Source organism: Manis javanica, chromosome 4 (assembly GCF_040802235.1).
Source record: "Manis javanica isolate MJ-LG chromosome 4, MJ_LKY, whole genome shotgun sequence".
Lineage (NCBI taxonomy): Eukaryota > Metazoa > Chordata > Mammalia > Pholidota > Manidae > Manis > Manis javanica.
This window is the reverse complement of record NC_133159.1, coordinates 123525922-123597384: the sequence shown is the minus strand read 5'-3', so window position 1 is coordinate 123597384 and position 71463 is coordinate 123525922. Positions and strand designations below refer to the sequence as shown.

The 71463-nt window shown below is 41.4% G+C and overlaps 3 protein-coding genes across 12 annotated transcripts; 1 reads left to right on the top strand and 2 right to left on the bottom strand.

The window, feature by feature from the left end:
* Nucleotides 1-12426: 12426 nt before the first annotated feature.
* On the bottom strand, nt 12427-25007 carry SCO1 (synthesis of cytochrome C oxidase 1). Its single transcript, XM_037026748.2, has 6 exons — nt 24665-25007; nt 24158-24248; nt 21291-21488; nt 20414-20506; nt 18106-18221; nt 12427-13239 (listed from the first exon to the last, which is right to left on the bottom strand). The coding sequence occupies exons 1-6, from the start codon at nt 24947-24949 to the stop codon at nt 13105-13107; spliced, it is 918 nt and encodes a 305-aa protein (XP_036882643.2). The 5' UTR covers nt 24950-25007; the 3' UTR covers nt 12427-13104.
* On the top strand, nt 24971-56874 carry ADPRM (ADP-ribose/CDP-alcohol diphosphatase, manganese dependent). 10 transcript variants are annotated; one of them, XM_073234779.1, is made up of 6 exons: nt 25000-25108; nt 25902-26049; nt 31762-31868; nt 32315-32932; nt 33811-33927; nt 56527-56874. In XM_073234779.1, exons 4-6 carry the CDS (start codon nt 32332-32334, stop codon nt 56550-56552), a joined length of 744 nt encoding a protein of 247 aa, XP_073090880.1. In that variant the 5' UTR covers nt 25000-25108; nt 25902-26049; nt 31762-31868; nt 32315-32331; the 3' UTR covers nt 56553-56874. The 10 variants fall into 10 exon arrangements, with proteins under 10 accessions (XP_036882641.2, XP_036882640.2, XP_073090879.1 ...); XM_037026744.2 differs by lacking the exon at nt 56527-56874 and adding an exon at nt 37196-37918 and having other exon boundaries at nt 25003-25108; nt 31762-31872; XM_037026741.2 differs by lacking the exon at nt 56527-56874 and adding an exon at nt 37196-37918 and having other exon boundaries at nt 25004-25108; nt 31762-31863.
* On the bottom strand, nt 41251-54502 carry TMEM220 (transmembrane protein 220). The gene is made up of 6 exons (XM_037026749.2): nt 54338-54502; nt 53551-53580; nt 49488-49548; nt 47492-47615; nt 46105-46164; nt 41251-41430 (listed from the first exon to the last, which is right to left on the bottom strand). The coding sequence occupies exons 1-6, from the start codon at nt 54428-54430 to the stop codon at nt 41295-41297; spliced, it is 504 nt and encodes a 167-aa protein (XP_036882644.1). The 5' UTR covers nt 54431-54502; the 3' UTR covers nt 41251-41294.
* Nucleotides 56875-71463: the final 14589 nt, after the last annotated feature.

Here is a 71463-nt window from a genome sequence, read left to right as displayed (position 1 = left end):
ACATCTCTAGGTCCTCTTTGGTCTCTCCTTTCTCTGATTTTACCCTTTACCTCAGGTGCCTGTGAAGGACCAGCTGGGCTGCAGCATGTCATGCCATTCCCTCTACCACCTCAGCCACGTGGGTGGGAGGTACTCTGGGTGCCGGGTGCGTCCCACTCTCCTACAGCCCTTGGCCAGGGCTGCCCCTGTAAGCCTGCCCTTGTGGGGTAGGTTCTGGTTTCCCAGACTACAGGGGTGAGCAAAGACGTAACTACTTCTTTCTAATTGATTTTATCTTTGTTTTCAAACCTCTACTTCCGCAAGAAAGGAGAAACTAGAGTTTGCCACGTCAAGCAGAGTTGTTTCCAGGGTTTATACTCTTTAGTGTTGCTTGTATTTAGTATTGTTAGCACTGTTTGATGAACAAATTCAGGATGCTGCCTGATACCCCTACTCCCCTCAGTCCAGGGATGGGGGCACCCTCTGTTTCATCTGGGTGGATGGTAAGGGCTTCTGGTCTACAACTGCCATCTGCTACTGTGGTTCCTGCTGAGAAGTGGCCCTGTCCCCACTTGTCCTGTCACGGTGGCTTCCAGACTCCAGTTCCGTGGACACACTGCACCCTTTTCCCGAAATGGAGGCCCTGCAGATAAGCACCAGCCTATGCCAGGCAGTGGGAACCAAACTGGGAACAGGATAGTCTTGATACATAAATGTGCAATTAGTTGATGAGTTACATGCCTTTGTTGTGGTGCTAAAATGGCAAATGCAGGGGCTCAGTAGGTAACGTGGATAAAGCTGGAGGCCTCCCTGTGCTGGCACATCAGTGCTACCTCAATTTACCCACACATCCACCTAGAGGCAAAACTCCAATGCTGCGCTGCTTTCCCCAAAGAATTTAGTTGCACTGAGCATTCTGTTGTTTTTTGGAAAGCTTATTACGGATGGGAAGGGAGGGAGGTGCAATTGTCTTTCTCCATTTTACCTACCCCCTCCTCCCAGATTCCATTCACTACCCTCCAATCAGGGAGCTTAAAACACTCTCCTCTTGGCTATGCTGAGCAGCTTTCTCATTATCTCAAGCCTGGAGGCAAGCCCAGCCGCTGCCTAGATTCTCCCTCAGGTGGGCTTAGTAAGGCATTTCCTTGCAAGGCAACGCTAAGGAATCTCATTCCAGGTGCCTCCCCAAATAACATCCCCTCCATTTCCTGGCCCTCACCCCAACCTGGTGGCTCCAGGTAGAACTGTAAGTGCCACCACCCTGCCCCTGGCAGCAAATACCACCAGGAGGCCAGTAGGACGTCAACTTTCCCCTGCCGTGACCCTCCTGTCACATGATTTTCAATTCGTCAATAACCTCACTGGTTCCTACACACCTGACTTCACATTCTCCCTAACATGATATGCCTACAGCTACCATTTTCTATCATCTACTATGCCTCGAACATTGTACTCACATGAAGTAAAATGTCCCTGTCACTCCCCTCCACTCTCCCAAAACTGTGAAAGCGCCATGGCTTTTGCTAACGCTGAGATGGGCTGGGGCTGGGGGCTCCGGCCAAGCACGGGAGTCCAGCACAGGGCCATCACTCTAGCAGAATAATCACTTCTCGGAAAGCCAACTGTGGGTTCTTCAGGAAACTGGGAATGATAATGAGGAAGCATTAATTGAAGAATGATTTAGCAACCAGACCTTGTGGGAAAATGTTTCCCTTTCCCAAGATGTTTTTCTGATAATAAAATTGATATTCATATCAAAATGTAAATTATAGGAAAATATAAGATACTGAAGGTGAACCATCATGTCCCCCCTCAGAGCTAACAGACTCTAGGATTATACATAATGTCTCAAATATTTGTATATACCTATTCATATTTGTATTTTCAAAACAAAGAGGGTAGGTTTTTTACATATTTTTTAATTAAAGCAACACAGACTGTCACAATCGTATCATGCAAAACTGTATTTGTAACCAACTTTGTTTTTGCCGGCTATGTTATGGATGTTCTTCTCGCCAGGAACTTTGGATTCACATCATTGTTTTCATGGTCATGCAATTCCATTATGCAGATGTACCTAATTAATTTAATAAATTCTACTTTTAAAAATATAGTGGCAAACATCCTTGTATCTTTGAGCATTCACCCAATTATTTCCCTAGGACAAATTTCTAGGAGTAGGGTTCCCAAATCTGGGGCTTTCTGTTCATATAACCGTATCACCATCACAGTCTTCAGAAGGATCCTACCTATTTACAACCCCTCCCACACTGGGTAAGGGTTATTTCTCCACATTTCTGCTCCGGGTATCATCGCTCTAATTTTTGCCAGTTTTGTAGGTGAGAAATGTAACTTACTGGTGTTCTCCTCTGCTTTTTTTCTATTACAAGTACGATTGGACCTCATCGGATAGGCTGCGGGTCATTTGTCGCTCTCTAAATAGTCTTCAGAGCCTCTGTTCTTTTTCTCTCCGTATATTATCTTCCTATTTTAAGAACTATCATATATCAAAGACTTTAGTAATCTCCTGTGTGGATTTGCAAATGTTTTCCTCATTTGTCGCTTGTCTCATGTGGGCCTCACACAATCCCAGGGGATCCGCAAAGCAGGTGGAATGATCCCCACTTAATTGTCCTGGAAGCTGTGACTCAGTGGGGAACGTTTGCCAGTGGTGAGAGGCTTGAGCAGACCTTGGTTTCCCTGCTGACTGTGGCGCTCCATGCTCTCTCTGTTGCTCCAAGGGGCCCTGACGGCATTCTTCAGGATTATAGCAGAAACAATGTTTCTCCCTACAAATGAAAATGTCTTAAATATTTGAGCTGCCGTTTCCCCTTAGGGAAGAATAAATGAAGTTAAATCAAATGACCCCTTACATTCTTTCATCTCGACTAACTTCTGATTCTGTGATTTAAAGCACAGGAGAGATCCACTTGGAGGAAAGCATTGTTTATCCTCAGAGCATGTATGTGGGTGTGGAAGGTGGCCGAGGTGTCCTCCATGTATGAACTGCAGGGTGAATGCCCATGACAGCGCATCACCAAAGGCATTTCCTTCCTAGACCTCCGCGGTCTGGAACAAGGAGGTTGAGTCTGGCCATGCCTCTCCCAAGTCAAAAGCAATCAAACACACATGGCAGTATCGATAAACCCCAGCATTTCTGTCACAGCTGGAGAGTACTGGATCAAGGTAGCTGCTCCCTCTTTCCATGATCCTTGCAGACATAATTAGTGTATTATAGCACACACCATCTGAGCCTGTTTACGGCTTTATAAGCCTCCTTTGCATTGTATCATAGGAAGCAACTACTATTTGATTGAAATCGGCAGGGATAAACTGTCTTCCTGATACTGGGATATTTTTCCTAATAATAACTCATTCTTGTTACAAAATTCATTCATTTAGTCAGGTTTAGAAACTAGATCCTCAAAAACAAGAAAATATCAGAAGATTGGAGACTGACGAGAATTAGGCTGGGGGTGGATTAATGATTGTGCATTGAGCATTGACTCCCCTATACAGAATTTTATTGTTAACAACCATTTGATCAATAAATATGAGAGATGCCCTCTCAAAGAAAAAAAAAACAAGAAAATAGAAATAATCCTTAAATGTGCCATCACTGTTAATAACATTTTGATGTGTATTTTTTTGCATGTTTATACCAAAAAAATGAGATCAAACTTTTGCAACTTGCTCACTTAAAATATATATTGGATATCTTTCTATATCACTAAATATTAATCAAGTGCTCCATTTGAATGCTTCCATGGAACTCCACTTATGAATGAACCATGGTTTATTTATCCCCTATAGATGGGTATTTTACAGACCCCCTATATTTGGGCATCTAGGTTGCTTTCCATTACCTATTATTACAAAAATGTTGCAGTGATCTTTATGCATACCTATGGTGCTTTCTGTGGATAAATGCATAAAAATGGAATATCAATACCGGGCTTGCTATACATTGACAAATTGCCACTCAGAAAGGCTGCCTCTCTTTATATTCCACCAGTTCTACATGAGTGTCCATTTTTCCACACCTTAATCTGCAACAACTAACATTCTTTTTTAACATTATGTCAAGCTGAGAGACATTGTTTTAATTTACATTGTTTGATCACTAGTAATTAAAAAAATTTTTTTGGCTTTAGCTATTAACTATTTGACAATCTCCTTTTCTGAACTGCCTGTTTATGTCTTCTGCCCGTCTTGGGGTGTTCATTTCATCTTCTACTTCTTTAAGGATTTAGAAACATTCCTCATGTATTAGTTATAGCAACTCTGTTACATATGTTTTGGATCAAGCCTAGCAGTGACTTTATGCTTACTGCCTTTGGTTTGACTTTTACAGAAGCCTTCTCTACTATTTTAGTCTGCCTCTTATGATTGCAGAAACAGGCTCATTCAGAACTTCCAGAGTAAGGAGATGGGAACCCAAGGTGTTGTAAGAATAGATGTAGATTAGATCTTAAATAAATGCCCAGAACTCTAAAGCACTGGTCTACAGAGTCAGGGCACACAGAGCATTGGAGTTTGGAAAGAAAATATTAGTCCTTCTACTCTTATGCATATGTTTTAAATTTATATGGGAAAATAGAGCAAACATACATAAGACATACAAAAAAATGTCCAGTTTATAGAATAATAAAACAAACGCCTATGTATTCATCACCTGGGCTAATACTATCATTTATTAGCTAACTCATCCTTTAAAATTTCTGCTTTTTTTTCATGTGTTACTCTAGCAGCCACTTGCCAAATATATTTGTGGAATTGTACATGTATATAATTTACAAATAATTAACATATGTATATTGGAAGATGCATCTCAGATTTTTTATTTTAAAAAATTAATTACTGTAATCAAAATGTTCAGAGACCACTGCTCAAGGAACTTGTCCTTCAGGGCTCCTTGTGTATCTCCATCCACCTGGCTTCTTTCTCTACCCACGGGCATCCTGCTTACTAGTCTGCACTCATCATTTCTGTTTGCATGTGGCTCCTGGTGGCCACCTCTGGCTTTCAGCTCCTATTGCTGCTCAGCATAGTCTTCCTCTGTTCATATTCCAGAGAGAGGATCTGATTGGTCCAGGCTGTGACCTGTGACCTGGGCTGTGGTGGGTGCAGCTGAGTGGTGCAGTACACAGCCCTGTGTGGTAGGGCTGCTGCCCTTAGGAGTGTGGGCAGGGCAGGCGCTGTGACACCCTAAACCTACCCCCAAACTAGGGTGAGTGATCACATGTGGTTCCTGCTAGTGCTTTTGTTATTATTTTTATACTGAAATTCTTAACCATCTAAGCTCATTTTCATGGAAGATATAAAATAGGAATTTAACTGCTTCCATTTCTTTAAGCTCATTAAGGTCTAATACTAACTTTTAGTAATCTTCACTAATATAGTATGCTACCTTTCCTGTACAGTAAAGGTTTGTGAAACATGTATCTGTTTTCATACTTCTATGATTTGATCTATATGATAGGTGCTATATAAGCATGACACTTTAGAAAACTGTTGTAAGACTTAGTAATATTGTTTAACATGGGTAAGGCAAGTCCTTTCTCCTTGGGCTTATTTTTGCTATCGTCTTTTACTTTCCCGTATCCTCCCTATAACTATTTTTCACATTTATTTTTCCAGTTTAATTTCAGAATATTTTGTTGAGCTCCCAGGAGTGCCATTGCCATTTCTTAAGGTAAGGTTTACTGAGGTATATATACCTAAATTATACACTAAATGGTTTTGCAGGGTCCCACTTTCTTCTGTAGCTAAGAGAACCCGCCTATGAAACGGGCAGGCTCAGCCTCGCCCAGTGTCCCTTAATTACCTCAGATGGCCTCAGCCTGCCTGAGCTGAGGAGGCGGCAGGTCAGACGGGTCCTCCATCTGGGGTCGGTTCAACATTTCAAAATGCCCAAGCAGAAATACTGCGTTTAGCCCTGATAAGGCCTCACAGGCTAACCAAACAGCATTATCTCTCTGCTTTTTGCTGGAATGACATCAGCTAATGGAGACACCCTTGGTATCCTAGCTGAAAAGAAGCTCTGGCAAGGAGTGATAGATGTCTTTGATTAAAATTTAAAAGATGGAGTGATCAAATAATTATCAGGAAATGGAATTTGTTTATTTGAAAAACTCAAGTTGTGTGTTTCATGGAAGAAAAATTAATTAAAAAGCTTCCTGGTTGGGAAAAGATGAATCACTTTATTATCCTTTACTTTTTCTCCTGATTGAAGAAAATTAGTAGGCTCTGTGGTGTAGAGGGGGCAAAAATCAGTGTGCTGTAAAGCTGTGGTTCTCAAACCTTAATGTGCATGAGAGTCACTTGGGGATCTTGTTAAGAGAGATTCTGATTCAGGGGGCCTGGAGGGGAGCCTGAGATTCTACATCTCTAGGAAGCTCCCAGGTGGTGTGACGCTGCTGGTCCAGGGGCCACACTTGGTAGCAAGACTGTAAAAGAGAGTTCTAGGATAAACTTTGCTACAAACTTGCAGACAAGTTCCCTCTTCCGGTCTTCCTCTCCTATGCAATGAGGACATACTAGATGGTCTCTGTCATCTTTGATAGTGTGATGGTGGAACACCTCAAGGTCATAGTAGTGACCTTGGTGCCCAGCAGATGCAGAGCCCAAGGCTCTTGGTACGACCTCTTGAGACTGGGAGGCTCTCACATGTCTATGAAGTTCAGCCTGGCCCCTTAGCTTTGCATCATCTTGAATGGAAAATGGACAATGGGCTGCCAACAGCAGGCCTGCCTAAGAATACTTCAGATGGTTTTACTGAAAGGCAGTGTCCCTGGGTTACTCTCTGTCAAGGGGCCCAGAAAGTATAAGAACCATCAGAGGGGCCTCAGAACTTGACCCATAATGACCAGCTACCACTCCATTGCAGCCACCAACAAGGAATTTGCCTTCTCTTCCCTTCATTTTGCTCCCTGTTCTGTGCTCCAAAAGCCTCTGAGCAAAATTCTCTGCCTCTGCCTCTCAAAGATGTGTCAAGCTTTAGCCTATGACTTTCAGCCAGAGACTCACTGGAGTTACTTATGTCCTGGGCCTTTGAGAAGGGAAGAGCAGACAGACACCCCATCCTGGGTGTGGGTAAGGGCGCCCTGTCCTGCCTGCCCACGGTAGACCTCGTCCTTCACTTCCGACTTCCATCCTGCATCTGGTTTTGTTCAGGCTTTCAGATTCAGCTTTCATGCAGCCTCCGGTCAGTCCACCCCTTACCTGGCCCCTGGCGTGAGCTATTGGCTTGCTTCGCCCCGTCCAAGCTAGGGTGGGCTTGATACCTGCTCCGCACCAGTTTTCTTTCAAGCCTGCCTTTCATGGGAATTTTTTCTCATCTTCCTTTTTTTTTAGCTAGAGATCGAATACTAAAATGCATAAATCCTAAGTTACAGAAGACATTTTTAGACATGTAAGACATCACGTAGGTCAAGCTATAGAACATTTACATGGCTCAGAAAGGCCCCCTTGTACTTTTCAATTAATCACTACCCAACTGTCAGAGGTGAGCTCAGTTCTATGACCAGTTAGTTACCTATTCCCAAAGCATCTCATGCCATCCTCACAGTTTTCCATTTTACAAATAAAAAAACTAAGACAAGTGGGTTGTTCTTTCTCATCTGGTGCAACCCAAATGCCACCACCCCTGTGAGTGAGAATGGTGGAGGATAGCAGGGTTTGTCTCCCTGGAAACCCTTTATGTCCTTCTTGAAGTGGGTGCAAATGTGGACACAAAGCCACATGTGTGCTGTGGACAGAACACACCTCCACAGTGAACATTGTTGTGGCTACTTGAAAGAAAAGGACCCAATTATAAGCTTGATTTTTCACTAACTGGATTATTTTCTGTTACTAGGCAAAAAAAATTAAGTGAATTTTTTGGGTGTGATCATGAGATTGTGGTTGTTTCTAAAGGATAGAGTTGGTATCTTTTAGAGATGCACCCACATGTGGCACAGTGGTGGGTGGGAGGTCAGAGGTAGAGATGAAAGAAGGTCTGTCATGTGGATAATTATTGAAGCTTGTTGATGGTAATTTCAAGTCCATTAAACTATTATACTGAGTATGTTTTGAAATTTCCACACACAAAAAAGAAAACTCAAGTTTTCTTTCAATTAAATGTCCACAGAGGTGGTCTCCTGTAGTGTGCAGGGTGGGTGACTTTTCAGCCCTCCTGGGGTGGGGCACTAGCACCCTCAGACTCCATTGGGAACCAAGCAAGGTCACAGCGGGCACCCTGGGTGGATGGGGTGCATGGGGCTCTTGCTGTCAGCCCTCTCAGGGCCCCCCACACAAGCCAGAGTCCATGAGGGGACACGGCCCAGCTCCTGCTCCCACCTCATTCCGTCTTCCTCCCCGACTCACAGAGCTGCTGTCGCACTGGGCTCCCTGCTTCTCTGGAGCACCCCACGCACCCCTGTGGTCTGGGCCCTTGGGCTGGAAGCTCCCCCTGCATACTCACATGGCTTGCTTCCCATTTCCTGGCAGGAGTCCTCCAGGGCCAGTCCCACTGACACCCGTCACCCCTATCTTCAAACTTTTTTTTTTCTTAGCACTTATTACTATCTGACACCATTTAATATATTTATCTGTGCATAGGCTGTTGATTGTTCACTGAAGATAAGCTCCATGAAGGCAGGGAATCTGTTCAGTTCACAGAGCACATTGCCTGCCACAGAGATGTGCAATAAGCACTGCCGAGTGAACAAACACACAGGCTTCTGGCCAGAGCTAGTTTCCAGGTTGTCCTGGGGCAGCAAAGGAAAAACTCTTGCTCCTGACTGTTCTTGGACCCACCCCAGACAAGCAAAGCGCTACTTTGTGAGTCAGTGGGTATAGGCAGGAGTGGGTGCAGAATTAAACTGACCATGCCAAGAGCAGCACAAATGAGGCTCCAGGAAAACCTCAGCAAGAGGCAGCAACTGGTCCCTGTAGGAGTGGGAGTGACACTTCCTGGTTGCAGCCAGAATCCTTGATAGGAATGATCAAAACCCAAAAGGGCAGCTGAGCCCGGCATCGAAGCCCTTGCTGAAGCCAGCAGTCCTCCCAACAATCCACAGTCCTGGGCATTACCTTCAACCCCTTTGGGGTCACCCTCCCCTCCACAGGCTTACTGCAAAACCAGCTAACTTCATGACACCTCTGTGCCTAGCGGGCCCCCGAGAAAGGTCCCTGCCAAGCTGCCTGCTCTTATCCTACCTCCGTGGCCTGGTGTTCTTGTGTCTAAACACCCCATGCTTCTGGTTTGGAACTTCAGCTTTTATTCAGCATTCCTCTAAATATGAATGCCATTTAGGAAAGCAGATGTGAACAGTTTAAGGCAAGATGACCACACAGTTCCAGGCATGGGCAGTGTGAGTGTGGGGCGGAGGTGCAGGGCACGGGGGAGACTGCCAATAGGTGAACCTGAAGGCGGGCTGACGTGGGACGGTGATGGCAGGAGGGCAGAAAGCACTCAGAACCAAAGCCTCTTGTTAGCACCACCTGGCAAGCCAGCCCCAAATCGCCACCCCCACCGGGACCAAAAGTAATGGCAGCCACAAGCTGTTTACCCAGCTTCACTTAACCTTCACATAGACCTGTAATGACAGAACTGTTAGTATTTCCTAGGTTACAGGTAAGAAAAGAAAAGATGCTTTGAGAGGTGACCTTGGTCAGTATTCACACCAGCAACAGTGGGCTGGTGAGAGTACAGGACACACATCTACCAGCCCTGAGGATTACAGATTACGTGGTCCCCAGCTCCACCTCACCTCTCAGAGAATGAATTTCTCCAACAACATACCTGAAATGGTGACAGCATTCAATGTGAGGGGGGAAGTAGGGGCAGGGGGTTAGGGGACAACTGGTGTGCCCCCAAAACTGTTTTTTCCCTCTGCCTAACTTTGGCAAGGGAGAATATGGGCTATGTCCAATGTTTATCAAATGTAACAGTCAAATAAAAACTGAGTCCTCTGTGCTAGTCATGGCAGTAACACTTTTAACTTAGTATTCACAACTTGAGCCTGGAAACACAGGCTGACTGGATCGTGACTACTCTGGGAAGACACCCACCCCACACTGAAGAGTAGCTGCCTGTGAGGAGGTGGGGGAGCAGTGTGCAAAAGCAACTCAAACTTCATCTGTCGAGTCTAATTTTCAAAGGAATAGTTGGTCCTGAACAGCACGGGGTTTAGGTGCACTGATCCCCAACACGGCTTAAACTCTTTTGACCCCCCCCAAAACTTAACTGCTCATAGCCTACTGTTGACTGGAGGTCTTAACATAAACAGTTGACTAACACATATTCTGTATCTTCTAGGCATTGTATACCGTATTCTTACAATAAAGTAAACTAAAGGATGTTTTTTCAAATTGTTGCAAATCTTTAAAAAACCCTTCAAATACATTTATTGAAAAAAATCTACATACAAGTGGTCCCACACAGTTCAAACTCACGCTGTTCAAGGGTCAACTGTGATTTGCGAATTTCAGGTACAGTAAGATTTAAAAATGCTGAAGATTCAAAGGCAACGCATCCAAATATTGTTTCTGGTGTTTGAACAATGGAGATTTTAAAGTTACTTCCCTTTAACTTTTCTGTATATTCCAAATATTCTCTATTGAGGTTAATTATGGAAGATGAATAAACTTCAAAGTACATTTGAAAGTGTATAGAAAATAATTACCCTCTAAGCTCTCAAGGTATTAAGGAATGCATGGCAAAACGTTATTAACTATATTTCACGAATTGAAGTAACCACCCATATCATTACAGAGCCATGTAACTCACAAGTACAAACAAAAAGTATAGGCTAAATGGATGAAAACTGCTTGCATGGGTGCCTGTTCTTTTAAAGGTAGCTCATACAGACACAAAATTTAAATTATGCTATATGAAAAAGAAGTTACTTGAGGGATCGTGGGTGATTTAACATTTTTAATCTTTTAAACTTGTATTTTAAAACAGTAAAAGATATTTTAAAATACCTTAAACAGATGCACTTGCAATTTCAAATCTCTCTGCTGGGTTCACAAAGCCTCCCAGCTCAGAGGGGTGGTCTACTGGTACAGTGAAATTTCAGCTCTTAAACCTAAGGTATCAGCTGCCTCCTGGACAGCCGGATGCATTAAGTACTTCCGTGCCTATGCACTGACAGGATTCTCAAACTATTCCAACAAACAAGCGGTGTTTCTAAAAATATTAATTCTATTGAAGAGTCTAGTGAAAGCAGTTACCCACCCAGGGAAAAAAATCTACAAGTGATACTTTGCTGAAAGGCAGCTAATTTCCATTTCCCAAGATTCCTAATTCAAAGGTTGTGAGTTAGCTCACAGCACCGCCATTCTGGTTAGATTCACATGGTCACCTCATGTGCCACACAGCAAGGACTTGACTAGAAACTGGGACCCAAGTTCTAATCTAGGTTCAGAAGTAAAAGCAACATCTCTCTGGGATTGTCCCCTCTTGAGGAAAAACAGACTAGAGTGTCATCTGAGGCTCCTCCCCTTGTTTCTAACATCCAAAGCCTTTAAACTTGACACTGGAATGAAGAGCAAATAGGTTTCTTCAAAAGCTGCTGTTCCCTTTGTGGCTCATTACACAAGCTCTAACCTGCAACAGCTGAGAATGAAGGGTAAATTTCATCTAGAGCAAGTGTGCTGCAAATGATCCACACAAATATTTTGTGGCTTAAAACAAACCATCTTTTTGAATGTCTGGCATTTTAGATACTTTTTTGTTACATGAGACCAGTCTTTCAGTGAGCTCCCTTCCTTCTTGACAAGGTTCCTATGAAAGTCATTCCACACCAAGTACTTGTGAGTGGAAATCTATATAAACTAAACTTTCTTGTTTATTAAGGCACCTACCCTCAGAAAGGAGAGGTTATTTACACCAGTTCGCTAGGGCCGCTGGACAGTACCACAGACCAGGAGGCCTGAACAACAGACACTCAGTTCCTTAGAGTCCTGGAGGCCGGCAGTTTGAGATCAAGGTGTCAGCAGTTGGTTTCTCCTAGAGCTCTCTCTGCACTTCCTCTCATGGTCTTCACATGTGCCTGTCGAACCTCCTCTTTCATAAGCACACCAGTTATACTGGATTAGGGCCCATCCTAAAGGCCTCATTTTAACCTAATTACCATTTTAAAGACCCTATCTCCAACACAGTTACATTTTGAGGTACTGCAGGGTTAGGACTTCAATATATGAATTTTGGGAAATACAATTCAGACCATAATTGCCATAGAGTTTATGGCTTTTCTTTTCACATACTTTGGTGTAAATATTTATAGGATGTTTAATGTTAAGAATTGAGAATCGAGAATTGAAACAGTCCACCCCAGACTCAGGGAACCTGAGTTGTAGCAAGTGCCCAGCTACATACCCACTTGACGCAACAGGTCTCTGCTCTGAGCTGTATGCTGCTGTCTGTGCACCCTCCTTCAGCCACAAGAAAGGTTATGCTTGTCCAAGTCGCAAAACTGAAGACACTTTTATTCCACACACAGTGCAATCCAATATAGCCAGAAAAACAATCATGATCAACATCCTCTTACATCCATTTGGTATGTTGCTGCAAACCTGGCACATCATTTAGATAAAAATCACATGAACGGTCCCTAGAAAAACTGATCTAATGGTCTCCCCAAATGACAAATTTCCTTATCATCAGTAACACCAGCACCTGCAGACAGGGGAACACAAGCCAGCCCGACTGTGGCCTTCACTCACGTGGAGACTACATGTATGCTTTCAAGTGTAAAGGTTAACTATGGAAGTCAGAGAGCCTGACTTGGCATCAGCCACCTGAAGCTTGAAGACAAAAGCAAGGGCACTATGGAAATTACAGTCCCACAAGCGGCATGACAAGGCCCAAGACACGGGAGAAGCAGTGATGCTGATCAGAGGGCCCCATTCACGTAGAGAAGCGGCCTGGCCGTGCCTGTCCCGGCTGGTCCTGCCCTGAGATCCATTCCTCTGGCTTCACATTATCTTGGTCCTCTGGTCTCAAGGCGGCTGTTTGGTTAGAATCTTTACAGTTTCAAGAATGCACCTTGGCTGAACCCAAGGATAACAAGCCCTATCATATACCGGCTCCTATGGGAGACAAAACTTCTTTCCTCTTTAGCCAGGCTGCCTTGACTAGCTCTTTTTCCTGTGTTCCCTCATGTGCGCAGCAATTGAACCAGCTATTTCTGCATTCTTCTTGTTCTGGCCAAAGTAATCTAGAAACTGACCATCTGGTCCAATTAAGTACATTATTATTGTATGATCCACCTGCAGAGAAAAAGAGGGGGGATGGGGAAGAAACAATAGAAAGATTACCAAAATAAACTGCTTATTTTACTAACTAAATGCTGCAGGATAAGGGAACTTCACATTAATGCTTCACTAACTTTTGCAATATCTATCACTTATGGAATGGGTCTCAGCCTATTATAATAAATTCACAGTGACAAGTTATCTAAAATCTTGTGTGTTTCAGAAATTTGCATTTACTATTGCTCTGAAATGCCAAGTAGGATTTGGAATTCCTTTGGTTCAATCCTTAACATACTCATCTACACAATCTCTAAGAATCTCCTTCTAAGAAATGGCTGCTACCAGCCTTCATGACACAGTCAGTGCGTGTAGAATAGCAGTGCTAGCAGGGAAACAGCTTACATCGATGAGCAAAGTATCTCATCGGACTCCTTAGCCATATTATAAAGAGATGTCTCATGGAATTAAGCGTTGGTGAGAAATCAAGTTCTTTAGCATTCTTGGGTGTATTCCTTTATGTTTAGGAAGAACTGGTTATCATTCACAACTGCCTAAATTCTGCTTACAATGTTTTATGAGAAGAATCTAGAAAACTGATCACTAGTTTAAGTATATAATTTATAAATGTTAATACTATATTTAGCCCTGATACTAGTGACTCAAATGGAAATATGAAAACAAGTGTTTCCATCCCCTAGGAAATTTTTATATACCACACTGAACGATCCTATCTGAAGCAAATCACTCGGAAAGTCTTCAGGAGCCATAAACGCTACACCTCCAAGGAGTCATCCTAAATTCATTATCTATTTTCTTGGTAAGGTTCTTAAAATGTTCTTAGCTCTAACTTATGTTTAGATTAGTCATTTATTTTTTTAGTTCTATGCTTCCACAAAATCCAATTTTAAATGAGCAGAAGACTTGGCACTTAAGAGTCCTTGGAATTTACTGCAGGCTTGATTGCTATTTGGCAAGACAAAAAGGCAGGCAGGAATATGATCACACATAACTGGAGACAACCCCAAATATACCCAAACACACATTATATGTCTGTGAGGTTATAGTTTTTTTATATACACATTCAGAAAAAGACAGCAAGTGCAAAGAGCCACCTGCTTACTCATATAAAGAAAGAATGTACACCAAGAGAGCTGAAAACAGCTGGTGATTTCATGGGTCCTGGAAAAGTTCACCTCTGCAGTAGGCTGCGGATCTACGTTTCTCCACAGGCTTTGTCAAGTCGGCATTAGGTCTCCAGCTCACTCTTCAAGCCTTACTCTGTAGCCTACACCTCTCTTTCTTCCAATTTTTCCTTTTTCCTATTTTTTTCTAGTCTCTCTCTCCCCCTTAAGAAACTGAATTTCAGTGTGTTGCACTTATGAGTGTTTTAAATATAAATTACTTTCTAATACATAGTAAAAATAATGTTCTAGCTTATCAGTTATATTTGTCAGTGGTCACATCTCCACGTTCATTTGGATTGTGGGCTCAGCAAATCGCTATGTGTTTCTAATACAGACACTTTAAAGTTTTAGTAGTTCCTAGTACAGAAAAAGGAAACTAGCATTTACTGACAAGCTCTTTCACATGGCATCTTAACCCAGGTGACAGGTATCATGCTTGTCTACAAACTAAAAAACAGGCCTGAGAGGCTAAGTTACATAATTAGTAAGTGCCAGACTTAGATCTGTCCAATTTCAAGTCCATCATCCTTTCCCGTCCCCATGCTGCCACTCTCTCTGCTGGAATTTGACTAGAGAGCGGCAACTTGGGTTTTCCAATGTGAAAGTTTTATACACACACACACACACATTTTTTTGGGTTTTGAAAAGGTGATATATGCATGTAAAAGTCAATAAAGCAATATAGAGTAAGCTTATGCAATGAGTCTTCTGCTCCTTGTAGACTCCCAGAGCCCCTCAATACCCCTCCTCAGAGAACTACTGCCTCCAGTTCCTTCCGTATACTTCCAGAGAAATTCTTTGCATTTATTAGTGTATATGTAATCCATCTATTTCTTTTATCACCTGTTCCCTTTTATACAGAAATAGCCACATACAATACTTCCTTTCCCATTGAACAATATATTAGGAATTGTTCTACATCAGTACACATACAACTTTTAAAAAATTATTGCTTGGTTTTTAGTCTTCTCTTTATGAACAATGTTGTGGGGTATGTCTATAGGATAAAGTCCAAAAAGGAGAATCTCTAGCCTAAAAAGTATCCCATTTTAAATGTTGACAGACACTGACTGCCCTCTGGAGAGGATGTGTCAGTTAAATTCCTATCCCCATTGCACTAAAGTGCCTGTTGGGCCAAATCCACTCCAACAGTATATTTTCTCTTTTCCCGAATTATATTTTGACAATGTATTTCAAACTTTTGACCTTTGCTGATCTAACAGGTGAAAAATGGCATCACATTATACAATTCACATTTCTTTTATTATGAGTGAAACTGAACATTTTTTCTTAGGTTTGAAAGCCACTTGTATATTTGCATTCTTTTTCAGAAGTGTTTTCTAATTAATGCTTACATAATAATGTAATATCATACATATAATGCAGTGAGGTACACAATAATTTACATATACTAACAGTCTGACTATTCTACCAGCATTCAAAAGCCAGCTTACCTTTTGTTGCTATTCTATGAGACTGAGAAAACCTCGTTCCACTACATTCCAACCTTTAATGCACTCCCTCACCCCTTATAGGTCCTTACATTTTAAGAGTTTCCCATACTAGCTTGTGGATGAAAACCTGGAACCTCAAGGGACAAAACCCATACTAATGAAAGACACCAGAAGCTGGAGAGTGTCTCCCCCTACTGGCTGATTTAGCAACTGTATAGCAATGAACACTTGATTCTTACCCAGAGGTCAAATTCTTATGGCCGATTAGCTTTTCTCAAAATGGGGTCTAGGATATATTCCAGAGGATGGAGAAGTCTCCATAAGACTTACATATTTGCATTTTAACTTTTAACGTTAAAACAATCAATGTTCATATTTTGAATTATCTGCATGACTATCTTATAACTGATACAAATCTCAGAGCCCAATCCTATGTTTATGCTTTGATCTCACTGGCACCTAGCTTTTCACTTCTGATTAGGCAGACAACATGAATATGAGACATCTTGCTGAGTCAAGACAAATATAATCTATTTCTCTAATTCAAACTATTAAAAAAAAGAAAGAAAGAAAGAAAGAAAAAAAGAAAGGCAAAGGGCAGTTCATAGTATAGTTGGTTATCTGACAGCCATCTGACCTAAGCTCTGGTGAGCAGTGCTTTGGTTTCAGCAAAATACCTCATTACGTTAACTGAGTGTTTTGTTGTTCAAAGGTTATTTAAAATTTACTTTAGTGTTACAAGTTACCAGAACAAGACTAAGGAGTGTTATTTAGCTTACATTTGTAAACATTTAAACAAGTCAATAAAATTAATTTAATCCTGGGAATCAGACTGATTAGCTCACCTGCTCTATCATCACATTTTAAACCAACCAATCAACATAACTCTCTTCTACGAGAAGAGTAAGTTCGTTTGGGAAGTTCTTTTTCCGTGACTTCTTCTCTTGGTCATTGCTCCCCTCTGCTCTATTCATCCTTCTCAAGCTGCTGGTACAACAAGAGGAACACTGTAGGGTCCCTCTACTTTCCTTAAACTTAGGGCACAAGGAAAAAAGTGCTCAATTTTTCTCCCATAAATCCAAATTTTCCTACAATGAGGCACCAGACGGAGGTAAGATTACTGGGTGAGCATAAGGCAAAGGGGCCAGAAAACTGTTTTTAATTTAGGCCACAGACTATAGGGGCACACAGTATGCTCCAGGTTCCAAGGTGAGGGGGGCATCACGGTAGGCTGTAGAGACAAGGGAAGCATCTCAGTGAGATGTCCCCTCTGCATGACGCTCTCAGGAACTCTGACTATGGGGTAGCTGGTGGGACCAAAGATAAAGGGTCCTGACCTCTCTATAAAACCAGCTCTGTAGCTGGAAAGGCCCTTATGATTAATCACTTTGCCCAACCAATACTATAGAGAAACAAGAGCATGACAACGGAGAAAAAAAACCTGAAATATAATACTAAGAAACAATGTCAACTCTTAATGTGAAAGGAAAAAACTGTCCACACAGAGAAGAAAACTGGGTGGTTAGGAGTGGTGCTTATGCTCCTTGTTGGTGCTTTACTGTGCAACTACTGATAAGAAAAGAACAAAGTAACCTGGGCATTAGCCTGGGACTCTGGGGCGTGTAGATGAATGTGAAGACAGCCCTTTAATGGAAGAGCTACAGAAATACACCTAACGGAATTTCTGTTCTTCACCATCAGAAAACACATATTAAACATATAATTGTGCAAAACATACAGTTCATGTAAAAACAAATCTTCTAGAAAGTCCACCTTCTTATAGCTTTTCATCTTTTCTCTCGCTTTACAGAAATCTTAACACAAAGATGCAGCACCCCATGGCCTAACACTGCTTCTCAAAAGGAGCATATTTCTTACACTTCTTCACTAGGGACAGAAAGACCAATACATTGCTATTAAAATAAGCTTTGCCCTCAAATTATGGCTTCTCTTTCCAAAATGGTATCAATATTATATTCTATTAAATCTAAGCTACCACTCATTTTACACTGCCCAATTTTAAGTGTGACTAGAAAAAGTTAATTATGAGATCAGTGAATATACTTTAAACCAGCATCCTTAAAAGCATTACACTTTTGCTAACCTTTTAAACACATCCAATTCCTGAGGAAATGGTGATGTCAAATTTTCTTTCACTTCTGAAGCCAGACATCATTTAAAGCTGTATGCATATCTGAAACCTGGGAACCGGCCTGTGGGCTGAAACCTAAGCATTTACTTACTATGTAGTCCTCATCTTCATCCTTGGGGCCAGGGCTGTAATATACTCTGTATGATCTGGCCACTTGATCAATCTCCTCTTTTGTGCCAGTCAAGCCAACCAGTTTGGGAGAAAATTCTAAATAAAAAAGAGAAAGGCAGTGAAAAATAAGAAGCAAGCAAAACCACCATCCCTACTAAAAAAAACCAGTATTTACTACAAAAGCAACGCTATTGCCACTTTCTTCCCATGTGTCCCTAAACATTTCCTCATGTTTCAAAGGAAAAAAAAATTGACACAGAACAGATTTAAATTCTTTGTAATGTTTAAGTCACATTTACAAAGACAGCCATGTTCTGGGCATATCTTAACAAATTTAAAAGAAGAGAAATCACACAAAGGGTACTCTCAGACAACAATGGAATTAAATCAGAAATAATTAACAGGAAGATATCTGGAAATCCCCAAATATGTGGAGATTAAACTTCACTATAAGACATGGGTCAAAGAAGAAATCTCAAAAGAAACAAAGCATTTGGAACTAGACAAAAATGAAAAGACAACTTATCAAAACCTGTGGGATATGAGAAAAGCAGTGCTTGAGGGAAACTTGTGGACTGTTACAAAAGCAGATCTGTGATCAGTAGCCTGTGTTTCCACCACAGGAAACTAGGAAAAGAGCAAATTAAATCTAAATTGAGCAGAAGAAAAGAATTCAGCAGATACCAATGAAACTGACAACCGGAAATAGAGAAAAATCAATGAGACTAAGTTTTTAAATACTTAAAGATATAATTCTGAGATATGCTGAAGTTTAAAGGTAACAGCACTAGCTTTTTACTTTATCAAAGGAAAACCATTTGTTTCACAATTAGTTCACAACAGGGAAAAATATCTGCACCTCATTTTCTATCCAGTAATCTCACAGTACGTTTGCTGTGAACTTTTTGTAATTTACATATGTGAGCGGGACGAAGTCACTTAAAACACATGGATTCGCCTGCCTACTGAGATGATGATAGTCTAACATTTAACAAGAGCAGCACCTCCTTCAAAGGCAGAGGAAGCCCACTTTTATTCCTTGGATTCATTCATTCAAAGGTGAAAAACTGTTCAGATACTGAAAAAGCAAAATGGCTTGTCTTTCTTTTCCTCTCCAACTGAAGGGAAAAGTAAATGAAACCTGAATTAGTTGTATATCCAAACATTTTTAAAAAACTGTTGAAAATGTAATAATTTTCCAAAACCCAACTTACATATTTTTAAGTCCCTCCTCCCAAGTGCAACAAGCAATAATTACATATAAATCACTATTCGTATGTGCTATTAAGGAATATTATTGTAAGATTTTGTAGTTTCGATTAGGTACCAAAACCCAGATGTCTACTCATTTGGGGATGTTTAAGATTTGGTTAATATGTGGTAAAAAATAACTGCCAACATAACACACATTTATATTGGAGGTCGTTTTCAGCTGAAGAAATTCGAATCCAGAGAAATTATGCAACTTGTCCAAGCTCATAAAAACCTATGTATCCACCCTTCATGCTATCATAAACAGCCTTTTAAAGTGCCTTCTAATAGGTTTTACACTGCATGTTTAGATGTTTAAATTCAATGTCTTCCCTGAAATTTGTAAATGTGTGTCATGTTTTGAATTTGTAAAATGTGCTATAAGTTCAAAATGTATTTACACTTAGAATTTGTTCACCATGTACGAACTTGTTCGTTATGCTTCAGAAGATTGGAGACTGACGAGAATTAGGCTTGAGATGGATTAATGACTGTGCATTGAGCATTGACTCCCCTATACAGAATTTTTTTGTTGTTAACAACCATTTGATCAATAAATGAGAGATGCCCTCTCAAAAAAAATATATAAATAAAATAAAATAAAAGGAATAGAAAAATGACCCCCCACAAAAAATGTATTTACACTTAATAATTCATCTTTAATCTCCTAATGTATACACTCTGACCGCACGTCTGTCCTATTTTACAAAGGAAAATGAGGTACAGAACTGTAATTAGAAGCAATGAGTCCTTACTCTCAATTCAAGTCTATACTAACTTTGTGACTATATGAAGACCAAGTTCAACCTTTCCTGTAAACAAAATAAAAAGCCTGCACCAGGAACTGAAAAACTTGTTTCTGATTTTTTATTTATTTGGCCATAGTCACAACTCTGAGGCTCATCTTCTTATTCACAGTAAAACTGGTGAAAATATCACTTATCTTCCCTATTTCACAAAGCACTGTGAAGGCAAATGAGTTGATCTTCAAACACTTAAGAGCTAAACAGATAAAAAGTATCATTAATAAAACACACCTTTCACATAATTTGCAATGGCTTCTTTTGTGTCCCTCTCTGGGTCAATAGTGATGAAAAGTGGAGTTAAATTTGGCAGAGTTGGAATACTATCTGAAAGAAAGTTATCATTAGTCAGCGTTCCCACTCTAAGGGAAAAGACAAAGAGAAGTAAGCAGCAATTACAGTAGCATAGTAAGTGCTACAGCAAGGTGTTCACAAAACAAAGAGGCAGCTAACATCTGAGTGGAGAGGATAAGGAAGGGGAGGAGACTGCTTCCAGGAGGAGCAGATCTATGTATTACCTGTGGTGGAATCAGATGAACATCCTTCCAAATACCTGCACCAGTGTATACACACTGTCACTGGATCGCATCATGTGGATCACTGGTCTCTAGACCCAATCCAGTATTTACAGTCCCCCCAACCCTGCCCCCACTATATCTCAGGGGCCACTTAAACAAATAATAAGGAATGAATATCCTGGAACAATTCATTTGAAGGACATACCCTGCTCTCTCACTGGTACTAATAAATGCCACTGACTGCACATTATAGACCATGCCACAGATTTTCTATTCTGACCATCAGTCACCAGGGAAAGGCAGAGGCAGTGGCAGTGATGGAAGGCTACAATACAGGAAGGACACAAAGCAGAATTAAGGAGGCCTGATACTGTTAAGCAATCAACATGTTAACTATCAAAACAGGCTTCCTCTGGTGGAGATAAGGTCAGAGGACAAAGCAACAAACAAGCCTGATGCTGAGACTTGATGTTCTCACAGACCAAGTAGTTACAACACCCTACTTAACAGTAATACAAGAATGTGAAAGGTGTAGTAACATTAAGGATATTAAGTAAACATATAGTTTTTATAGTTAGTGATGGTTTTCTTACCTATTTCATCCACGACTTGAATCATTTTTTCTAGTTCTTCTGGACAGATATCAGGGCAATGAGTGAAACCAAAATAAATCAAGACCCACTGACCCAGGTAGTCTTTGTCAGTTTTGGGCTCTCCAATATGAGTTGTAAGGGAAAATGGGCCACCCAATAAAGGCTTTCCGATGCTTCGCTGTCGTTCCTTCTCCAGTTCTTAAAGAGATACAAACACACATGTTGAAAAAAAAAAGTCAGTCTAAACACAGGTACTCAAATGTTTGTTACACAGTCAGTAGGATACTAATGACTGGGGGGCACAAAATGTGGAAGAAACAGTCTGTTTTCTAGCTTAAATTTTTTTAAAGGAAAACATACAACAAAATCAAACTTAATACTATGGAATGTACTACAAACTGTAAGAAAAAAAGTGGTAAAAACATTTCTTCTTCCTGAACAATTCAGCCCTAAACTATTTGGAGTGGCCATGATAGGGGTGGGGAGGGACTACAGCTACTCAGAGTAGAATGTCTGAGCCCAAGTGGCAAGAAGCAGGCAGCCTGGGACTGGAAATCTTAGCCCAAGTGGGCTGAGGAGGCATCCGAATGGGGAGGCGACAATGGTGATGGGAACTTCGTTACATGGAGGAATTAATTAAATAAAAAAATATATTTAAGGTAAGAGTTATAAATGGAAAAGGAGGAAGAAAGATGGAAAAAGAAAACTAGAATGAACCTTGTAGTATTGGAAAGATACTGGAGATGTCAGTGTGAATTTGTCTACTGAGAGGGCCCTTGAACAGATGTGCCCCAGAGCAATGAGCTGCTATCCTGACTTCTAAATATCCTCCTCTGTTGAAAGGAAACAGGGCTTTCTGGACAAAGGGCTGATATCAGGGCTGTGGCAGAGAAAGTACAAGGTAAGCCCAGAACATCTTGGTATGCAGAATTAAGGACAAACTCAAAGAACATTGAAGACACATCAAAAAGAAACAGAAGACTGCTTGAAGGGGCTGCCATGGACCAATCTGGGACAACTTGAGCATTAAAATAAAGTGAGTAACAGATTACAATTCACTGAATATACAGGAAATCACAAGTTTACACTGATGTAAATAAATGAATTGAGAGTTTGATGGAAAACATTTACATATAAAAATATACATCACAAAGTACACACTAATTATATTTTCAGTAGAGAAGCTTCATAGACACCACCCTAATCAAACTATCAGCCTGAATGTTATCAATAATGGGACAAACTGAGGTCATGTGGCATTTTACTAGATGCAATGAGATCACAGTATCACTTTTGAGATATTCCTGCCAAAAGCATGTGACCTGAATCCAATCAGGAGGAAACATCAGACAAACCCAAACTAAGGGAGATTTTACAAAATACATAGCCTGTAATCTTCAATGATGTCTAGGTTATTAAAGTTGCATAAAGACTGACAAATTGTTACAAATTGAAGGAAACTAAAGAGACAACTAGGTATGACGTGTATTTCTGACCTGGAATTTTTACTATAATGGACATCAAGTTCCAAAACTTGAAGGAGGTCTGAAGATTGAACAGTGGTAACAAACACATCAATATTAACTTTCTGGTTTTGATGGTTTGTATTATGGTTATGTTGGAGAATGTCTTTGTAGGAAATACACAAAATATTTGGAGATGATGAAGCATCAACTCAGCAAATACTCTCAAATGATTATTTTTTAACATGGATAAATTTTTTTTCATATTGAGGTACATACATACAGTAAAAAGCACAAATCTTAGGATACAGCTTGATGAATTTTGGAATTTGTACACATTCATGTAACCATTACCCAGATCAAGATTAGGAATATTTTTAGTATCATTTCATAACAAATTTTTTATAAAACAGGTATTACTGCAGGTGAAATTCCAAACTCAAGTCAAAAGAATCTTGCATATCCTAGAATTGTCTCTATCATTACTTTACAACTTTTTGGTTGTTTGTCAAACTAGAGGAATCTAACTGCTTAATAGACTATGAAAACTCTATCAACAAAGCACTGCTTGTTATACAAAATACATCTATATATTAATATGGTTTGTATATTGCTAAGGCTCTAAAGACTATGAATTCTCACTCTCAGATTTAAACATTATCCTTTGTGTGAGGACATCAAAAGAGACTAAAGAATCAAAACAGATTTAGGTGATACTTTTCAAAGATTTACTGGAAACAAATCTTAAGAATCCTGGAATATTCATTAAAATACAATGTTCTTCTAAACAATTTCTAAACACTTCAAGCGCTAACCTAGAGCAGTTTCTGGCATTCCCAGCCAGGTTCTTCCTATCTCTCTCCACCATGGTCAGCCTCTGGCCTTTCCCTCTGTGATACTCAGTGGTCTGCAGTAAGATTTGGGCTTCCCTCTGGTCGGGTCTGGCAGAACCTCATCTAGTGAAATCCTTAACTTCTGTGTGTGTTTCCCTGCATGTGCACCTCAATAGCTGGACTGCATCTTAGTCATGTTTGTGCCCTCTGGAATTCATACTACCCACATTCAAATCTGTCCACAGTCTTTTCATATTAAGGTGCTGATATCCTGGACTAGATCCTGGAGCAGATAAAACACAATGGAAAAACAAGTAAAGTGTAAATAACGCCTGCAGCTTATTGAATAATAGTATTGCACTAATTTACATTTCTTAGTTTTGATAAAATGAGCCATGACTGAACAAGAAAGCTAGGTGAAAAAAAGTTACGTAAATGGGAACTCTGTCATCTTTGTAACTCTGTAAGTCTAAAACTATTTCAAGACAAAAAGCTTAAAATCAACAACAAAAGAGATGTTAGTCCTTAGCCAGTGAGGATTATATTCAGAGCTGACCAGGTATCTACTTACTTTCTGTCTTTTCTTTCTTGAAGTACTTCATTCCACCCAATAAAGCTCCTCCAATAGCAAAAGTAATCGCTAAAGACTTCCAGGAAACAGGCTACTGGGGCAGTGATTTCAAAAACAAAAACATTAGCAAGAAGCAATCATTTTAACCATGTGGCAGAAATTACAGAAATTCTGACTCCTCAATCATGGTACACTTAAGGTTGAGAACTCTAAGAAAACCTGAAACCTATTTTAATTTTTTTAGCGTCAGAGTTAACTAAAATCCAAGTCTAAGAATCCGATCGCGTGTGGAAGGTCTCGTTTCTCAAGTTCTCTCTTTAGGGCTTGGACTAGCAAACCGAGGGAGACGCGGGATGAGATACTGGGACCTAGGTAAGCTGGCCGAGGTGAGGGCAGTTTCAGGCCAGGCCGAGTGGTTTTGGAAGTTGTGACCAAGTGGGCGGGAAGGCCGCAGGGGTTGTCTGACAGCCGCGATGAGCCTAAAAAGGGCTCCAGGGGCGCACTCACCCCGGGCTGCGAGGGGCACGTGGGGTCTCGGCGGCCCTTCGGCTCGGGCCCCGACGACCCCGGGGGCGGCGGCGGCGCTGAACTGAGGGGCCGGCTTCCCAGGCAGCTGCCAGCGAGCCCCAGCGCCCGCCACGTCTCCTCTCGCCGCGCGCAGAGCTGCCTCAGCAGGATTCCCGCGGTCCCCTCTGCCGGGACCCGAACCCTTAGTCGGCCAGGCAAGAGATACCAGAGTTGGCCGCCGCGAAGCCGCGTGACCCTGCCCGGTCCTACCAACAGGCCCGCCATCGGCTAAGGATACCACGCCTTCTCCGATCCATCTTTCACTTCCGGAGCTATTTCCGCTTCCTCCGGAAGGCAGAGGGAGTCGCTCTTTCCGCTCCGCTCGGTGGTGCTGAGATCGGCCGGCGGTTGTCTGGGAGCCCTTCGCGGAAAAGCCGGCTCGCAGTAGGTGGTTCCTCTGGGCTGGAGGCGGGTCTCGCCCGGGCGGGGCGGGCGCTGCGCGGTCCCGGCGGGCTGGGGTGGGCGGCAGGCCCAGAGGCAGCAGGCCCTGGAGGAAGAAACGGCCTCGGGGTGCCGGCCGCGCGGCCGTGCCTGGGCCCGTGGTCGTGAACGCTGGGGCGCCCCGCAGCGCTGTGGGGTTCGGGCCTCGGCGACCGCCGCCGGCTCTTCGCCCCGCCCAGCTCTCCCAGCCTCGGAAAACGGAGAACAGCGCTCCGAGGCCGGCGGGACCCGACAGCCCCTAGTTCCCACCCTTGCCTCCCTTCACCTGCCCAGTCTGGAAGCTGGTCAAGTGGAACCGCAAGATTGTTGACCCCTTTGCATCCCTCTCATAGAAGCGGACCCACTGCACTTGATCTTTAAAACTTTGGAAGTTTTAAAATTGCTGATAAGTTTAAAATTGCTGTGAGCGGTTTAGGGTGTTAAGCGCGAGTCAAGAAAGTGAAGTTCCCCGGCGCTTCAGTTACTCCCACGTTGTAAATGTAGCCTAATTATAAGTAACAGCACTGAACAAAGTATATAGTACGTCATATTCCATCCCTTAGGGCCCCACTTACTTAAAATCCTCTCGGTGACTCCCCAGCCCCCTTCAATTTTAAAGTTTGAGTTTCCCATCTGGGACTGCTTATCTCCTTTGGATACAGCCCCGTATCAATGAGGCCGAGAGCATTTGTAGGTTTATTTTTCATTCCCTGTGGAAGTTTAACGCACCTTCTGTCAACCTTTGTTTTTGTCTCAGTGTCTCCAGTCTTAACCCGTCTTATGTGGTAGACAGAAAAAGGCAAAAATCGCCTTCTGAATCTCTTAACTTCATGCGTGATCATCTTCAGTAGGCTTCCACTAAGCAGAAGCAACTCGTGCCTCAATGATTGTGAGACTGGAGCACGGTATGTTCTGGGAGCTGGCGTAACTAGCCAGGTGTGCCCCTCTCTAAAGCAGTACAGTTGTAGTCTAGTGTTAAAATGTTTCTTGACTCCAAAGTTGAATTGGAATTTTCTGTTCAAAGTAGATATTGCACTTTTAATTGTTTTTAATCAAACTGATTTTTCTGCCTTGAAGTTGGCTGTGGGTTAGGATTTTTTTTTACTCATTTCTGTGTATTGTTTGCCCAGGGGGACGTTTTTTCTTTAAATTGACAAAGACGCAAAAATATTTTGCTTATTTAGGCAATGAACATATAAAATTACTGTTCATTTTTTAAATTATTCAGCTGGAGGTTTACTGATCAAAGATACATAAATTAAAATTCAGTGTTTTTTTCAGCTGGTCTGTTCCATTTTATTTGCCAAACTGATTCTTTTAATATCTATTTGTTTACCAAAGCATTTTTAATGCTCCCCTTTTTTCCCCTTATCACTCCCTTCCCACCCATCCTCCCTAGTCCCTTTCCCTTTGGTAACTGTTAGTCCATTCTTGGGTTCTGTGAGTCTGCTGCTGTTTTGTTCTTCAGTTTTTTAGTTTGTTTTTATACTCTACAGATGAGTGAAATCATTTGATACTTGTCTTTTTCCACCTGGCTTATTTCACTCCAAAGCATTTTTATATAACTTCTTTATATTAAGTTTATAACATTAAATAAAATATTAGCTTCTAAAACAGTTCCTGACTCAAAGTAGGTGTTTCATAACTATACATAGATGAATTTCTAATCCCTCTGAGCCTGATTTCATGGACCCATTAAACTTTCATGTTAAAAGATATATAAAACACTAGTGAAAACCTATCACTTTTACTACTACTATTAAGCCACCAAGATTACCAATTGGTTTTTTTTCTTTCAGATTTAGATAGTTTTCTTGAAAGACATAGGACATAGATAGTATCATTTTTATATTTGTTCTGTCAGTAGTGACAAGGCTGATCAAATTTGTGCTTGACATAACTTAGACTGTTTGACTAGGACAGCTAGGCCCTAACTGTGCCCTTCTAGGCTCTGTTATTACAAGTTTGCTCCATCTCAGGTCCAGACTTCTGCCCCATGTGCCTAGCCACAAACATTTCCTGCCTCATCTCTTCTGTTACTGCAATATTTAGGACAGTTAAATTTCAGGACTGCTCCTCCTCCCTCTCCACTTTCCAAAGCCACCTATCCCAAGGGCTCTGCATAGAAAAACTGCTCACCCACTCCTTCCCTAGGACACTTCTGGCTTAGGCCTTGAGCATCTTTCTTTTGAAGTAGATCCCCTTAACAAAGTCTCTTCTGACTTGTGCACCCACCCCCTTTTCTCCCTTTGACAATAGTGTAGGTTTGTCTTCACAAGTTCACCATAGGTGCTTGAGAGCTTTCTACAGGGAACTTGAGTCTTCTGCTAGTCTTATTATCACAGAGATTTTACTAGTATCATTTTGTATCAAGTATTCAGCAAATAAGCATCCCTGGGTATTTTCTCCTGTTCCTAAAAATCATGCTTGAAGTGGTTTTCACAAAATGCTGTTTATCCTGCACTGTGATTTTCTATAGGAATTTTTGGAGAAAATCTTGTAGTAGAGTTTTCTGCTTTATTCTGTTCTATAAAAAGTTGCATAGTTTCAGTCATCTTAAGGTTCACTAGGCCAGTATATCTTCAGATAGATATTTAAACATAATTGTCTTACATACATGTAGTGCTTTATGATTTACAGAGTGGATCACTGTGCGTTATAACTCAGTTGGATCTCACAATGACCCATGAGGGTTATTTTGCCATAGAAAAAACTGGGACTACAATTCTAGATCTTCAGTTTCAAAGCTTGGCAGTTCATCACAGTACCTGTTAACTAAAACTTAGATAAGTTAGCATATAGTAAATGGTACAGGCAAAACATTTGAGTGAAGTTCACTTAAAACTTATTTTTCTCCTTTTTTTTTAAAAGCAAAGTATTTCCTTTGGTCTTCTAATTCACAAACTTCATTTTCTCTAAACTTTAGAATGCATTCTTTTTATTTATTTTATTTTTATTTTGGTATCATTAATTTATAATTACATAAGGAACATTATGTTTACTAGATTCCCCCCTTCACCAAGCCCCCCGCTACATACTACCCCATTAGTCACTGTCATCAGCGTAGTGAGATGATGTAAAATCACTACTTGTCTTCTCTGTGTTGCACAGCCCTCCCCATGCAACCCGCCCACATTATACATGCTAATCGTAAGGCTCCCTTTCTTCTCCCCCACCCTTCTTCCTCCCTTCCCACCCATCCTCTTCAGTACCTTTCCCTTTGGGTTCTGTGAGTCTGCTGCTGTTTTGTTCCTTCAGTTTTTTTCTTTGTTCTTATACTCCGCAGATAAGTGAAATCATTTGATACTTGTCTTTTTCTGCCTGGCTTATTTCACTGAGCATAATACCCTCTAGCTCCATCCATGCTGTTGCAAATGGTAGGATTTGTTTTCTTCTTATGGCTGAATAATATTCCATTGTGTATATGTACCACATCTTCTTTATCCATTCATCTACTGATGGACACTTAGGTTGCTTCCATTTCTTGGCTATTGTAAATAGTGCTGCCATAAACATAGGGTGCATCTGTCTTTTTCAAATTGGGCTGCTGCATTCTTAGGGTAAATTCCTAGAAGTGGTATTCCTGGGTCAAATGGTATTTCTATTTTGAGCTTTTTGAGGAACCTCCATACTGCTTTCCACAATGGTTGAACTAATTTACATTCCCACCAGCAGTGTAGGAGGGTTCCCCTTTCTCTACAACCTCACCAACATTTTTGTTGTTTGTCTTTTGGATGGTGGCCATCCTTACTGGTGTGGTATCTGGTGATATCTCATTGTGGTTTTAATTTGCATTTCTCTGATGACTAGCGATGTGGAGCATCTACATGTGTCTGTTGGCCATCTGAATTTCTTTGGGGAAATGTCTGTTCAGCTCCTCTGCCCATTTTTTAATTGGATTGTTCACTTTTTGTTGAGGTGTGTGAACTCTCTATATTTTGGATGTCAACCCTTTATCAGATCTGTCATTTATGAATATATTCTCCCATACTGTAGGATGCCTTTTTGTTCTATTGATGGTGTCCTTTTCTATACAGAAGCTTTTCAGCTTGATATAGTCCCACTTGTTTATTTTTGCTTTTGTTTCCCTTGCCCTAGAATGCGTTCTTAAAACTATACTATATATATATTTAAAAACATGCATAAAAGTAGAGTAAACCTCCTGTACCCATTACTAGCTTCCATAGTTATGCTCCACTCACCCACTTTTGTGTCTGTATTTGGTGGAGATGGGGAGGTATTTTGAAAAAGGTTCATGGCATTGGAATGCCTTTTAATTCTAAGTTGCTCCACTGAAGGGGTCTTTGATTTTTTGAGCTCTGAAGGTGTCTTTGACTTTTTTAGCTCTTGTTTATCAAGACCAATTTTTCTGAGTTCACTGACATCTCCCTGGACCATAAAAGACTTTGAACTGGTTAGGAGAGTCAGTTCCCTGTCCAGTTGGCTCTTTGCCCCACTGTGCTCACTTCTGATCCTAGTTGTCTTTCCTTGAATGTGGCCTTGCCCCTCCTGTCTTGCCTCTCATCTTTCCCTTAACAGATCACAGTATGAATTTTCATTTGTTTATCAAAGTAATCTAATAAATTTGAATATTCCCTATTCCTAATGTTAATTGATTATTGATTATTGTTTTTAATTTATTTTGAAAAGCTTATATGTAGTAAACATTATAGATCTCTTTTCTGCCTCAGAACACACTGCTATTTTGAAATGTGTGGCCTTTGCTGCTCCTCTCCCTACTGCTTAACTTTCTTTAAAGAGTTGACAAATCTCACTGTACCCCTAAACTGACCTGTGTTCCAGTGGAAGGTGTATCTGACAGCACTTTTGGTATCATCTGACCGATCTTAAAAGCCAATTCAATTTGGCTTTACTCAAAGTGACAGTTTATTGACTGATAAAACTAAATGACCAAGAGTAGTTTTAGCAGGGACAGGAGGATCCAGGTATTCAACTGTTTCTAGGACTTGACTTCTTTCCATCACTGAGATTTGCTTCCTTACAGTTTGGGTTTCTTCTAACTTAACTTCTCCCCAGCAACCCCAGCCTCAATTACCAGCCGAGCAGAACTAGTTCTAGTAGTGTTCTAGTAGTTCCAGCCAAAGTCCAAGAACTGATGCTTACTGACTCAGCATGAGTTAAATGCTGAACTCTAACTTACCAGAAGGATATTGTACTTTCATAGTCCAGGCCTGGGTCATGTGTCTGTCCTTTCTCTCGCCTGGGGTAGAGGTCACATGACATGAAATGAGATGAAGATTTGGGTAGATGCCTAAGGAGACATTGGGGTCCTGTTGCCAGAAGAACGGGAAATGAATACTGGTCAGCTAAAGTAATAGCTATCTGTGGAGAAGATCAAATTAACCGGGACTAAATGCCCTCTAGGAGATAACCCTAAGGGCTCTGAGTTTAAAGATTAAAAACAAACAAGCTCATTGGCAGGGGATGAAAGCATTCTAAGAAACAGGCTTCTCTTAAGCTTTGGTAATAATTAATGTTCCAGTGATACACTTGATAAATTATCTTCTGGTTTGATTCTCCTATTAGTCTGTGCTTGGAATCACAAATATTTGAAACCTAGTAAGACTAGAGATTTTCAGTTGACTTAGGTGAGTTTTGTATTTAATGTAATTGTACTGGTTCTTCATCTTTCAAAACAGATGACCTCATCCGTGCCACTGCTTATAAATATTAACTGACTTTGATACCTAGTGAGGTTTTCAGATGGGACTGCAGGAAAAAATGAGCAAACAGAAAACAGTATATAAGAACACCACACCATTTTTCAAGATTTCCATCTTTTTTTCTAGTGATCTTTAATCAGTTTTTGGGCTAATTATACCTAGCCAGATGAAGGAAGAAAGGAAAGCAGCGGCAGCTCATATGTGGGTGTAAAGATAGAAAGTGTATCATAGTGACAACAGCTTTACAATGAAAAGAGGCCCCTAAGTCTCAAATGAGTCAAATTGAACTCTGGCCCTTCTTGCCATTTGTGGAGTCATCATGCCCACCTCTGCCAGGGGGTGACAGTTAGGATTTCACTATCTGTGGATGATTAAAAAGGACTCAGAAGGTATCTAGGACTTCTGGAGACCAGAAGTCTGAAAGTAATTTTAGAAATTCCAGATGAATTTTCAGAACAACTAGGCTTTAATAAACTTAGACACCACAGCACAGTTTATCACTGTAGCGTTTATAACAAGCATAGTTGGTAATTTAGGATCTTGGCTTTTGATTTTTATTTTAATCCTTAATGTTCTTGACTCTTAAGAGATTATGATTATGAATTTAGGTTGTAAACCATCTAATAAAATTATAGGTTTTCAAGTCTAAATCCCAAATGTTGGCTCCTGAGGCAGGATGGAGATTATGTGTAAAAAGAAAAGATTACGTCTTTTCTGTGTTGGTTGTGGGGACAGGGCAATTAATACTCGGGTTTAAAAAACCGGTTAAAATTAGACTCTAACCAGGAACCAGGAACCACTACTCACTGATATGAAAATAGTCACATCAGTGTCATCATTAGTTTTTGTGTCAGATTTTGTTGTTTAAAAAACTTTGTTCCTTTGTTAAATACGTTTCCTCTCATATCTTAATTGCCTCTTCCTGTATTCTAGATACAAAACACGAGAAACTTAGTTCAGGTGACCCACCCACCAACAAACAGAAAAGATCCAGCCTGACGCCAAAGAACTTATGGCGGGAATCTAATGTATAAAGTACGGTTAGTAAGTGTAATACACAGTTTTCTTTAAAAAAAAATGCTTAAGTTTTGATAGAATATTTGGTGTTTGTGGGAGAAGGTACCTCTGTGTGTGTATATAAAACTAGTGTATATTTCTTTAAAAGTACAAATTATACTGGAATTGGATTTGACTTTACTAGAATTAGAATGGCTGTTCATTTATAGGATAATACCTTCTTAAAAACTGTTACTTTTCTGAAGACTAGAGGTTATTATGTATTTTATAGATGAGAAAACTGGTGTTTTGAAGACTTGGTAATTTGGACCTAAGACCCTCAGAGTCTAAAGCCATGTGCTTTTCTATATGCCAGGCCACCTGGTGGATTATCTATTAAATTTAATACTCATTTTAACATTTTCTTCAGTCCGTTTAGAAAATTAAGACACACAATTTATAACTATAGTTATCTTTTTACTTTGTTTAGAAACCTATTTGGAGGTTATGGATGATAAGCCCAGTCCTGGAACCCTAAGTGAGAGTTCAGAACTTCTCTTCTCCTTTGGAGTCATAGCAGATATTCAATATGCTGACTTAGAAGATGGCTATAATTTCCAAGGCAACAGGCGGAGATACTACAGACATAGTCTTCTTCACTTACAGGGTGCTATTGAGCACTGGAATAAAGAGAGCATCCCACCCTGTTGTGTACTGCAGCTTGGAGATATCATCGATGGGTATAATGCACAGTATAAAACATCAGAAAAGTCACTAGAACTGGTTGTGAACACTTTCCAGATGCTTAAAGTCCCAGTTCATCATACATGGGGCAATCATGAATTCTATAACTTCAGCAGAAACTACTTAACAAACTCTAAGCTGAACACAAAGTTTCTAGAAGACCAGATTGTACATCATCCTGAGACTGTACCTTCAGAGAATTATTATGCTTATCATTTTGTACCATTCCCTAAATTCCGGTTCATTTTATTAGATGCTTATGACTTGAGTGTCTTAGGCATGGATCAGTCTTCTCCAAAATACCAGCAGTGTCTGAAGATACTGAGGGAGCACAATCCAAATATGGAATTGAATAGTCCTCAAGGTGAATTATTCCTTGCTGAGAATCTAATACATTGTGTTTAAATTCTTCAGCTACCTTTTATTCAGCAGGAGGATGAACAATTAAGGTAAAAGTATATTGTCACTGTTGTTCAGGGGCAGGATTCCTCACAAGCCTCATGGTACATGGATTGGTTGCAGTTGTTTCAAGACTCTTTATTTAACAGATATCTGAATGAATGTTCTGGGATGGGCACTTTTCCTACGGTTAGCTATTCAAAGCTTTAAGCAGTCCTAACAATATCAGTGTTTTATGGATGGAGTGGAGAAGTAAGAGAAGTGGGTGGGCAGGACAGATAATAAATGAAACAGAAACAAGATTATTTCCACAGTGATAAATGCTACCAAGAAAATAAAGTATAATATAGAAAAAGATGGGTACTATTTTAGTTTAGGTGGTCAGAGGTAGCCTTTCTGAGGCAAAAAACATTTCTGCTAAAATCTAAATGACAGGAAGGAGTTATCCTTGGAAGAATGGGGTGGAGCAAAGTATTCAAGACAGGAAAATAAATGCAAAGGTGCTAAGCAGAATAAGACTTTGGCAATACTGAAGAATGCAGAAAAGGTCCAGTGAGGTGGGTGCAAGATGATTTTGCAGTGGCTAAGTGGGTAAACTAAGGCATCTATTTTATTTTCGGTGCAATGGGAAGCTAGTGAAATAAGCAGGATTTCAACATTAGGAGTTAGTATGACTTATTTATACATTGCTGTAGACGTTTGTAGTTTTTTTAAGAACTTTAAGTCAGTTGCTGCCACGTATTCCTACAGAAAGGGTAAGTGCCCCCACATTAGCTAAGTTAAAATACCAAAAGGAGGGAAAAAATTACATTTGATGGGTCTAACTTAATGAATTCATTTCAGGACTTTCTGAGCCCCAGTTTGTCCAGTTTAATGGAGGATTCAGCCAAGAACAGCTGAACTGGTTGAATGAAGTTCTTACATTCTCTGACACAAACCAAGAAAAGGTGGTGATTGTCAGTAAGTACTGAAATTATTACTAGCATTGGAGAGAATGGGAAAAGTTAGGTTTTAAAGCATACTAACTATATTGGGATATCATCTTCTATAAAATGAGTGTTTAGTTTAAAATTTTTTACTAAGAAACAATAGAATACTAACATTTAAGATTGAAAAAGAGAATTGTAAAATAACAAAACATCTTGCCATATGTTATAGCCCATGAGTTGGCCTTTTAAGTTTCAAAGTATAATTTCACCAAATGGGCCCAATTTATGTAGTTATATTTAAGTGAGAAATTCAGTCTAGGTCCAAATCTGGTACCAAAATCTGAGGTACAAATCTCAGCCTCGGGGGCCCTTCCTGTCTGCACTGGCCACCGCACAGAGGCCTCTGCTGCCTGCGTGAAAGCAAAGCTGATACACTGGGATGAGCATCGCTCATCTGCCAGTAAGTACTTGTTCTGTAACTACCTCTATCATGTGACTGCAAGGAGGTAAGATTTATGTCACTTTCATTTAGAATCATTCTTTCCACACATACTACCATCAGAAGTTAAAGGGATCTGGAGGTGCTTAGAATATACTCATATGTAGGTATGTGCTTGTGCCCGTGTGCATACTTGGGAAGCCTGAATTTGGATTTGCAGTATAGCTGGTACACTTGGTTAGGGACTGAGGTTAGATCCCTTGTTTTAGAGTGGATACATAACGGATGAGAAGATGGGACTCAGGTTCACAAGGATGGGCTGCCATTCTACATGTATTTGTTTCTGTGAGCTGTGTGACTCTGGGCACATACTGAACCTACAAACTGCAGTTTCTCAGTATTGCATCAGATGAAATTATGAACATGAAAACCTTTGAAAATGACAGGCTATTCTGATAGTTGATAATATAAAATATACTTCTGTAAATGTAGTATCTACTTATTAATCTTTTAGTGACACAGTAAAAACATGCAGATAGAGTAGGAGTGTTTCTGCTACCACTGGAATGTCAAATGTTATTTAAGGCTTGGGAAATAGAAGGAGCCCTTGGGTTATTGGCACAATGTGACACTACTTGGCTTTATAGTAAGTTGTCTCAGAAACTTGGGCACTTCTTGACTTGTCTCTGCTTTTTACTTTTCCACTGTCAGGCTATGCATGTTAAAGAACACTGGAGCTAAAAGAGACATAGAATGGCATTTATTCAAAACTCTTGAAGATAAGGAAAGCGAAAGAGATTAAACTGCATAGCTGAAATCATATAGCTACAGAAAGAACTGAGAGTAGAGTCCATGTTTTTTTTTTCTTTTGGTATCATTAATCTACAGTTACATGAAGAACATTATGTTTACTAGGTTTCCTCTTCACCAAGTCCCCCCAACATACCCCTTCACAGTCATTGTCCATCTGTGTAGTAAGATGCTGTAAAATCACTACTTGTCTTCTCTGTGTTGCACAGCCCTCCCTGTACCCCCCACGCAGTATACATGCTAATTGTAATGCCCTCTTTCTTTTTCCCCACCCTTATCCCTCCTTTCCCTCCCATCCTCCCCAGTCCCTTTTCCTTTGGTAACTATTAGTCCATTCTTGAGTTCTGTGATTCTGCTGCTGTTTTGTTCCTTCAGTTTTCCTTTGTTCTTATTAGAGTCCATGTTTTATATCCTCGTCTCCTTTCCCACTCTATCCCATATTTTTCCCATTTCTTTTTACTTATGTCAGTGCACCTATCTACATTAGTCTGTTAAATTTCTTCGATTTTGCTGTATGCTTAGAAACTGAACAAACAAACCTTTAACAGCTGAATGCTTCAGGTTTTCCTTAGTAAGGTGTAAAATGGCTAATAGAAGTTTTCTTTTGTTATTGTTTGCTTTTTCACTTTTTGTTTTGGCTACTCAGAGGTCATTCTGTCTACTTAACTTTTGGCCATGCAATTGGAAGGATAGAATCTCTATTAGCTGAGATGTGGAATACTGCTGCTAGAGGGGGTTTGGGGTGGAGAGTTCAGAGGTTCAGGTTTGAAAATATTAAGTTTCAGGTGCCTGCTGGATATCTGATGCCTGTTAGACATCAGTGGAGATGTCGAGTAAGCAATTTTGATATGAGTCTGAAATTCAGAATAGAAGCTTGTGCTGGATATGTAAATGTGGAAGTTGAAAGAATACAGATAACATTTAAAACTGTAAATTCCTGAGTAATCACTAAGCTGTGAAGTATAAGTAGAGAAGCAAAGCTCAAAGACCAACCATTAAGGCCTTTCTAAGATGACAGTGGGAAAATGAGGAATTGGCAAAAGCGAATGAGAATCAGTAGCCATTGACTGGGGTTGGGGGAAAACTGGGATGACTAGTGGTGACCTGGCAGCCAAGAATTGCGAGGAGATGGGAATGACTAACTGTGTCAAGTTATAGATGAGTCCAGGTTGGCATCTAGGTCTGAAGGGTCACATGGTACCTTTAGACTCTTAACCCTTATCATGCCTTAAAGAGTGGCTGTGTGTGTGCACTTGTGCACGGGAGTATTCTTACTCTTCCTGCTTTAGGGGTCTCTTAATCCCCTCCTTTTACTTTGATTACAAACTAATAGCTATTAAGTGGAATAACAATACTCAGAATAAATTTCAGAATAAAAATAGAAACAGTAACAGAGAGAAAAAGGGAAGTGATTTGATGGGAAGAAACAAAGACTAGTGAGCTGTTGTACTTGAGAGTGAAACTGGCCTGATAAGTAATGTGGCCCCACAGGTGTCTTGGCATCAGGAATTAAAAATGCTCTGGGCTCCATCTACTTGCACATATGTCCTGTGGGACTAGAATAAGTATTCTCTGCTTTAACTCAGTTTTCTCATCTGTAAAATGGTTATGATTTCCTTGACCTCCTGGAGGTGTTTAAAGTGGCATGAATCATTTCTAAGGCATTGAGTGTTTATATAAATGACATGCAATCCATTGGCATATCCCTAAACTGTTGTTTTATTTAGGAGTACCTCTTTATGTGTATGTAATGTGTGTATTTAAGGGAACCAGTGAGACTGGCTTCCAGTACCACGTCTGCCTGGTGGACAGCCCCATGCAACACACCCTGTTTTCCTTGCTGTCTGTGCGTCAGGGACTCTCAGGCCGTAGGAACTTCAGGGGTCTGCCTGTATAGTGGCCTCTCTCCCTTGTGTGTGAACTATCTCACCCTCCTTTATGAGGTGGCAATAAACTTTTTTTTTTTTTGAGTACTGGTTTTTAGCTATTTATTTTGATGAGTGAGTTAATTCCCAGTTGGCTCATAACTCTTCTTCTCTTTAACTCACAGGCCATGTTCCCATTTACCCAGAGGCCTCTGACAATGTGTGCCTGGCCTGGAATTACAGAGACGCCCTGGCAGTTGTTTGGTCTCACAAGTGTGTGGTGGGTTTCTTCGCTGGGCACACTCATGATGGTGGCTACTCTGAGGATCCTTGCGGGGTGCACCACATCAACCTAGAGGGGGTTATTGAAACAGCTCCGGACAGCCAGGCTTTTGGCACAGTTTATGTCTATCCTGACAAAATGCTGTTGAAAGGGAGAGGCAGAGTTCCAAACAGAATTATGAATTATAAAAAGGAAAAAGCTTTGTGTTTTTAGACTGATTTAGTTTGTTTACCTTTATAGAAAGAAGTTGACTTAGCTTTGGGTTTTTGTTCCCCTCCCTGCTGAAAATCTTTGGTCTTACTGTTTAGTATTGTTTGCATAACAAAATGTATTTATGGCTTCTTTTGTGTTAGTTCATAAGATACTCTGAAATGGCATTTTTGGATAATACATCCAGTGCTGAAAATTGGAAAGAAAATGAATGAAAGTGGCATGAATAAACCAGGGAGGAGACTGAAATGGGGGGTGGCGGGTGATACAGGCCTCAAAAAAGACTTTATTTAGCCTTATCTGAATTTTTACTTTTTATAGGTAAAGTATATTTATGTATTAACTGTGTAACTTAAAATTCTTAATAAAAAAGAAAATAAGCTCAGGTAAACTTTTGTTTACCCTGCTGTGTGAATGAGCTTTGGATTTTTTTGTTCAGAATGCCTATCATATTTGTACTTTCATAGGCTTGTATTCCCATTTTGTAATAAAAAAATACCAAGAGTTGTTTCACAGGTGAATGAATGGCCCTGCCATTCACACAGGTGAATGTGTGGTCTCCCATGTGAGGCACAGGAAGGGCCTCCAGAGAAGTCACGTGGTTCTCTTGTGATTCTTGCCAAAGCAGGACCAGCGGTCAGTCAGCTGTGTACGTGCAAGCGTAGTCCGTTTGGGCCACCCACTGGTGCTGTATGAGACTAGTTAGTACATGAGTTTACTCTTGATTCCCTTTATGGACAATATGGGACATGTTTAACTCAGTTGTCACATATGTTAAAGCTTATTTGCAGAAACATTTACTAGTTGGTAAATGGGGACTGTTTAAGTGTAGGGAAAGTTTGATTCAGGACCTCAAAAACAATAAATAAAAACCAATACTAGTCAGCATAAGTGTGCCTGTGCTGAGGCACTGTGAGGGTGTACATGTGTATCAGTTTTCCAGGGCTGCAGTCACAAATTACCAGAAACTGGGTGGCATAAAGGAACACATACATGTTCTCTTACAGTTCTGGAGGTCAGAAGTTTGAAATCATTTTCACTGGCCTTAGATGAAGGTGTCCAGGGCCATGCTTCCTCAGGGGGCTCTATGGGAGAAGTTCCCTTGCCCTTTCCAGCTTCTAGAGCTGTATTTCCTACATTCCATGCCTCCTGGCTTCTTCATCCATCTTCAAAGCCAGTAGCATAGCATCTCCAAATCTCCCTCTGCCTCCCACTTAGAGGGACAGTTGTGATTACATTGGATTGATACAGATAATCCAAGATAATCTCTTCATTCCAAAATCTGTCATTTAATCACCTCTGCAAAGTCTATTTTGTGATACAAGGTAACACCCACAGGTTCTGGGGATTAGGACCCAGAGATCTTTAAGGTCCATTATTCAGCTTACCACACAGGTGACTATAATGTGCTCCATGAATTCACTGATTCTACCATGAGAGAGACAGACATCAACAGATAAAAATGTGTGAAGAAAGGGCTGGGAATGTGGAGGAGGATTTTTAATTTTTGTTTGAAGGGATTAGGGGTGACTTGGAGTAGGAAAAAAATAGTTTAGACAGACATGGAAGTGCATTTCAAGTAGAATAGCATAAGCAGAGGCATTAAAGGATATGCTGAATTTAGGAGGGCTAGTAATGATATGAGGATTCACCAAAAGGTCTTGGGGATATGGCAAGAAATAAAGCAAAAGAAGGATAGACTAAGGGCTGTGTTGTGAAGAGCCTTGCATGACGAGCCCAGAGTTCAAATTCTACTTGTCAGACAGTGAGGAATCCTCAGGTTTCTGAGCTGGGGGAACATATGATTAGATGTGCATTTCAGTCCAGGTAGGAATAAGAGAGGCTAAAGTAAAAGTGTAACAATGGGAAAAAAAGATTGTGGAGGTGGGAAGACACATTTTGGTCACAGAAATATTAAACTTACCAATAATACTTAAACTCAACTGAAAAGTAGAGTTTAAAAACAACTTCAGTAAATAAACATTCTTCAAAAGGCAGTATTCTATCACAGGTTTATGTTTTTGGAAATATAAAAGGAATTACGTATATCTATAGAATTCATAGTATGATGTGGGAGATGCAGATATGATGAAAGTATCTTCAATATTACTTTTTTTTTAAATTGGAACATTACTGTCTTTTAAGCACAGAATCAAGTATTACTTGGAGGATGGAGTAGATCCTATGTAGAATTTGCAAGTCCATTACTTCGTTTTAACTTCAGTAGTTAACGTGAAAGCCATAAATATGCAAGCTAAATGTACACTGAAGACAAATTCTTTATATGTATTTTATTGGTCCTTAAAATAAATTTCACATTAGTTACTTTAATATCAGCTAGATTTTTTTCCTTTCCCCTCATCCAAATCTGATAGAGAATTTCTGACTGTCCAACATCCATTGTGTAACATAAACAAGCATACTTCCTTGGTAAGTGTTTATAGAGTACTTAATATTGTAATAAAGACTATAAAAATAAAGAGACAAATCACGAGGTTCATTTTCACTCTCCTGACATACAGTTGGTACTAATATTTTTTGAGTAAACTATTTCATAAATCTCATGAGACTATCTAGACTACAGAGTTTAATACTAGGATATGTACGAAAGCTGACATCTGGATACGCTAACATCAATGACTAACAGAAACATATGAGCCATATAAGTCATTTAAAATAGTCTAGCAGTCATATTTAAAAAAATAGAAACAGATAAAATTAGTTTCCATAACATTTTATTTACCCCAATCTATCTAAAATATTTCAGTATGTAATATAAAAATATATTCTTTTTATGTTATGTTTCTAAAATCTAGTATGCATTTTATATTTCTAGCACCATTTTGGACACTAAATTTTCAATGGATTTGATCTGTATTTAGATACAAAATGTGCAGTGTGAAGAATAAATTCATATACCCAAGTTGTTCCAAATAGAGCAAGTGTTTCAAACACAAGTTTCTAATAACTCAATTGATATGTTTTTAAATTGAAATGAAAATATTTAAACTTATGTCCTCAGCCATATTTCAAGCATTCAATGCAACATTTGGCTAGTGGCTACCACACTGGAGAGTACAGCTCTAAAAGGGTCCCCTCTCCAGGGTTACTTTTGACATCCATTCAAAAAAAATATGGATTCTCATCTTATTTTTCATTTACAAAGTTAAGTAATATCCCCTATTTTTGGTCCCAAATTCTTATATTCTTTTGAACTTTCTTTTCTTTCCAAGACATGCTTGTTCATTTGGTTCATCTGGAGTCCTCTTTTGGTTCATGGCACTGTACCAGTTCAGTATGAGATTAGTTCAGGGATACAGCGCTCTCTGGAACCTCTTTCAATCATATTATCCAAACCCTGCTTCCCTTAAGTTTACTCATGTGCATCCCTTTGTAAGCATTATCTGTTTTTGGAGTACTCTTATCCTTGTAACTGTACAAGTCAGAGATCTGATAGTAATCCTACTTTATAAAGAAATACCCACTAGGAGGTGTATATATTTTGCCAAGTCATATATATAGAGATGAGCTGAGCTACAATTCATATTTCTTAACTTTTGCTCTACTCTTTTTTCTACTACTATACTGTGAAACAACAGAACATCTGGCCCCATCACTCACTAGTCTTATCCAATCCTATGTTGTAGGGAGCCTCAAAAAATTCTTAAAAAAAAAATGTCTAATATTAGCTCAAATTACCTGAAATGAACTCCCAGGAAACTGGCTTTTTACCATGTTTATAAAAAATTGATTGAAAATACTCATTTTAATAACAGGATGTTTTACTTCATTTAAATTACTGTCTTGCAGTGAGTTGGCCAGGAGGACCTCATCTCCTTGCTGATATATATGTAGATCCATGAGATAAATGGGAAAATAGAGATTACAATGGCAATAGACAACTGAATTCTTCCACCAACTGGATTCCTATAAAGACACACCACAATTATTAAAAATAATCCAATAAAAATTACAGGTTGCTTTGGAAACAAGTATAAAGATTGAATTTGGTAAAACACATTACATTTTTGTCTGATTTTCTTTACCTAAATTTTTAATTGAAGTGATCACTGATTGATGTGTTGGAGTTCTTTTTTCTTAATTCAAATTCTTACTGTTCATGTGTTGCAAATAGCTTTTCCCACTCAATGATGTTTTGAGAAACTGAAGTCACTGATTGATTAAGCAATGCTAAAATTGATTTTTTCCTAATGATTTTTGTGTCCTTTGTAAGAAAACTTTCCCTCCCTAATGTCTTGAAGATATTGTTATTTTCTTTAAAAGTTTTGTTTTACTCTTCATATTAAATTTATAATCCACCTGGAACTGATTTTTATGAAAGGTAGGGGCTGTTTCACTTTTTTCCAAATGATCTAGTACTATTTATTAAAAAGCGTGCCTCTCGTTACCCTGCACTGCCATCTTTATCATATGTATGGGTCTGTTTCTAAATTCTCCCCTTTCATTAGTTTATCCTTTTACCAATATAGTTTTATCCTTCCTTTACTTATGTCTTAATTTCTTCTGTATGTTTTATAGTTTTATGTGAGGAGATGTTATATCTCTGCTAGCTTTATTCCTAGGGAGTTGATTTTTTTTATGTTACATATGGTAACTTTTTGTTTTGATCATTTTCTGTTGTTGGCAAAAATACAGTTGATCTTAGTATATTGCCCTAGTATCCAGCAGTCAGGCTAAACTCACTTATTCTAATAATTTTATAGATTCCTTTTGATCTTCTGTATGTCCAATTATATGGCACCCATGAATAATGAAAATTTAATTTTTCCTGTCTAATCCTTGGACCTTTTATGTCTTTTTCTAGCCTTACCCTACTGGCTAGGATAATAGCCAGAATAGTGTTGAGTAGAAGTGGCAATCTTGGCTAACCTCATCTCATTCCTGATTTGAGAAGGAATGTTTTCAATTGTTCATTATGTAGCATGCTTTTTGGTGTAGACACCTTTTATTAGGTTAAATTCCTTTTTTACACCTATTTTCTAAAAGCTTTTATCATGAAAAGATGAATTTTATCAAATGCTCTTTTGGTATAAATTGATAATTATCTTCTTTTATTCTGTTAATGTGATAGAAAAAAATCCTAATGTTTTGCTTAGGATTTTTCCATCTGCAATCATGAATCAGATTGCTTTGTAATTTCCCTTTTTTTTTAAATGTTCTTGTCCAATTTTGGTATCAACGCTATTATTCTGCCCTCATAAAATGAACTGTAAAGTGTTTCTTCTTTATCTGTTCTCTGGAAGAGTTTGTTGAAGGTCGGCATTATTTCTTCCTTAAATGTTAAAATTCTCCAGTTATGCCATTTGGTCTACAGTTTTCTTTAGGAAAAATTCAAATTTATGGGGATAGTTTCTTTAATAGTTATGGGACTATTTGAGTATTTCTTCGTGTCAGTTTTGGTAGTTTGGATTTTTCAAGTAATTTTATGCATTTCATCTACATTTTCAAAATTATTGCCATAAGGTTGTTCATAATATATCCTGTTATAATTTTTGCAATATGTATTAGATATGTGGTAATGTTCTCTTCTTCATTCCAGATATTCCTTGTTTGTGCCTCATCATTCTTGCTCTTATTTTCTCTTTTTAGTTTTGTAAGGCTTATCAGTGTTATGAATCATTTTAGAGACCAATATTTGGCCTAGTCCTCTATTTTTTAGGTTTTTTCATTTTGTTGGTTTCTGCCTTTATGATTATTTTCTTGTTTTTGGGGGGTTTAATTTGCTGTTCTTTTTAGAACTGCTTAGAAATTTAGGTCATTGATTTTTCCATCTTGTTTTTAAAATACATGTATTTAAGGATATAAATTTCCTTCTGAGTATGATTTTTAGCTGCATCCCACAAATTCAGTTCAGAATATTTTCTAATTTCCATTGTGATTCCTTCTTTAGTCGAAATGTTACTTCCTAATTTCCAAACATAGAGTGATTGACAGTCTTTTTTGTTAATGATTTCTAGTTTAATTGCACTGTGGTCAAAGAACATAGACTGTAGGGTTTCAGTTCTTTGAAATTTGTTGGGACTGTTTCATGGCCCAGCATATAGTCAGTTTGTAAATATTCAATATGTTCTTGAAAAGAATGTGAATTCTGTCATTATTGGTTCTGGTTAGGTCAAGTTTATTGTATACTTCAAGTCTTCTATATCTTTATTGATTTTTTTGTGTCTTGTTCTATTAGTGACTGAGAGAAGTGTTTTAAAGTCTCCCAAAATGATTGTGGATTTTTCAGTTTTTCTTTTTAGTTCCTGTCAATTTTTGTTTTATCTATTTTGAAGCTATGGTATAGTTATACATAAATATAAAATTGTTATGTCTTCTTGATGAATTGGACCTTTCTTTATTAAGAAGAATCTTTCTTTGACATCTTAAATCTACTTTTTATTAAATGGGGTTGAGATACCTAGATAACCACATGTGCATATGTTGATAAGACACAACACATATATTTGCATATACATATGCATGTGTGTATGAATTTCCTAAAGAGAACCACTGACCAACTAGTAGCAGTGAGCACTGCTTGTACCCATACTGTGGCCTCTAAATACCATCACCTACCAAAAGTAACCAGGCTTTTTTAAAAAAAAATAGCTGATTCCCGGTCTTGGGCATAATGCACAACACTAGCTTGGAACATTTTGTCATGTCAGAAAGCAAAGAAACTATCAAAGATTACTTGACTCATATCAAAAAGAGTTCAGGAGCCAACTTAAATAAGTGCCACTTGTCAAAGATGGGACACTCTGAGCATAAATAAGGATAATAACCACCATGGACTGAAAAATATCAAAAATGTTAAAATCCATGACTTTATAATGGAACCACTAAAACAACAATTAAATACAGCTCATTGGTAGCTTTTGGGAGATGCCCAGGCAAGAAACAACTCATTATTTTGGAAACTGGTAAATTAACAGAAAGAATCAAATGTTCTTTGAAACACATTTTTCTTTCCTTTTCCTCTCATTTTCTATACCTCAGAGTAGTTAAAGAATTAATAAGTGGAAGTTTGTCTCTATAGAATTTTTCCAGCTAATAAACAAGTAATAATATAACTAGATACTACCGTTTTACAACCCAAATGAAGTAATGGATTTAGGCAATGATCATCAAAGACTATTAACATCACAGAGAAACAGTAGGCAGAACATGTTTTATAAAGGAAGTCTGAGCATCAACCCAAGCAGTCTTGCATCATCATCATCATTGTAATACAGACTCTCACCAGGGCTCTAGATCTGACCACTGACTTACAGGAATATAGGACTTTGCAAAGGAATAAGCATTTATAAAACAATTGGGGAAGTGTAAACATTGACTGGAAAAATAATACTGAAAAATTATTTTATATTTTGTGTATGATGATGGTAGAATATCACTTTTTAAGTGCTTTTTGTTTTTAGTATATATTTTTATTGAAGTATAGTTGATATATAATATTGTCTTAGTGTCAGGTATATAACATAATGATTTGACAAAATAGACACACTAGGGATATGTACTGAAATATGTATGATGTCTGGGATTTATTTTAAAATAATCTAGAGGTGTGGAGAAGATAGTGATCTAGATGAAATAAGACATAATTTCATAATTATTAAAGCTGGATGATGGGTACATCTGATTCATATTAGTCTCTGCTTTTGTATATGTTTGAAATTTTTCAAAATAAAAAATTAAAACAAAAATTTGTTAAATAATCACCAAAAAGTCCTCCCTTTCCTCAAAAAAAAAAATCTTTCTTTTCTCTCTGGCCTACTTTTTAAAATTAAAATTGCTATACTGGCTTTCATTTGGTTGGTATGTGTACAATATATTTTTCCCATTTTTTGACTTTAACTTTTTCTGTATTTGTACTTTTAAGCATTGTCTTGTTTTATCCATTTTGAAAATCTTTGACTCTTAATTGGAATATTTAGAACATTTACACTTAATGTAATTTCTCATATACTTGGGTTTAAATATCTTAACATTTGCCTATTTTCCTCATCTGTTATGGCTTTAATCCTCTTTTCCTGCCTTCTCTACTCACTTTCTACCCTTTCAGCAGTTGCCCTGAGGATTACATGAATTCTTGACTTACCAAAGTCTAATATAAATTGGTACTTTCACCTCTTCCCAGACAATTCAAGGATCTTGGAACACCTTAATTCCATTTAGCTCTTTCCAACTTACATGTTACTGCTACCATGTTTTTATTTTTTATATGTTTAAACATCACAAAATATCATTGCTATTGTTTTAAAAGTTAATATTCATTTACATGTACCCATACTTTTATATTTCCTTTGCTTTTCATTCTTTCCTAAATCTCCAAGCCTCCTTTTGAGGTCATTTTCTTTCTCCCTGAACAATACCCTTTGAACTGATACTCCTTATGATTACCCTGGGCCACAGAGGAAACTGGTATTTTTTAAAGCATGATGACAAAACTTTGAATCAACTACTATTAGCTTTCCTTAGGAAAAGGAAATACTTCTTCCAAGATTCCTGCTTTCCCTTATGTCCCAATATCTTCATTTACCTATCTTGATCTAAGCAACCTTGAAGACACCTGATTTTAGTGAGCTGGAAACTTACTTTGATGAACTGTGACATAGGCTCATCCATGCCATGATTATCACCAGACCAAACAGCTCCCTATAAAAGAGCACACATTTCATATTTTTATGTGTAGCTGCCAGGTGAGATGCATGACCACTTGCTCCTTCTGTTTGTTGGATAACTTTCTCCTAAGATAGCATCTACAGAATATTTTCAAGTCTAGCTACAATTCATAAACTATTTTTTTCAGGTAGTTTAAAGCCTTATATAAGAATATGTATCATCTTATGAGGCAGATATGAGCTCTATCACTGTTCCCCAACTTATAAATGAACTTTTAACACAACACAAGAAAACAAAAACAGGTAATTGTTCACTTACATCATGTCACTGGGAGGAATAGTACAACCAAGAAAATCCCAGATTGAACAGCCATTACTTCTACATTGTTTTAGAGGGTTAGGGAGGAACTCAAATCAATAAAGAATTTGAGCACATACTGCAGGGGATTGGGTCACGTCTTAGTGGAGGGGAATGACTGTTGGTATGAGTCAGACTCATGATTTTGGGGTGGGTATATGCTGCTAGGAATATGTCCTAAAAGCACATATCCTTTATGTAGAGCAGAAAACAATCATAATCAGCCAGAGTACCACTGGAAGCCCCACTTTGAATTTACCATGACTTTGGGCTTCAAGTTGGTGGAAGTGACTCAACTTATTTGGTTTACATTCCCATCAACAGACCCAACCTTACTGGCTCTCCTGTTTTCCAAGGATTAGGGAAGAAACACAGCAGTATCTCACCAGTGATGATTCACTTACAGGTCTCTTAAGTCTTGGTGTTAGTGTATGTTAGCAGAAGGATAAAAAGGCAAGGCAAGAAAAGGGGCTAGGAGTAAAGTTAAGGGTGGAAGGAAACAAAGGACGAGGTAATAAAACAGGGGCACATAGCTGGGATAAAGGAAGGGGCTGATATGAGACATACCAGGGAAAGGCTGAGAGTGGTAGACTTAAAATACCCTGGAGGTAGCTGATGACACTTGGAGATAAGATTTTGGCTTGAACCAGAACTGAAGCCGAATGCTGGTGGAGTTTTCACCTTCTTAGACTACACTGAGTATATGACTGTACCGTGCCCTTGCTGGTTGTAAGGGAGCCAAGGTCCCGTTGCCTGATGGTAACATGATGTGTTATGCAATGGCTGCCTGTAGTAGTGATCGTGGGGTGGGGTAGACAGTCCTGGGGTTCTGTCCTGGCCCCATCATTTCCTCAGTTTCGTCAGCTTATAAAGGAGGTCATACTTTCTCTGGTCTTTATGTAGCTGGGTTTAAACCATCATTGTGCTGATAAAGTGTTATAAAGGAACAGAAGATTGCTCAGGTCTACCCCCCATGTGCCAAAGAGCAAATGTCACTGCTCACCTGCCTTCTTCCTCATGTATGATGTTCTGTTGTATATGAAGCAAGAGGTAGTACACCAAGCCACCAGCCCACACGATGCAAAAGAATATGTGTATTGCAGAGACACTTCTCCAAATAAAGTTACCTAAAAATAGATACCCCTGTGCTGTTAATTATGGAATCACATCCCGGAGAAAAATGAACTCTTTGTATCTGCTTTGCCTTAGTTTACTTTCATGTAAAACATTCAGAAAAAGGCGGTCTTTTTGTTTTTGTTTTGCTTTGTTTTGAGGGACATCATAGAGGTTAAAGCAATAATTATAAACTTAAGTGGACATTTATTGTTTTGGTCATCTAGCATCTCCCCTTTCTAAGACGACTGTGCTTATTTTCTTTGGAGACCCACCCTCCCAACACTCCCAGGCCCTGTGTCCCAGACACGTGGACCTTACCTGGGTCAGTCAATGCCTGTCATCCCCTTAGCAACAGTGACTTAGCTCAGATGGACAGATGATGCATCCGGGCCAACAACTCAATTCTGAGAGTTTTGTGGTACTTTCATAGAAGCAGATTCTATATTTTGTTGGACTTGGTGCCATGAAGATGTGAACTTTGAACTGTAGGGCTGCCATGAGGAGCCCAGGACTGAAGTCAGTGTGGTAGATGGTATAAGTGGGGTGTGGAGAAGTCTGAGTTCTGCGAGGCCACACCTGGCCTTTTCAATAAAATATCCCAATATATCTCCTCTTTAGCTTACCGCCCATTTGAGTTGAGTTTTTCCTTGCTCCAATGACTAATGGAGCATTAACTGCTAACACCTTAAGGACGCAGACAGAGTTCTCGGGGCCTGTTCAAAGAGCCAGTGTGTCTAGGAGGCAGAGTTTTTCATGCCCAGGTGGGAATCATTAGTCTTTATTTGAAGGCTCTGAGAACTTCCAAACCCCACTAGTAGAAGCTGTTTTAAGGAAAGTGAAAAATAACCTGTCAGGACTAACAGTCCCCATTAATATGAAAATATTAATAAACAATATAAAATGTATTGATTTTTCTGCTTTTAGACACTGTTTTGTAGGATAAAATTGTCCAACATAAGGTTTGTTGAGAACTTTTAAGGCCCTAAAAGGCAAACCAGCTATGTTTTGCCCGGTATTGAAGTAGGTAGCCTGTGGGCAATACAAACCAGCTATTTTAAGTGAATTTTTCTACATGTATACCCACCTGGGATATATATGTAAGGAGTGCAAGGAGGTTACAAAATACATATATGATAAAGCCTCTGTTTTACAGCCACTCACTCAACAAGCATTAGGTATCTACCATGTTCCTGGCCAATATTTAAGCAAGACTTCTGCAAAGATGGGCTAGATATGATCCCACTTTAAAGGGACTTGCAGCCTAGGAGGAGGAAACATATAAAGTGTGCAATAAATTGCTATTGGTATTATGACAGTGCATAGGGAGATTAGGGAGAACAACATAATGGAAAAATCTAGAGATTTGTTATAGACACTATACAGTTTCTCTACATACACAGCAATTCATATGCATAGGTGTTGAATGAGATGCCAACCTAAATTCAAAATAAGAAAATGACTAATAGGAGTGGTATTGGATTGAGAAGAATCTGTAAAGGGTAAATATATAAGACATCACCATTGAGTATGGCGACATAAGGTTAGCACTTTGTTGCTGATTTTCCATGAGCTTGGAGGCTTAAGAAGTCAACGCAATGACTGAAGCCCTTCCCTCTCATGGGCTAAAGTGCATAACTACTGTTCCACATCAGCGTAAGGTTGGTTCTTGGGTTCCAAACTGCTAAAGACTGTCATAGTGTGGCAAGTCCTTGTGAAGTTTTCCTGAAGATGGGTGAGGATGATGTAGATTACAGTTAGCTCCTTACTGTTAGAAATGAGAAACTGTGGAGAGCCCTGCTTTCCTCCTGGGAATCGGGCAGATAGACCTTCATTATACAGAAATCTGATTTGCTTTTTCTCCAATCAGAATCCAAGGCTCATACCTGTGACAAGAGGGTTAAGTCCAACAAGCAGGGTTAGCACGGCAGGTATGGTATACACCACCTGTTAGCATGGAGAGAGGAGATGCGGTGCGTTAAGGAGTCTGCCAAGTTCAGGAGACATTCAGAGGTTATCTAGAAGTACAGAAAGATGACAGCAGTAGCTGTTATGCTCCACGATTTACCTCTAGGTTTCAGCAACAACTGAGGAAGTGGTAACTTCTGCTTTTATGGCACTTATCATGTGAGGTGGTCATTTTACCTGCCTTTCTCTTAGACTGTAGGCCACTTCAGGAAAGGCTCATTCATCTTCCAGCTCCAGCACTGAGCAGAATGTGGGGATCTAGGACACACTCACCTCTCTCGCAAGTAACATCTATGCCCACGTGGCCTTTCCCCACTTGCATAAAAGAAAATGCTCTTTGAAAAGGAGGGCCAGAGCAGCCATAATTAGCTAGGTGGCTCTGCTGGGTCTGGCCCATGGGCCGTCCAGCCCAATACTCCATTCTGTGCAGATGAGACCACAGAAGGATGGCGAACAACGTATGGCTCATTTGTGCCGCTGTATGGTTCAGATAAGAGAGGCTCCTCATTCTGGAAGCTGGTGATAAGTTGTTTGGGGCTTTGGAAGACTGGCCCTGAAGAGCCTATTTTCAAGCCTCATTCAGAGCAGGCGACTAGCCAACCTGCTATTGCATGTGTACTATGGGCAGAGGGCAAGTAGGGTATGTTTGGTAGGTTTACAAAAGCGTGGGAGCTCTCGAAAATCCGTGGCTTCTTAACCACATCAGTTGTGATGCTTCTGTCAGTAACCTTTAGTTTATCTGGAAGTTGTCACGGCTGTATATTTTAAGTTGTTTGTTTTCACTACAGCAATATGTCTGTCTTGACCCTGGGGAGAGAGAGTATCTGGGTTACAGACTGTTCATCTTTAATACTCCATCGCTACAATGGCCAGTGTCGCCATCTGCAAGTCTGGCCATCTCTCACAGGCGATGGCCGTCCTGCTGAGGGTTAGACCAGTGCTTCCCAAACTTTAACGTGCATACAGATTCAACTGGAGATCTTGTTAAAAGGCAGGTCTGATTCTGAAGGTCTGGGGTAGGGCCCAAGATTCTGCTTTTCTATCGAGCTCCCAGGGCAGGGTGCTACTATTGTTCCAAGAACCAAACTTAGGGCAGTAAGGGGCTAGTTTCCTCCTGGTGTAAAGCTACATGACCTAGCCACTGAGGATGGGGGCGGGGTGGAGGGAGGCAGGGACAGAGAGAAAGAGAGGGAGATGTTAACCCCCCCCACACACATCATACGATACTTGTGCTCCCTATAAGAAATGATTGGCAGGGATTTTTTAAATGTGCACTCAAATGTATCTGATATGTGTCATTAATAGATTAAAGGTCTAAAACCTTCTTTCAGTGTATTGTCAACATATGAACAAAACAACCCTATAAATTAAGTAATGGTTTCCCATGGCAATTGTGCCATATAATCTTTATTTAAGTGCCTTTCTCTATCTCAAATGAGATAAAAACAAGTATTTTTTGAGGGTAGAGAGACTGAAAATAATTGTCTGTACACAAGGTAAAACATTGCACAGTACAAATACTCAGTAATGAACTCAGTAGAACCCACTTATATCTTTTCACTGGCAGATATAAAAAAAAGGGTATCACATTTATTTTAAAAATTCAGTTTAATACATAGTTATTGAGTACCATGGCATTCACTCCTAATACCTTTCTCCCTTGTCCACCTGTCAGTGTAAAAGCTGGAAAAGCCCATTTGTTTTCCCAGCCTCGTCAACAGGTAGCAGTGATCATGCTCCAGCAAAGAAATGTAAGGAGAAAGCCTGTAGGGGCAAGGCTGGTACTCAGAGCATTTAACAACCAACATGTGTGGGTGCTGGCCAAGCAGAATGGATCCCAGACCATAAACCACATTGGTCTGTACAAACTGAATAGTACCGTATCTGAGGGGTTTCTTGAGAAACATCTCCTTGATAAAAGGGAGGAAAGCACAGGAGGAAAACTCATTTTGCTCCTGCCTTATTTCTTCTTATGTGGGGTGCTCTTGCCTGGGGATGATACTTGGAGCTGCAGCAGCCATTCTGTAAACATGAGAGGATGTATCAACTCACACACTGAGGATGTCAGAGAAGAAATCAGAATGACCAGGTCCTTGATGATGTTGACTATTAAGCAGCTTTTCATTAAGTGAGATACTCTGTGTTTTTATAACCCATCTGTAGTCAGATATCCTACTCTTTGCTGCTATATGCAAGTATCTTTCATGACAAGATGAAGTAGTGTTATCATAGGGGCAAGTCAGGTATAGTACAAGCTGCAAGGCCCAGCAGTGAAGTATTGGTTCATCTGTGCATCCATTTGTTCTTAATTCACTCAAGAGGCAATACAGGAAGGACTGCCATAGGAAGACTGTTTGATTGTCTGAGGGTGACCAAGAAGGAAGCGCTGTCCCTCTTCCCCAGGAGCTGCACATCCCCTGGGAGCTGGCATGTGCAGAGCCAACTCTAATGCAAAGCAGACGTGTCAGTGCTACAATAATGGTTCAAAGGAAGAGTGGTTGGAACTTATGGGAAAGAGGCGGAGAGAGTTTTTGGGTGAGAGAGCATTCGAGATAGACTTTGAAGCTTGAGTAGAGTATGACACAGAGGAATTCTAGGGGTACTGGGCTCCTGAGACCAAGCTGGGAAGGTGGGTTGGGGCAGTAGTGCAGTGGGCCTTGAATGCCAACAGGGAGAGCTTCAACTAAGAGATCTTGGGAACTGACAAAAGTTTTTGAATCAGGAAGCAATATATGGGAAGTGCTCTCGGAGTAGAAGAGATTAGCAGCAGCTCAGAGTTAGGAAGCCAAAGCTCCACGAGGTAATGGGGAGCTAAACTGGGGGATCAGGGAGGATGTCCATGGGGCCATGGTTATTCTGTGTATTAGGTCATCTAAGCATGAAGTGAACAGTCAAACGTACAGATTCTACTGTACAGAGAAGCATTAGACCTTAGATCTAGACTGGGTTCTGTTGGATTGCTTTGTTCTTTATTTTGTTGTTTGAAGGGATCTCAAGGACCGTGGTAAGGAACATGGCGATGTTAGAGATGACTGAGGTTCTGATCAAGGATGACCCAGAGAATGATTCTATTGATACGAGAAATGTGTGGGTCAGGAGGAGGAGTGGGTTTTAGAGGGAAGATGCTGGGTAGGACCTTGGGCATATTTGAGGAGCCAGTATGACGGTGGGTAGACCTAGCAGTCTTTTGGAAAGTCAGCATTAAGCTGGTTATCTGAGCCTTGTCTGCAGAGAAATAATATTTGGAACTCAGCATCTGGACCAGAGTGCTGAGGAAGAGGCCATCTGATTTAACGCAGCAGCACGTAAATCTGGACAATAAGCAGTATCACAATATGGTTGTATTGCACTTAAAAAAGACTAGAACCTTGCATTATAATTCCAGATGTTTTCTTTTGTTGCTAATCTGTATGTCAACATTTTTCCAGTGCCTCAAGTCATCTCATTGGTGATACTGCACAGTCTTGTATATCCGTACTGAAAGAAACTGGGCAAAATCCAGATATTGCAGAAAACGTGTGCAGTGATCTCCGCCTCTTCCAAATGGTTCAATCAGAGCACTGGTATACTGTAGGTTTTATGGGCTTCCATTGCTTTTTATAAATATAACTCACCAAATTAGTTGAATCACAAACCTTAAACCTGGCATTTTCTGGTCAAATGTTTGTTGGAGTTTCTGGGTAGATACTCAGGAGGTTCAGCTGAGAGGTCTACTCTCTAAGTATCCTCAGCTGGCCCATTTTATTCAAAGGGAATATTGCTGAAAGGCCCCTGTGTCTCTGGAAAATTCTTAATACACACACACATTACATTATCACTCTGATCCCTTCCTCCCTGGTATTTTAGAGACAAGAGCTTACAAAAGATTTGATTTTTAAGTTTTTGTGTACATACAGCAGGGAGGCGGGGCGAACAGATAAAAAACTGTGTTTTGTGCAGTTCCACAGTTTTTATAAACAGATGAAAGCAGCTCATACTCACCACCCACAGTTCTGCATCTGGATCATTTACCTGGAATGCCAAAACATGAAGGCGTCAGCAGGCATACTATCATGCTCCGTTCCTGTATTTGGTCTGCTCTTTTATTCATTTCAGTCAATTGTTAAGTGCCAGACGCTGCAATGGGAACTAGGATACGAAATAGGAGTAAGACAGAGTCTAGCAGATCATGATGGCTGAAGGGGCCTCTGGCTGAATACGGCAGATGGTTTGAATATACAGCCACGTATTTTCATAAAGAACAACAGCACAGGAACTCTGAAAAGGGTGAGCCAAACCTAGAATGGTATTTTAAGGGCCTTCCTGTCTTCAGGCATGAGGAAAGCCATTACGCCAACCCGAAAGGATAGTTTCGCTATAAAGGATTTCGTCCTGCTGCTTCTCCCTGGTCCTGAATTGTGTTCGGTCTCATTCAACCACAGGCTACATTTTTAGAAATGTGCCAGGGCTGATTCTGCTCGGGTCCCTTTAAAAGAAGCAGGCGCAGAACCAGCTCTTTCCAGTAAGTATTTGGGCAAAAGAGAGGTGCGGCGAAATCAGATGAACACATCAGTGTCTTTAGCGGGGGAGAAAATGGGGGCTCTTGAGACTAAACCCCAATTCCCCTCCTCCGCCTAGTAGCCTGCTCCCGCAATCCTGCTGGCTTGCCGGTCCACACTGCACGTCAGGCCCAGGGGCGGAGCTCGCAGCCCGGCGCCCGGCGGAGCCCGGAGGCCCCTCTCCCAGCGTCCGCTGCCCCCCGCCCGCCCCCCGCTGCCCGACTGCTGACCTGCACCACGGCCGCCAGGGCGAAGAAGGCGGCCATGAGCCAGTTGCACGACCTCCACAGGGCGGGTGCCCAGCGCTCGGCCGCAGGCGCCATCCGCTCGGGCGGGGCGGCGGGGCTGCCGGGCCGCGCGAAGTGGGGCCGAGGGCTCGGGTGGGGAGGAGGGCGGGGTAGGGATCAGTAGGGGGCGGGGCGGGAGTGGTGCAAGCGGGCGGGGCGGGGCGGGAGAAAGGTCCTAGGTCTGCAGTCCTGTGGCCCTTGGGCGGCGCGCAGCGCGTCGACAAAAGCGCTGTGTGAACCTCGCTGTGTACTTCCACCCGGTCCTCCCCCAAAACGTGGCGAGGCGCAGCTGTAGCTGTAGGTGTAGGTATGCCCGTTTCACAGATGGAGAAAGTGAGCCCCAGCGCGACTGAACGACTTGCCTAAGATCGCACAGCTTTTCCGTGGTGGAAGGAAGTCGTATTTGAATTCATATAGGTCCAAGGTCAATGCCTGTTTTCACCCAGGCCACCTTCCTCACTTGAAAAAGAAAAATGGACAGAGACAGGCCTGTGTGTGTATTTCCTGGTTATTATTTATGCATCTTCCAAAGCTCAGGAACTTTAAAAGCCCTGTAAGCATTATGGTAATTTCTTCGAGTGACAACAGTTGTATTAGCATCTTATATAGCTCAAGCTTTTCTGCAGACCTGCTCATTTATCTTCATGGCCTTTTATTATAAAGGTATTTACATATTATACATGTTTACAATTCTTTCCCCCCACCAAAGCCAACAAAATTTCCACACACATTGCTCATGAATTTCTTATGAACTAAAGACACTGAAATATTCACTCTTCTCCCCTCACTTGTTTTAAAGTCTCTTTCTGTTTTGCAATTTACCCTTCTGATGAGTTCTTCCCCAGGCTCATTTACACATCCATAGGCTTCATCATTTTTTGCTGTTCGAAAGAGTCTTCACCACATCAAATGAGCACGTGCTCCTGTCTCTCCTTTTAGCTAAATCACCTAAAACTCTTCAGGGAATTTTTTCCCCGAGGTTTCGTGATTCCATTCCTGTCAATGATGTTTATTTCAAGAGCATCACCTGCTGGGTGCCTGGCCCAGTGCTTGGTAGAGGGACTGAGAAGGTGGATTTGCATTGTGGTCTCCAGGAAGGGAGCTTGCAGGCTGGCAGGGCGGTGCACGGGGCAGCAGTGGCCACACAAGGGGAGGAAGACCAGCCAGAAGTTGGGCAGGCACAGCAGGGCCGCCACTGCTTGGAGTTGGACAAGGCTCCTTAGTTCCATCACTAAGTGAGCCCTGGGAGTGGGGACAAGTCATGACTGCCCTTACTGTCCTATTTCTTATCTGAAACAACAACAACAACAAAAGTTTGGGCGGAGTGTTTTTAAGCTGAAATGTATTCCCCTGGCAATTCATATGTTGAGTCCTAACCCCAGTACATGAGAATGTGACTATATTTGGAGACAGGGTCTTTAAGGAGGTAATGAAATTAAAATGAGGTCGTTAGGATGGGCCCTAAGCCAGTGTGGTGAGTCCTTACAAGAAGAAACGAGGACACAGACACGTACAGTGGAAAGGTCATGTGAGGACACAGCGAGATGACAGTCGTCTGCAGGCCGGGAGAGGCCCTGCTGACACTTCGCTGTTAGACTTGCAAGCACAAGAATCATAGTCAGAACACGATGTCTGCTGTTGAAGCCCCCAGTCTGTTATGGCAGCCTGAGCAAAGAAATACAGAGAGTGACTGTCACACTGCCTCTGCCAGCCAAATAGAGGTGTGAGTGGCAAGGAAAGAGTAGTGTGCAAATGCTTTGTAAACTGCTGTGTGCCGTACAAACACCCCTATTGTCTGGGACCTTCGCAACTCTGCACATCTGTTGTTTTTGCCTGTGCAGTGTTCATTCCCCTTCTTCTAGGATCAAGGGCCCTATTACTGGGGAAGGCACCTGTCTCCCCCTATCAGGGCATGTATAGGAGGAGGGCTGACCATGCTCCCTGCTTTGCAGAGAGGCAGGTGTTCCTGGTATAGCCCATCCTCCTGACCAGGCAGTTGGGTCTGGGACGGTATGTGATCTGAATCGTGCAGATTCAATCCTAGGACTTGTGTTCGACTGAACATTGCCAGGTAAAATACAGGATGCTTAGTTACATTTGAATTTTTGATCAACAAGCAATAATTTTTTTAGGCCTTCCTGAGGCTGAGCTGCGGTAGAGGGAGCAGAGCTCAGACGTGAAGAAAGCAGATACCTGGTGACATCACCTGAGGCTCTGGATGCAGCTGGCCTAAAGGTGGGAGCTACCTCTCGACTGTTCAGTTTTGTGAGCCAACAAAATCCCTCCTTCACATATAAGCCTGTTGTGGTTGGGTTTTTGTCACTTGTGACACTGAATGGTGACTTGTAGAATTATGACTCAGTAGTTATGCTAATGCTGGAAGTGCTATGTCCAGATTTTGCAAATACATGGGAGAGAGGACTTAGTCTGAAAGTAATGAGAAATAAATTTAAATGAAGCCAGTAGCCCAGACAGTTCTGCTTCAGGAGTCATTTCCTTTTTAACTGCAGTGTTACACTACTGCAGAGATGGTGATGTCTGGATGGGAGTAGGGCCTGCCAGCACTAGCTTCCCTCTGCAGAAAGGGCAGCATGAAGGGCCTTCCTCCTGCTGGGCTATACCTACCTGCCGGGTCAGTGACTACATCAGGGCCACCAGTGCTGCACGAGGGGGACTCACTTCTCTGCCAGAACCTGACAGTGCCTGGGCAGCATGCAGACAGCTATCATCCAAGAACTTGGAAGGAGAGGTGCTTGCTCATTCTCTGCGAGTGGGATTATGAATCGAATGCTAAGAGATGGAGCAGAGACCAGCAAGCTCACACAAGGGCACAGATGACCTCTAGGGCAGCAAGACTGAGAGACAGCTGATGACTCCGTGAATATAAGACAAGAGCAGGCAGAAGGGGGACTGTGGGCTGTGGGCGCCCACAGTCAGGCGCACCCAGGAGGCAAAGGCAGGCCCAGCTCCTCCCAGCACAGGCTGGAGAGGTGCTTTGCTCCACTGGACATGGACACGTAAGTTGCCATGTCAGGCCATTGTCTGGTGGGCTTACATGGCCTGAGAGGTATGTCTGAAGTATTTGCCAAATCTTCACAGGTTCACGCCCTCACTTTGCTGTGATTCTAGCACTCCAGTTCCGGAGAGTGGGCTTCACACCCAGCTTGCCTACAGGGTAGAGAATATGCTGACCCTCTGGCACCAGCCATGTGGTCAATGAGCCAGGTGTACTTCTGAGAGGATATTGATAGAACACTGTTTCTTTTACAGACTCATTTACCTTGTCGCCATCTCCCTTATCTGTCCTGTCAGGGGTGGTCCGGGGAGGATGTGCAGGGTTGTCATCAGTGAGGGACCCTCTCTCGGCAGTGTCCCGACATGATTGCTGGTGATATCACCAAATGGCATATTTGGCGACAGGGATGACAGGGAACAGGATTTCTTCCCTGTGCCAGATACCACCCCAGCCACCCTCCTTTGCCCACCATACTGATCAGCAAGGGTTCCTTCTTCCTTCCAGTCTGCTGGTTCCAAGCTGATGTGTTTGTCTGTGGGTGTGTGTGTGTTGGTGGAATAGGACAGTGGAGGGATGCTCTCTGGGCTCTACAGGCTGCTGCCAAAGTGTCTGCAGTCAGACATGCACCTCACCAAGGCAAGGATTGGTTTGCTTCTGCAAAACCCTTCTGGTCTCCATTAAGGACTCAGATTTCTACTATTAGCAAAACTTAGACCATTTATGAAAGCCTTAAAACTTACTCATATTGACTGATAATTAAAGGTACCTTGCTCAAATAATGTTCCTTGAAATTGTGTGTCCCTTTCACCACCAGAAGGAGAATATATAGGGCTTAGTGCACCTTCCACACACATTTATATTCATCACTATGTTCTCATCAGCGTGAAACACTCATTAAGCCATTATTTCATCCATTCACCGGTATTTCTTCAGGCCTTCCTATGTGTCAGGCACTACACTGATAGAACTGAACCATGAAGAGAAGAGAAGCAGTTCTTGCCCTGTGGGGCTTAAAGACTAAACTGGCAGGCGATCACAGCAGGTCACTGTGGTTCACTCTGAGGAAAAATGAGGGCTGCTGTGGGCAGGTGTGCACAGGGGCTTCGAGAAACTTCCTGGAGAGGTGACTTCAAGGGGTGCCCTGACAGGTGAGGGAGGGAAAGCAGGTGATGAAGGGGCGCACCAGTGCCCAAAGCAGAGAGGAGCAGCTGAGAAGGCCCTGAGTCGGAAGCTCAGCAGGGCCATGGACGAGTGGAGAGAGACGGGGCCACAAGGTGCAGGGAGGGGAGCTGGCTATATCCCAAGTGCAGTGAAGAGCCCCTGGAGCAGGGGCCAGGGAGTCACAGGATGGACAGTGTGCCTGGGTGGAGTTCAGGAGAGCCAGAGAAGAAGCAGGGATTGGCTATGAAACGCACCAGTACCAGGAAAGACGTGGTGCTCGCCGGGACTGAGAGGGTAGCTGTGGCCATGGAGGAGAGAAGCACGAATGAGTGATGCTAAGGTGATCAACAGGATCAGGGCTGTGTGTGGAGAATCAGAAATGACAGTCTGTCTCCACCTGAGGACAGCTACGTGTTTGGGCCTGCCTGGCCGAGGACTGGCTGCAGAAGGCACCTTCCTGTCCTGGGACCCCTCCCGGTGTTGCCTTGCTCCATGCAGTGTCCGTAGAGCATCTGGGCTCATTAGCAGTTGACCTGGCCTCAGCTGGGCTTCCCTCTCTCAGGTGGGAATCAGAGTCCTCCTGTGTCTCCTTTCCCTTTGCTTGTATTGCTTTTCTCTACTTCCTAGTTTTTACCCTGCACTCTTTGTACCTATATGGTTCATGCTCCCAGACTCTCCACAGTTGCAGGAGGTAAGGACTATACCTCACTTATTTTAATTTCCCCCCCACAGTGCCTGCCATGCCTGGCACCAATGGTATCCAGTGAGTGAGGCTGCATGGAAATGTGAGAATGGTGCTGAAAGCAGGGTGTGATTGGGGAGAAGGGGGACATGTATAATCGGTAACATATTGAGCCTGCTGGGTTAGGCAACTGTGTATAGTTGAACTCTGTTCATGCCCACACCAGATCAGTCAGGTTAGATAGTATTATCTCCATTTAATGGATGAAGAAACTGATGCACAGACTAGCTTTTAAATACACTGGTTGAGGAAGGGCTGGACTTCTCCAAGCCCATGGAGCCACCTCCTGTGGGTTTATGAAAGGAGAGAGTGGAGTAGGCCCCAAGCTGTCTACTCCACGAGAGTGAAGCATCTCTCTAAATAGCTGCTCCCACCCCATTAACTGGAGAGGGTGGGCTGAAGGGGTCATCTGCAGACCAGAGACTGAAGGGGCAGTCCTTCAGGGCCTGCTTTGACGCCATTTAGCTAATCTCTTAGCTATTTGAAAGGCCAGAAGGATTTTCCACCCGTACCCTTGACTTTTAGAGCCCAATTAGATGAAGGTGTATTTGGAGGTAGGAAAAGGTAAGGGACTTTGAAGTCATGCTCTAATAATCCTGACGGTCCGATGCAGGACCAGGCTGTTAGAATCCGCGTGTCCGCTAGATGGCGGGCTTCTGCTGCGAGCTGAGTCAGCCGCCTCCTGGCCCCTCGGGAGGATGCTGGAGGGAGGATAGCGGGGCTGGCTGCGTTTCCATCGGCTCCGCCTTCAGGGTCGTGATGTAGACCTTCTGGGTTAGGTACAAAGTCGGTATCCACCTGAGGTGAAAAGGTACAAACAGAACTTTGTACCAGGAAATATTTGTGTCCAAACGGGTGTTGCAGGGGCAGAGCTGAGCTCTGCTGTGCCCTGGCCTAGAAAAATCAATATTCCAAGAAAATCTGATAAACTTAAGAGAAGCAATCATGTCTTCTAACATCTGAACGTTCGAAAAGTAAGTAATAATGATAATAGTTTCACTTATTGAATATTTACTGTGAGTCCAGCTGCTGCCCTTTCATCCCCTTGACATCTTAAAGTCACCACAAATTCTACATTTCTAAATCTAATCTGTACTCTTTCTCTCATCCCATAAGACGGAGGCCACCCAGCTTTCCCTCCCTCCATGACTGGCACCATCCCCTATTCAATTACTCTTTGGAGTAGCTGCCTAGGGCTGCCTTAGCAAAATATTCCAAAACTGGTGACTTAAAACAACAGAAACGTATTCTTTCACCGTTCTGGGGACAGAAATCAAAAGTGAGGTGTCAGCAGGGATGCACTCCCAGCTGAAGGCTTTGGGGCCACTCCTTTCTTGCCTCCTCCAGCTTTTGGTGGCTCCTTGCAGCCACACTACTCCATCCCTGTCCCTTCACATCACCTTCTCCGTGTCTGTGTCTTCTCCCCTCTGTCTCTTATATGAAGACAGATGGATTGAATTGTTTGATTTAGGGTCCACCCTGATAATCCAGGATGATCTCATCTCAAATTAATGATATCTGCAAAGACTCTTTCTGTGAATAAGGTCATGTTCACAGTTCCAGGGGGTTAAGATGCACACATATCTTTTCAGTGACTACCATTCAATGTACTACACTCATTGTAGAAACCTAGGAATTATCCTTGACACCTCTTCCTTCCTTATCCCTCCTCGTTAACTGCACTACTGGTTGTGACAGACGCTTCTGCTCAATATCCCCTCATCTTCATTGCCAGCACCTAGTCCAAGCGTCAGCATATCTTCCTTACCTCCTAAGTGGTTTCCTGCATCAAGCCTGTTGTGGATTGCATTGTGCCTCCCACCGACCCCCATTCACAGATGAAGCTCCAGCCCTCAGTGTGACTGCACTGGGAGATAAGTCCTTTAAGGGGATAATTAAAGTTAAATACGGTTATAAGGGCACCCCCTAATCCAATAGGACTGGTGGTCCTATAAGAAGAAAAAGAGATACCTCTATCGATGCATGAACAGTGGAAAGGCCATGTGAGGATACAGCAGGAAGATGGCCATCTACAAGCCAGCAAGAGCTCTTTCACCAGAAACCAACCCTAAAGGTTCCTTGCTCTTGGACTTCCCATCGCCAGAACTATGAGAAAATTAATTTCTGTTGTTTTAGCTACCTAGCCTGTGGTATTTTGTTATGGCACCGAAACCGACTAATACACACTCTGAGCTTCTTCCCACTCAGTCTCTGCATTGAAGCCAATGACCTGCATAAAACACTAATCTCAAACCTCTGCTTGAAATCAGCCCTCCATCTGTCCTTCTGGTTCTCCCTTCCTTCCACAAATTGTTCCAGGCACTATTCTGAGCAGTAGGGATGTAACACTGAACAAAACAGGCAACTCCCACCTGAGTCTTGTGTGAAGCTTACAGTCCAGCCCACCCTAGCTGCCTACAGCTCTGAGGCTGAAGAGCACATTTGAACACGGTCTGCGAAGCCCAGCCTGGTGGACCTCCACTTATTCTCTGCTCACCTTCCTTCTCCACCGTGTCACAGAGACGCACCTGTGCCCTTGTGTTCCACAGCCTTCTTCAGGTCTGCAGCATGCTGTGCTCCTTCCCTCCAGAGAGCAGCTCCTTCTGACTGGAAGGCTTCTCCTCTCCTACTTAACTCTAGCTCATCTTCCCACTCTCAGCCTTCTTGAGCAACCATGTTACATGCTCTTAACAGCCTGTCACCTGTCCCTTTGCAGCACTGATGACAATGACAATTAAATAATTAATTGTGCAATGAGTTGATTGGCATCTGTGTGGCCTACCTGACTGAAAGCCCCGTGAGGTCTGTGCCTGTTCTTGTTTTCTGTTGCTTTCTCAGCACTTAGCAAAGTCAGAACATAGCAGCACTTGATAATTATTGTCACGTGAAGAGCAAGAAATGTACATGTTACTCTAACCCTAATGAGCATCCTTTAGATATTTTTATTCCCAGTTTGCAGATGTGAAAAGTAAAGTGCAGTTTGGCTAGGTAGCTGGCCCGAGGTCACTCAATTAGTAACATTTGGAACGGAAACAGGAAGTCAGATCTTTCTGCAAAGACTAAGCTCTTAGCAACCGTGACTCAGACCCATTTTGTCTTAGATGATGAGAGAATTCTTAACAGAAGGGCAGAAGCAGCCTAACTAGAAATTCATTAAAGAATAATTTCCTTTATTAAAATAATTATTGCAATCAGCAGGAGAGTATAAACAATCTGATATATTCATATAATGGAGTATTGCTAGCAAGAAAGGGAAATTAACTACTAACATCATGCTATCACATCGGTGGATTACAAAAACATTACGCTGAGCCAAAGAAGCCAGATATAGAAAAGTACATGCTGTAGGATTCTATTCATTTGAATTTCTAGAATAGGCAGATCATCTATAGTGAAACATCAGATCAACCTTTGGGTTGCCTCTGGGGGTAGGAGTGAAAACTGCATGGGAAATGGTGTGAGGGAAGTTTTTGGGGTGAAGACAATGTTCCGTATCTTGATAGAGGTTTTAGTTACCCAGGTGTCTATGTTTTTGTCCAAACTCAGCATATGTAAACATGAGATTTGTGAATTTCTCTGTTTGCCAACTTTATCACACAAAAAGAAAGCCTCAAGCAAATATTGAACTCCAATTAATGATATACAAACCGGAGTATTTAGAAGTGAAGTGTACTAATGTCTGCATCTTACTTCAGATTGTCAAAAATGAGATGGACTGATGATGGACAGAAGGGTGAACAGATAAATGGGTGATAAAGCAAGTACAACAAAAAGGCAAATGTGGACTTTAGGTGATGGCATGCGGGTGTTTGCTGCAATACTTCCAACTTTGCTGTTTGAAAATTTTCATAATAAATTGTTGAAAAATAAGTTGAAAAGTGTTATTTCAAAAGTACCTAATGTCTGTTGTATCAACGCAATTCACAAATGGAGCAATAGAAAATGACTCATTGTTATTTTGCTGATTAGTTTCAATGGGATGATAGGCAAGGAGGGCACAGAGAATGGGCCAGATGAATTGGAACCAGTTGGGACTAAATCTTGGCAAGACCTGGCAGAAGAGACAGCTGGTGGGATTCTCTTTGGCCTAGAGAGGTTATAGAATTCTGGGCTGACCAGTACATAGCAGCTACCTCCTTCCCTAGGCATCAAGGGTGGCAGGGTTATCCCTGAAAACATGTGGTCTGTCCTGGAGAACGTTCCATGTCACATGAGCAGAATGTATTCTGCTGCTTTTGGATGGCATGTTCTGTATATATCTGTTAAGTCCATCTGATCTTATATGTCATTTAAGGCCTATGGTTCCTTATTGCTTTGTTTGTCTGGATGATCTATCCATTGATGTAAGTAGGGTATTAAAGTCCCCTGATGTTATAATATTGCTCTCAGTTTCTCTCTTTAGGTCTGTTAATACACACTTTATAATTCATAAGCTCCTACATTGGGTGCATAGTTACTAACAAATGTTATATCCTTTTGTTGGATTGACCCCTTTACCATTATGTAATGTCCTTCTTTTCTCTTATTACAGTCTTTGCTTTAAAGTCGATTTTCTCTGACATAAATATAGCTACACCAATTTCATTTCATTTCCATTTGCATGGAATACCTTTCCTCCATTCCTCACTTTCTCCCTCACTTTCAGACTGTGAGTGTCCTTAGATCTGAAGTGAGTCTCTTGTAGGCAACATATAGATGAGTCTTGTTTTTTTATCTAGTCAGCCACTCTATGTCTTTTGCTTGGAGAATTTAGCCCATTTACAATTAAAGTATTTATTTATAGGTATGTACTTATTGCCGTTATGTTTTATGACTATTTTATAATTATTCTATATTCCTTTCTTCTCTCTCTTCCCTGGTGGTTTGACAGCTTTCTTTACTGTTATGTTTAGATCCCATTCTGATTATCTTTTGTATATCTACTAAAAATTTTTGTGTTGTAGTTACCATGAGGTTCACATGTAACAATCTAATTTAAGTTGATAGCAACTTAAATTTGAATGCATTCTAAAACCTCTACATTTTAACAGTTTCCCCCAACATTTTATGTTATTGATGTCTTATTTGGCGTATTTTGTGTATCCCCTAATTACTGTAGTTAATTTACAGCTTTTGTCTTTTAACCTTCATAGTAGTTTATAAGTGGTTAATCCACTACCTTTACTGTATATTTACAAATATATATATATTTAGTGGTGATGAACTTCTTCAGCTTTTGCATGTCTGGAAAACTCTTTATCTTCCCTTAAATTTTGAATGATCACCTTCCCAGGTACAGCATTCTTGGCTGGAAGTTTTTTTCTTTCAGCACTTTGAATATACTCCCTCCCACTTGCTCCTTGTCTGCAAACTTTATGCTGAAAAATCAGCTTGATGGTCTTATGGGGGTTCCCTTGTATATAACAAGTTGTTTTTCTCTTGCTGCCTTAAGATTTTATCTTTATCTTTAGTCACTTAAATTATAACATGTCTTGGTGTTGGATATCTTTGGGTTCATCATGTTTGGGGTTCTCCTTGCTTCCTGGACCTGGATGTTTCCTTTTTCCTTCCCTAGGGTAGGGAAGTTTTCAGCTGTTATTTCTTCAAATAAGTTTTCTGCCCCTTTCTCTTGTCCTTTGGAATCCTTACAATGCAAAAGTTACTCTGCTTGATGTTATCCTATTGGTCTCTTAAGCTATCTTTACTTAAAATTTTTAAAAATTTTTCCTGCTCTGTTTGGGTGAGTTCCACTGTCCTGTCTTCCAGGTTGCTGATCTGTTCTTCTGCTTTATCTAGTCTGCTGTTGAAACCCTCTAGAGTATTTTTTTCAGTTTGATTATTGTATCCTTCAGCTTTATGACTTCTTTTTGGTGCTTTCTTATATTTTCTTTGTCTTTTTTGAAGTTCTTGCTGTGTTCATCTATATTTCTCCTGAATTTGGTGAGCATCTTTATAAACATTACTTTGAACTCTTACTGGGTAGATTACTTATCTCTTTTTCAATAAAGCCTGTTTCTTGAGGTTTTTTTGTCTTGCTCTTTCATTTAGAACATATTCTTCTGTCTGCTCTTTTTGCTTTACTCTCTGTTTGTTTATGTATTATATGAAGCAGTTACCTCTCCTAGTTTTGAAGGAGTGGCCACATATAGGACTTGGACCTTACCCTAGCTCTCAGTTGTCTCTTGAACCTTTGTGATTACCTAGGTAGCCTGATTTAGTCTTGGTAAATCCCAATTTTTGAGGTGTGCCAGGACCTGTCAGTGTTTCAAAGGGAGTGATCTCAGTCAGCACCTCATTACAGACTAATTGAAAGCCAGATTCTCAGGCAGCAGCTTTTAGCACACGTAAATATATGCAGTCCTATGAGACTACAACTATAGACCCTCCTGACCTGTAGACTAAAAGATCTGGAAGAGTTCCCTGGGGGACAGTTGTAAGAATCAGGGCTTCAGATGAGTGTATAAGCTCCTTTCTGGGAGGTGGGTACCAGTGAGCTGTGGGGAGGCCAAGAGAAGGTTCACAGATGGTGTCTCCTTGCCTGCATTCCTGGAGAGTGCCTTCGTAGCCTCTAGATGTCTGGCAAACCCGAAGCTTGTGCCTGAGTTTAAAGCTCCAGGATAAGTAAATGGACCCTTTTTCCAGGCAGACTAGAGGTATGTTTCAGTCTGTTGCTTGTGCAGAAACCTGAGTGTGGCAGCCTACCCTGAACTATCTTTCTGATTGTTATAGTCCTGTGGGGCGTAGGAATGCAAGTCCCTCTGGCCACCAGAGTCAGTCAGTCAAGAGGCATTCCCTGTGTGGACTGCTCTCGCCATGCCCTCTGGCTTTAGTGAAGCTTGGGAGAGTGTTGAGGGAAGGCACAAAACTTTAGCAATGCAGAAGACAAGCCCTGGGGGGTGGTGTATCCCCTGCAAAGTCAAACTCTTGATCCTTTCCCATTGGCTCCTACCTTAATCTTTAGTTTGTAAATGGCACCACCATTTCTTTCAGTTGCTGAAGCCAAAATCCTTAGGCTCACCCTTGACTTATTTTTCTCTTTTGCACTTAATTAAGCAATGAATCCTACTCCTTCTACTTTTGAAATGTACCCACAATGGCTCCTCTCCTCTCCACCATCATGGTTAGCACTAACATCTCTCACCTGGACCATGGCACTTGCTGCCTAACTGGATCTCTGCTTTCCCTGCTGTCCTCCCAAACTCTCTTTTCCCCACAGTAGCCAGAACTGTTCTTTTTAAAACAATTATCAAGAATTTTCTCATCTTGAGACCCTCCAGTGGTACCAGAATAAATGGTACCATGTCTATATCCATCCTATAAGGCCCGTGACCTCTCTGATTGCATATCTTACCTCTCCCCTCCTCTGTTCCTTCTATATCATCCCTACTGACTTCCCAGCTGTTCCCCCAGCATTCCAAGAATGCTATCTCCTTTTCCAGTGCTATTTCCTCTACTTGGACTGTTTTCTCTCTGACTTGATCTTTCAATTCTTCTGGGTTTCTCAAATTGCACCCTATCCTAAACACTGTATGACTCTGTCTGAAACAGCACCCCTCTTACTTCTATTGCTTCACCCTGATTTGTTTTCTTCTAAATACTTTTCATTGCTTGATGTTGTATACTTATTTGCTTATTTAAAAATTATCTGTCTCTTCCTACTTGAATGTGAGCCCCAACAGAATACAGACTTTATATATTTTACCCATCACAGTATCCCCAGCACTAAAATAGAGCCTGGTACACAATAACTTTCCAATAGATTGGTAGAAAGAAAGAATAAGTGAGCCAATAGCCAGCTCAGGGTTGGTCTCGAGAATGTACCCACCAAATGATTTTCATTACCATAGTTACGGTCCTTTAAAGATAAAAAGGGCAAAATTAGTGGGGGAGGACTTGATTCTAGCCCCAAAGCTGGGACCTGAGTGGGAAAAACCTTAATCCCCTGGACAGTTTCATCATGGCTGTGAGTCAGAAGTTGCTTTGCTGACCTGGAAGCTAGAGTGTCACATGATCCAGACATTACTGCCCTCACTTCCTGATAAATAGTTCTGCCCTCTGGCCTAAGCCCCTTCCTCACTTGGCTCCTGATTCCCTATTTCTGTCCAGGGAGTGTTTCTTTGAAATGGTCCTAACATACCACTACCCAGCGATTACACTCCAGAGCATAGAGCTTTCCGGTGGCTGCAAGATAGTGCTATTACACATTTCAACAGAGTTGGTCAAAAGACATTTATCAGAAGTCTACTGAGTGTGCCCTGAAAGTAATTCAGCCTGGATATTGGCTTTTCTTATCTCTGCAAATAGTTACAGCCCTGTATGCCACCTGGAGGAAGTGGGGCCTTTGATGTCTGTGGAGAAAACCTTTATGGCACTTAAAAAAATTGAATTTCATCCTCTGTAAATGTGTTCTTAAGACAGCACAGTGTATGGAAAGAAACAGGATTCTTTTATCAGAAAGGAGATTTTTAAGTTCTACAATCATACAACAAATATTAAGTGCCTACTTGGTTGATAATGTAATAACTATGGTAAAGTGCAAACACCTGATAGAAAGCAGAAAGAGAAGATTGAGAAACACACACACACACAAACACAGTTAAAACAACCCTTCACATTGGAGGCAGTGAAATCCTTAGGGTGCAAGTTGTTGCTGATGGGGCTGTCACTGTTGCCGAGTTGGGGGCTAGGGGCAGAGTGACGCTTGCTCCTTCCTTCTTTTTATTTTCCTTCCTTACCTTTTAGCTCACCTTGGCAGAAGATGATTTGCTAGAGAGGCTTTGATGGCAGCCTGGCCCAGCTACCAAGCTGCATCCTGGGATGGGAAGAGACACTTTTTTCCCCTTGTTGAGGTACAGGCTGAAATCTGGGAGGCGACATGACTTGCTGGATCACAGAATGAGTGAGGGACAAAGTCCCCTGTAAGCCTACCATCCAGACACTTAGCTTCCTGAAAGCCTACCATCCCCCTGCTACACACACACACACACACACACACACACACACACACACACACACATACACATGAACACACACACGCACTATTTCAAACCACCTCCCTTTGGAGTGGGAGGAAGGTGGAGATTCTCCAGGGACCACTGCAAAAGGGCTGGGGGCACAGAAGGGGATCGGGTGGCTGTGACTCTGGGGGCCCCACCCAATATTCAGTCAGAGCGGTTCCACTCAGTTTTGTTTCTATACTGTGGACCTGTATATTAACTGAAAAAAGGTTTGAAACAACTACAGATTTAGGGTACCTTAGAAAGCATTGTCCACACTGAGAAACTAGAAAATATAGTACCTAAGAACACAGACTGGAGCTGGACTACATGGGTTCAGGTCCCAGATATACCTCATACCATTTTTATTTCTTTATCTGTAAAGTGGCTATTTGAAAACAGTAGTCCCTCATAGCATTAAGAGTATTCAATGAGTATTTATATGTAAAGCATTTAGAAAGGCACATTCCATGGTAGGCACTCAACACATGGTCGCTGCTCTTAACTCTGAGGTGGGGAGCCCAGGTTAGGTTAAGCAGCTGTTGTTAATTGCTAATCAAGTGGGAAGTCAAAATTCCCTTTAATGGCTAGCTCTCTTAGCCCAACCACTCCATTCTTTAACACTGATGCTTGATCAAATTAATAAAGACATTTTATTTACTTAGCGCCTTTGGTTGGAAGAAAGACAAACACTCTGGATAGTTCAAGAAACAAGTAAAATGAGGTAAGGATGGAGTGGTTATTGTAAAGACACCACAGGCAAAATAGAAGACAAAAATCCCAGGACAGGACCAGGGTGGGCTCTGATTCCAGGAGCCATATGGTATGATGCTCAGAGACTGGAGGTGGATCATAGGTCTGGGATCTACATCCCTTCAGGGTTGGCAGAAGTGGGAAGTGGTGGGTTTTTGCACTACTGGTCCGTCATTAACCTGATTCAGTGACTTCAATGTCCACTCATTCTCCATGTAACTTTTGCTCAAAGCTGCTGTTTCTTCTCTTTTGCTTCAATCTGCTGATCGCCCAGCCCTCCAGACTCTCTCCAACTTTTCCGCTCTCCTCTCATAGCTAATAGCATCGTCATCCTGAGCAAATTCCTGAGAGAGAACACTTGATTGGTCCAGCTCTCTTCCGTACCAGGCCACACCATAGGCAGCATGCCAGCCTAGGATTGGCTGCTCATGAGTCACCTGACCACCACTGTCGAATCAGCTCTGGCAGAGCTGGGGCGATGGTGTGTTGGGGGTGATGGAGGATCACTGGGAGCCGCACGTGCAACCACAGCAGTCTGCATCGCTGGGGTGGGGCGTTTGTCCTAAGGTCCAGTGCAGGGCAGGCCCGGAGACTGACCACCTAAGGCAGAGTCGTCTTAATTATTAGGGATAAGGAAGCAGTAAGGCCTGCTGGACTCCTTCTAGGACCCTGTCATCATTCCTGTTCACATCTCTCGCCACAAGTAAGACACCTCCACTTAACGGGCAACCTCATATTCATAACAAGCCAAGCATTCCGGATAAAGTAAATGGCCCTGAGTGTCAGTTTTGCAAACCCAGGTGTCTTATGGCATAGGGAGGTAGAGCTCCAATTCCTTTCCTGATGTAGAAGAAAACCAGGTACCCAAGACAAATCTCTGAGGAAACAGAATTCCCAATTTTTTGTACCAGCTACATTTTTTTTTCTATTTACCCTTGAATGCCTCAGTTTTGGCTAGTATAGCAAAAGAATGAGAAAAACCAAACAGGCTTTTTTGACCCCACAGTAAACAAAACTGCAGAACATAATTCCATAAATAACTCGGTTATCAAAAGTTGATCTGATGGGCAAGCTGCTTGTAGCCATTCCTTTCATTTCCTCTGCCTTCTTTACACCTCTTCTGCTCCCTCCCTGGTATTTCCACAGCACACACTCAGAGGCTCTACCACCTGGTCCATCATCCCAGAAGAAGGGTAGGAGAGGAGGGGTGCATTCAGCCAATGGGAGCAAACAGTGTGTGAGCATCTCCTGGTTATCAGGCACTGAGGTTAGAGTAGTGGACCGAACGGAGCAAAGACTCTGCCCTCCTGGCATCCCCATTCTAGAAGGGCAGACAGACAATAAGCCAGCTGTCTGGAACAGGTAGCATGTTAGTGATCTGTGCTATGGAAAAAAGTAGGTAAGAGGCAGAGGAAATGAGTGTGGGGAGATTGTACAATTTAGGATAGAAGGTAAAGTGCCTCTATAGCAATGATTTGACTAAAGACCCCTGGGATATACAGGGGAGTAGCAAGGAGGCCAGAGGGGCTGGAGCAAGGCCGAGGAGGGGGAGGATGGAGGAGGTGAAGTCAGAGAAATAATGTATGGGGCCTGGGCACCTCATTGCAAGGAATTTGCCTGGACTCTGAGTGAGATGAGAAGCAACAGGACAGTTTGGGGCAAAGGACTGAATAGTCTGACTTCCATTTTAAGAGTCGTTCAGGCCACTGTGTTGAGAATAGACTGTCCCCAGGGCAAGGATGGACATAGGGAGACAGTTGATAGGCTATCACAATAATCCAGACAGAGGTTTATCTTATTTTAAAGATGCTGCTGCATCATCTCTCGGACATCAGGTCTAATTTGTTTCACCCTGATGGAAAACAAAGAAAAAAATCCCATCTTTCCCAGAAAGCCAGAAATCCCATCTGGCCAGAAGAGGAACCATCTCCTGCCCTCATGTGCTCTTGGCTGGACTCACTGGTGTGGGGTCGGAGCTCTTGGCCTCTTTGGCTGAACTGAGAAGCAGTGAAGTGAACAGGCAGGGGAGGAGGCCTGTGGAGTAAGAAGGCACTTGCCTCCTCTGCTCTCGGCATAGCCGCTGGAGCCACTTAAAATGGAGGTCAGATCGTGGCAGTCCTTTGCCTAGAACTCTCCACAGGCTTTCCCTTGCACCAAGGTCAAGTGGTGAAAGTAAGTCAAGTCCTTACTTTCAGACGCAAATCACCGAAGTTCCAGAGAATTCTGGCGTACAGGGCCCAAGCACACTATTCACGCATCTAAACTCTCCCTTTTTGCTCTTCGGGGCTCTTGGTGATCCAGTTGGTCCAGGTCCTGAGAGGAGTGATTCCTCCCACTCACTTCCGCTAACTGGTTCACAGTGCTGGGCTGAGCCTAGGGGGCCGGGGTGGAGGTACTGAGGCCAGTTAACTTTCTGGGATCA

Excerpts from the sequence above, each read along its gene's own strand:
- TMEM220 (XM_037026749.2), bottom strand. The coding sequence starts at position 54,430 with ATGGCGCCTGCGGCCGAGCGCTGGGCACCCGCCCTGTGGAGGTCGTGC. Across the intron at positions 53,581-54,337 it reads CCCTGGCGGCCGTGGTGCAG|GTAAATGATCCAGATGCAGA; the intron begins GTCAGCAGTCGG and ends TTGGCATTCCAG. Across the intron at positions 46,165-47,491 it reads ATACATGAGGAAGAAGGCAG|GGAGCTGTTTGGTCTGGTGA; the intron begins GTGAGCAGTGAC and ends GCTCTTTTATAG.
- ADPRM (XM_037026746.2), top strand. The coding sequence starts at position 32,332 with ATGGATGATAAGCCCAGTCCTGGAACCCTAAGTGAGAGTTCAGAACTT. Across the intron at positions 32,933-33,810 it reads GGAATTGAATAGTCCTCAAG|GACTTTCTGAGCCCCAGTTT; the intron begins GTGAATTATTCC and ends AATTCATTTCAG. Across the intron at positions 33,928-37,195 it reads AGAAAAGGTGGTGATTGTCA|GCCATGTTCCCATTTACCCA; the intron begins GTAAGTACTGAA and ends TTTAACTCACAG.
- SCO1 (XM_037026748.2), bottom strand. The coding sequence starts at position 24,949 with ATGGCGGGCCTGTTGGTAGGACCGGGCAGGGTCACGCGGCTTCGCGGC. Across the intron at positions 18,222-20,413 it reads CATTGCAAATTATGTGAAAG|AATTTTCTCCCAAACTGGTT; the intron begins GTGTGTTTTATT and ends TTTTTTATTTAG. Across the intron at positions 13,240-18,105 it reads ATGAAGATGAGGACTACATA|GTGGATCATACAATAATAAT; the intron begins GTAAGTAAATGC and ends TTTTCTCTGCAG.